The sequence below is a fragment of the Salvelinus alpinus genome, chromosome 19 (assembly GCF_045679555.1).
Source record: "Salvelinus alpinus chromosome 19, SLU_Salpinus.1, whole genome shotgun sequence".
NCBI classification, from domain to species: domain Eukaryota; kingdom Metazoa; phylum Chordata; class Actinopteri; order Salmoniformes; family Salmonidae; genus Salvelinus; species Salvelinus alpinus.
Window position 1 is genome coordinate 41658723 of NC_092104.1, and position 71627 is coordinate 41730349.

At 41.7% G+C, this 71627-nt stretch overlaps 4 protein-coding genes and 1 long non-coding RNA gene across 6 annotated transcripts; 2 read left to right on the forward strand and 3 right to left on the reverse strand.

The window, feature by feature from the left end:
- Nucleotides 1–19769: 19769 nt before the first annotated feature.
- Nucleotides 19770–22718, reverse strand: LOC139545651 (complexin-4-like). Its single transcript, XM_071353633.1, has 3 exons — nucleotides 22341–22718; nucleotides 21290–21377; nucleotides 19770–20572 (listed from the first exon to the last, which is right to left on the reverse strand). Exons 1-3 carry the CDS (start codon nucleotides 22403–22405, stop codon nucleotides 20345–20347), a joined length of 381 nt encoding a protein of 126 aa, XP_071209734.1. The 5' UTR covers nucleotides 22406–22718; the 3' UTR covers nucleotides 19770–20344.
- An 813-nt stretch (nucleotides 22719–23531) lies between these two features.
- emb (embigin) lies at nucleotides 23532–32996 on the forward strand. Of its 2 annotated transcripts, none has more exons than XM_071353631.1 (8): nucleotides 23532–23724; nucleotides 28531–28599; nucleotides 29435–29618; nucleotides 30610–30695; nucleotides 30998–31125; nucleotides 31337–31622; nucleotides 31953–31986; nucleotides 32121–32996. In XM_071353631.1, exons 1-8 carry the CDS (start codon nucleotides 23655–23657, stop codon nucleotides 32179–32181), a joined length of 918 nt encoding a protein of 305 aa, XP_071209732.1. In that variant the 5' UTR covers nucleotides 23532–23654; the 3' UTR covers nucleotides 32182–32996. The 2 variants fall into 2 exon arrangements, with proteins under 2 accessions (XP_071209732.1, XP_071209733.1); XM_071353632.1 differs by having other exon boundaries at nucleotides 23548–23724; nucleotides 28534–28599.
- Nucleotides 32997–33925: 929 nt separating this feature from the next.
- Nucleotides 33926–35572, reverse strand: LOC139545653 (uncharacterized). Its single transcript, XR_011669106.1, has 3 exons — nucleotides 35380–35572; nucleotides 34569–34745; nucleotides 33926–34375 (listed from the first exon to the last, which is right to left on the reverse strand). It is a non-coding gene; the product is annotated as an uncharacterized lncRNA (long non-coding RNA).
- Nucleotides 35573–47225: 11653 nt separating this feature from the next.
- LOC139545649 (putative nuclease HARBI1) lies at nucleotides 47226–52502 on the reverse strand. Its single transcript, XM_071353630.1, has 10 exons — nucleotides 49925–52502; nucleotides 49773–49834; nucleotides 49604–49690; nucleotides 49475–49516; nucleotides 49233–49406; nucleotides 49118–49153; nucleotides 48465–49019; nucleotides 48280–48395; nucleotides 48072–48183; nucleotides 47226–47977 (listed from the first exon to the last, which is right to left on the reverse strand). Exons 7-10 carry the CDS (start codon nucleotides 48934–48936, stop codon nucleotides 47607–47609), a joined length of 1071 nt encoding a protein of 356 aa, XP_071209731.1. The 5' UTR covers nucleotides 48937–49019; nucleotides 49118–49153; nucleotides 49233–49406; nucleotides 49475–49516; nucleotides 49604–49690; nucleotides 49773–49834; nucleotides 49925–52502; the 3' UTR covers nucleotides 47226–47606.
- Nucleotides 52503–52651: 149 nt separating this feature from the next.
- LOC139545647 (long-chain-fatty-acid--CoA ligase ACSBG2-like) lies at nucleotides 52652–69142 on the forward strand. Its single transcript, XM_071353628.1, has 15 exons — nucleotides 52652–52787; nucleotides 55435–55509; nucleotides 55671–55945; nucleotides 58890–59161; nucleotides 60383–60471; nucleotides 60901–61021; nucleotides 61597–61677; nucleotides 62031–62180; nucleotides 62455–62622; nucleotides 62805–62986; nucleotides 63634–63867; nucleotides 64094–64311; nucleotides 65666–65805; nucleotides 65997–66240; nucleotides 68457–69142. Exons 2-15 carry the CDS (start codon nucleotides 55445–55447, stop codon nucleotides 68540–68542), a joined length of 2325 nt encoding a protein of 774 aa, XP_071209729.1. The 5' UTR covers nucleotides 52652–52787; nucleotides 55435–55444; the 3' UTR covers nucleotides 68543–69142.
- Nucleotides 69143–71627: the final 2485 nt, after the last annotated feature.

Here is a 71627-nt window from a genome sequence, read left to right on the forward strand (position 1 = left end):
AAGACTGTGACGACCCTCCCACTCTGTCTACCGTTTTGTCTCTCTTTGCTCTTGTTTCCTTATTAGGATGCCGGTGGGCGGAGTTGGGAGGGTCGTCAGCTACATGGGAAACACCTGGGCCCACTCTCCCAGGATAAATACACCACTTCCCCATTCATGGAGGAGACTCTCTCCATGTAGACACCTTGATAGATTCGGTTATGTTTCATGGTGCTTTTTGGTTGTTTGTTTTAGCATCTTTCAACACCCTGCATTATCACATTCATGCATGCAAAACATTCACTTACACTGCTGATTGCTGATTACACACACCATTGTATATTATACCTAGTTTCTTTATCTAATAAATATATTTTGTTACTCCTTATTTCCACGTGGTCTCCCTTTTGTTACGGGCTCTGAGCCGGTTCGTGACAAGACAAAAAGTGAATTGCTTTGCCACATTTTTTTCAGTATTACGTTAGTGCCTTATTGCAAACAGGATGCATGTTTTGTAATATTTGTATTCTTCATGCTTCCTTCTTTTCACTCAGTCAACTAGGTTAGTATTGTGGAGTAACTACAATGTTATTGATCCATCCTTAGTTTTCTCCTGTGACAGCCATAAAACTCTGTAACTGTTTTAAAGTCCCCATTGGCCTCATGGTGTAACGGCGGTCCTCCTCCTCTTCATCTTCGGAAGAGGAGGAGTATTGAGGGAACCAAGGCGCAGCGAAGTTTGAACACATATTTATTTAAACGAAAACACGAACTTGATTAAACTAACAAAAATAACAAACGGTGTAGACAGACCTATACGACGAACTCACATAAAACAAGAAGAACGCACGAATAGGACAATTAGACTACACAAACCGTAACAGTCCCGTATGGTGCAAACAATTACACAGACACGGAAGACAATCACCCACAACGAACACTGTGACAACGCCTACCTAAATATGACTCTTAATTAGAGGAACGCCAAACACCTGCCTCTAATTAAGAGCCATACCAGGCAACCCAAAACCAACACAGAAACAGAAAACATAGAATGCCCACCCAACCTCACGTCCTGACCAACTAACACACATAACAAACTAACATAAATAGGTCAGGAACGTGACATAACCCCCCCCATAAGGTGCGAACTCCGGGCGCACCAGCACAAAGTCTAGGGGAGGGTCTGGGTGGGCATCTAACCACGGTGGTGGCTCAGGCTCCGGGCGAGGTTCCCACCCCACCATAGTCAATCCCAACCTCCATCTACCGCTAAAAATGTCCACCCATATCCCACAAAATCCTCTTTGTAACTTCCATGACAGGGACAGCACCGGGACAAAGGAATAAATCAAGACAGAGGGATAGATAAGAATAAAGAGGTAGATCAAGAAAGAGAGGGAGATCATAATAGAGGGGCAACTCCGGACTGAAAGGCAGCTCCGGACAGAGAGACAGCTCTGGACTGAGGGGCAGTTCTGGGTATATAGCCATTTCTGGCTGAAGGGCAGCTCCTGGCTGACTGACGAATCTGGACGCTCATGGCAGGCTGACGGCTCTCGACGCTCATGGCTGGCTGACGGCTCTCGACACTCATGGCAGGCTGACGGCTCTCGACGCTCATGGCAGGCTGACGGCTCTCGACGCTCATGGCAGGCTGACGGCTCTCGACGCTCATGGCAGGCTGACGGCTCTCGACGCTCATGGCAGGCTGACGGCTCTCGACGCTCATGGCAGGCTGACGGCTCTGGCAGATCCTGTCTGGTTGGCGGCTCTGGCAGATCCTGTCTAGTTGGCGGCTCTAGCAGATCCTGTCTGGTTGGCGGCTCTGGCAGATCCTGTCTGGTTGGCGGCTCTGGCAGATCCTGTCTGGTTGGCGGCTCTGGCAGATCCTGTCTGGTTGGCGGCTCTGGCAGATCCTGTCTGGCGGGCGGCTCTAGCGGCTCCTGTCTGGCGGGCGGCTCTAGCGGCTCCTGTCTGGCGGACGGCTCTGTAGGCTCATGGCAGACGGGCGGCTTTGCAGGCTCATGGCAGACGGGCGGCTTTGCAGGCTCATTGCAGACGGATGGCTCAGACGGCGCTGGGGAGACGGATGGCTCAGATGGCGCTGGGGAGACGGATGGCTCAGATGGCGCTGGGGAGACGGATGGCTCAGATGGCGCTGGGGAGACGGATGGCTCTGGCCGGATAAGGCGCACTGTAGACCTGGTGCGTGGTGCCGGAACTGGAGGCACCGGGCTAAGGACACGCACCTTCATACTAGTGCGGGGAGCAGGGACAGGGCACACTGTACTCTCAAAGCCCACTCTATACCTGGTGCGTGGTACCGGCACTGGTGACACCGGGCTGAGGACAAGCACATCAGGATTAGTAGGGGGAGAAGAAACAGTGTGTACAGGGCTCTGGAGACGCACAGGAGGCTTAGTGCGTGGTGCCGGAACTGGAGGCACCGAACTGGATACACGCACTACAGGGAGAGTGCGTGGAGGAGGAACTGGGCTCAGGAGACGCACTGGTAGCCTAGTGCGTAGTGTAGGCACTGTAGGTACTAGGCTGGGGCGGGGAGGTGGCGCCGGAAATACCGGACCGTGGAGGCGTACTGGCACTCTTGAGCATTGAGCCTGCCCAACCTTACCTGGTTGAATGCTCCCGGTCGCCCGACCAGTGCGGGGAGGTGGAATAACCCGCACCGGGCTATGTAGGCGAACCGGGGAAACCATGCGTAAGGCAGGTGCCATGTATGCCGGCCCGAGGAGACGCACTGGAGACCAGACGCGTTGAGCCGGCCTCATGACACCTGGCTCAATACCCAATCTAGCCCTACCAGTGCGGGGAGGTGGAATAACCCGCACTGGGCTATGCACTCGTACAGGAGACACCGTGCGCTCTACTGCGTAACACGGCGCCAACCCGTACTCCCGCTCTCCACGGTAAGCCTGGGAAGTGGGCGCAGGTCTCCTACCTGCCCTTGGCCCACTACCTCTTAGCCCCCCCCAAAAAAATGTTTGGGTGTTACTCACGGGCTTTTTGGGCTTCCGTGCCAGACGCGTTCCCTCATAACTCCGGTTCCTCTCTCCGGTAGCCTCTGCTCTCCTCAGTGTCTCCAGCTGTTCCCATGGGAGGCGATCCCTACCAGCCAGGATCTCCTCCCATGTGTAGCAACCTTTCCCGTCCAATATATCGTCCCAAGTCCATTCCTCCTTCTTTTCCTGTCCCTTACTCCATTTACTCCGCTGCTTGGCTCTGGATTGGTGGTGGGTGATTCTGTAACGGCGGTCCTCCTCCTCTTCATCTTCGGAAGAGGAGGAGTATTGAGGGAACCAAGGCGCAGCGAAGTTTGAACACATATTTATTTAAACGAAAACACGAACTTGATTAAACTAACAAAAATAACAAACGGTGTAGACAGACCTATACGACGAACTCACATAAAACAAGAAGAACGCACGAATAGGACAATTAGACTACACAAACCGTAACAGTCCCGTATGGTGCAAACAATTACACAGACACGGAAGACAATCACCCACAACGAACACTGTGACAACGCCTACCTAAATATGACTCTTAATTAGAGGAACGCCAAACACCTGCCTCTAATTAAGAGCCATACCAGGCAACCCAAAACCAACACAGAAACAGAAAACATAGAATGCCCACCCAACCTCACGTCCTGACCAACTAACACACATAACAAACTAACATAAATAGGTCAGGAACGTGACACATGGTGAAATCCCTGAGCGGTTTCCTTCCTCTCTGGCAACTGAGTTAGGAAGAACACCTGTATCTTTGTAGTGACTGGGTATATTGATACACCATACAAAGTGTAATTAATAACCACCATGTTCAAAGGGATATTCAATGTCTGCTTTTTTATTTTTACCCATCTACCAATAGGTGCCCTTCTTTGCAAGGCATTGGAAAACCTCCTTGGTCTTTGTGGTTTAATCTGTGTTTGAAATTCACTTCTCAACTAAGGTACCTTACAGATAATTGTATGTGTGGGGTACAGAGATGAGGTAGTCATTCAAAAATCATTTTAAACACTATTATTGCACACAGAGCGAGACCATGCAACTTATGTCACTTGTTAAAGGGAAATGTAAAAAATATTCTACATCATCTCTAGCACCACCCGAACATCAACATATGTGAAAATAGGGTATTTCTTTGTTTTTTAGTCAAGAAGATAGAGGAGGATAAGTGTTTCCAATTACATCATTGGCAATGCCTAGTCATAATTGGTTAAAATCACATGATGCACACCGTTGATGTCACTTAGCCTATCCATGATGGGAAACACTCGGGGAACAGGTAGAGTTTCAATTTCTCTTACTTCGGTAGGTTGCTCATCAACTTGCTCGTCAGCAGATTCCAATGCAGCCTTGTTCTCGCTGCTGTCACTCTCGCTGCTGCGACTCGTTGCCACCTCTCTTGCAAGCTAGCATCTTCGACTACTCACATCACTTGAGTTGTGGTAGAATGCTCAATTTTTGTAAATTTGCAGAGTTAATCCTTTCTTTTATCTGTTTCTTCATAGCAACTACCAATCTGACACCATAATATGTTTGTTCCTTGTATAATGTATGTTTGTTCCCACATAATCACTCTCCGAGTGTGTCTCAGGTGGAGTTGGGATACGTAAAAACGTAACTATTAATACACAATTGTACATGAAATAGGACAAATATAAGCAGCCACCAAATGTAATTAAATGAAGAGTGATCTTGACCCCTGACCTACAAATCAACAGTGGACACAACTGTGTGCTACTAACTCTTCTTTCTGTTAGTAGAGGTGGTGGGTGGTGGATAATCAAAACCAGGTTTCCTTCTCACGGCGGAGAGATCCCTGGGCGCACACACAGGTCACAGACGAACAATAGCCTAGAGACTGAAGAGAAAGCGAGGCATCCCACTCCCTCATTCTTTTATGTTTCAATGGAAGTCAATGAACTAAGAAGACCAGACCTAGCTGCTATCACTATGGGAGAGACAGGAAGTAGACAGGAATTAAGTAGACAGGAATTTCAATGTTTTTCCAATGGTTAACAGCCTGAGTGAACTATCTTCATTTATCCACCATCTTTGATGAGCCCCTGACAATCTACCTGTACCTGGACATAACATGTTGTGGAACATTACAAATGTCTGAAAACATATAAACACACCATAATTATACAACAATGGCAACTTAGATTAATACAATGCAATCCCAATAAAGATGTGGAATTCACGAGACAAAACAAGTTATACGTAATAATAATATACTTTTACGTACACCATTGGCCCCCAAATGACACAAATGAAACAGAGGAGAGAATACATAATAATGATATATCAAATGAATTAGAGATTAACATCAACGAAATGCCATTCACCATAAAGCTAAGAAATCCCCCAGGCTTGACATACATACTATGCTTCTCTGTATGTAATCTTATGTATGTGAGTAAATGTGGTAGTATTGGACACAAACTTTGCAACCATATTCTGCAGGGCTATATTTCCCCTTTATGTGATCTAAGGAATTTCACTACTATAGTACAAGAGAGTGCAAAGTCAAATTAAATAAGACTTTTAGGGACCATTGAGTATAGTCATGGAGGGCTAAGATCAGAATTGATAAGGAGGGAGCCTACTCTGTGCAATTGGAATGATTTGACAGATGATTAATAACAGCTTAATTAACTTACTGAAACATATTTAGTGTTTATCACTTTTACCCTGAATCTCTCCCCGGACAGAAACAACTGAAAGACCAAAAACCAATGACCCGAAACAGTTGATAGAAGAGAGACGTGCCTAACAATGTGATCGCTGCACTCGTAACCACTGTCACCACAAACAATAGCTATGAACTGTGGGTCATTGGAAATACGAAAAACGTCAATACAGGGCAGACTAACACAGTTCATTTACAAGGTTATATGGCGTTGGTTGCTCAGGGCAACACTTAGGTGGGTTAGGGTGAGCTGGTGGTGTGACCTCATGGAAAGGTACAGAATTTGCTCTTTGAGTTCAATAGAAAATATAGTTTGGAGAAAACAGGGAGAAGGGAAGAGCTGCCGGAAAACGTGTGGTGAGACAGCATTTGCCCCAGTACTTTTCAATCTGGTGTGCATTCAAAGAAGCAGCACCAACCAGGCCAGTAACTTCTCAGCGCCCCTACCGGAAGTAGGGGCGCTATTTCATATTTTGTTTTGTTTTCATTTTGTTATTTTGGGGGGGATGAACAAAACAATTTAAGTAACAGGGATCGGGGGGTTGTGGAGCCCAGGTCATCTAATGCAGCACTCCATCACTCTCCTTCTTGGTAAAATAGCCCTTATACAGCCTTGAGGTTTATTGGGTCATTACTTACTGACTTTATTGTCCCCATGGGGAAATTTTGTTGCAGTGTAATGTACATGTTTAAAGTGGCGTTTAAATACAAAACAAAATTGACAATACAACTTTCATAACAGTTACATACCAATACATAAAAATGTTTTTAAAGACTAGCCTGCTGGCTATACTGAGTCGATAGGAACATTAGCCCAAGCTCTTTAGGAGGGATAATACACCTGGCACAAATGATTGTCTAGTTCTGTTTTTCCTGCTGCTCTATACCTGCACCCAGAGGGGGAGTAGTTCAAAGTCCGGTTACGGGGGGTGGCTTGGGTCTAAAATGATTGTCCCACTAAGCCCTAACCAGATGGGATGGCGTTTCACTGCATAATTCTGTGGTAGCCATGCTGGTTAAGTGTGCATTGAATGCTAAATAAATCACAGACAGTGTCACCAGCAAAGCACCACCACACCATAACATCTCCTCCTCCATGCTTTACAGTGGGAAATACACATGCGGAGATCATCCGTTCACCCACACCGCGTCTCACAAAGACACAGCGGTTGGAACCAAAAATCTCCAATTTGGACCCCAGACCAATCTTATTTGTGTCCTTTAGTAGTGGTTTCTTTGCAGCAATTCGACCATGAAAGCCTGATTCACGCAGTCTCCTCTGAACAGTTGATGTTGAGACGTGTCTGTTACTTGAACTCTGTGAAGCATTTCTTTGGGCTGCAATTTCTGAGGCTGGTAACTCTAATGAACTTATCCTCTGCAGCAGAGGTAACTCTGGGTCTTCCATTCCTGTGGCGATCCTCATGAGAGCCAGCTTCATCATAGCGCTTGATGGTTTTTGCGACTGCACTTGAAGAAACTTTCAAAGTTCTTGACATTTTCAGGATTGACTGACCTTCATGTCTAAATGATGGACTGTCATTTCTCTTTACTTATTTGAACTATTCTTGCCATAAAATGGACTTGGTCTTTTACCAAATAGGGCTATCTTCTGATTGGCTCAAACGCATTAAGAAGGAAAGAAATTCAACAAATTAACTTAAGGCACACCTGTTAATTGAAATGCATTCCAGGTGACTACCTCATGAAGCTAGTTGAGAGAATGCCAAGAGTGTGCAAAGCTGTCATCAAGGCAAAGGGTGGCTATTTGAAGAATCTCAAATATAAAATATATTTGGATTTGTTTAACAATTGTTTGGTTACTACATGATTCCATGTGTTATTTCATAGTTTTGATGTCTTCACTATTATTCTATAATGTAGAAAATAGTAAAAATAAAGAGAAAACCTTGAATGAGTGGGTGTTCTAAAACTTTTGACCGGTACTGTATGAATCAGAATGATGCTTCCTCAAGGTCATATACCAGAGGTACTTGTAAAAAAAAAAAAGTAGGTTAAGGATTAAGGACTCCTCATTGTAAACTGGTTTGTAGCAGGACAAAGTTGCTAGGGCCAAATGGATTTATGAGAGCCATGAACACTGGCATCCTACTATAGAGTTGTCCTACAACAAACCAGTTTATTCATTACAACACCTTTCAGTTGGTTTTACTTAACGTACGATGACCAGAAGTGCAACTCTCAAAACATTATCCCTGAGAATTACTGTGTATGTGCATGTAGGCATAATTCATAGCCTAAATTGCTGTCAGAAATGCTGTAGAGAGGAGCAAAATGTTTTCTGTAGGCAAACGTGCCTACCCAGTGAGCAAAATTGGTTGAAATCCCATCTCCCCTCAACTCCATTGATGTATAAGGGCACAAGGCGAGACCCAGATCCAGATTGTGCTATTTTTAACGATTGTAATACTGCATTGTTTGTATCCCTTTTAGTTAGTAAATGTTTCATTAGACAAACACAGAGACATACATTGCATCACATGCTGCTAGATTTCCATTGAAATCAGATTGTAACATACAGTACAGTGCAGTAGGCTATGTGAGAGGAGGACATCTGAGCAAACATCTAATTGATTCAATTATAAGTTGCTTCTGCAGTATTCCATTGTGGCAGTAGCCTACACCAGTAGTTCTCAACCTTTTTTGCTTACTGAACCCCCCCAATCACATATTATTTTCTCCCCAAAGCATCCCCTCATATGCAACTCTAAATATTATTAGTATACAGCAATGACTTAAATATCAGAAAATCATTTTCTGCATTATAAAGCTCATCCTCTTATAAATCTTGCCAAGTACAGTACATCCTGTGAATAGACCAGGGTTAGCCTGGTGGAAACAGCCCGATCGCTTCATTCACCATTCTATGTGAAGTGAAATAGAATGGTGAATGTAGTAATCAGGGTGGTTAACCAGGCTGGACCAGGGTACCCCAGGGCTGTAAGTACCCCAGGTTAACAAACCCTGCCCTACTACACAATAACAACAGTGGGGTCACTTTCAGACCAAGTTCACATTGCCATAGTCTACGATTGCAAGGACTATTAAAACGATCTACTGTAGCCTACATAACTCAAATTATCATGTCACATGATATTAGTATTCAAAAAGGTAAGTAAATAGAAAGGAATTTACATGAAGTATTTTATATAAATGCAATATGTTTTAACTTACATAATGTTGTATTTGAGGAAACAAATACATTTGAGGAAACATGGAAAATGTTGAGTTACAATGTAAAAGGTACGGTATAGTTACTCACCTTGATAAAGCACGAAGCCACTGGATTCGTGGAGGTTCCAATGCTAATGCCAATGCTAATGTTGAAACGTCTCCCCTCGACACAAGATGTGCGTTCTTGAATTGCACAACTATTTCTAATGTCAACGAATATCATCACATTGTTCCTAGATACATGTCGGCAAGAACATCTTATTTTGTAGTCTATGGTGGTCGAAGCCTCTGCTGCATTGCAACAATGCACATTGCTACAAGGCAGTGGTCTAGTCCAGTGAGTAGCGGAAATCTCCAGTCAGCTTTTTAAAAATGTATTAATAATTATTTTATTCCAAGTGCAAATTACAAATATCAAGCACAATTATACAAATCATCAGCAATCAACAACTTACATTACTACATCAAACACATCTAACGCGAAACAAAACAGACAGGTAAAAACAAGAGGCTTTAAATACATACACACACAAAATAATTTTTAAAAAAGTGTCATTTTAAATCTCATTAGAATGATTCAAGATGTCATTCTTTTTGTTATTAATCGGGGATAATGCCTTAAATTAAATAAATAGCCCTTTCCTGTTTCAGAATGACAATGCCACCGTACACAAAGAAAGGGTCCATACAGAAATGGTTTGTAGAAATCGCTGTGTAAGAACTTGACTGGCCTGCACAGAACCCTAACCTCAACCCCATCGAACCCCTTTGGGATGAATTGGAACGCCGACTGCGAGCCAGGCCTAATCGCCCAACATCAGTGAATGACCTCACTAATGCTCTTGTGGCAGAATGGAAGCAAGTCCCCGCAGCAATGTTCCAACATCCAGTGGAAAAGCTTCTCAGAAGAGTGCTGTTATAGCAGCAAAGGGGGGACCAACTCCATATTAATGCACATGATTTCAGAATGAGATGTTCAACAAGCAGGTGTCCATATATTTTTGGTCATGTAGTGTAGCTTTTGAAAACTCTGATTCCAGCAGAGGGAGTCCTTTACTCACCTCAAGCCAGGTTGCAGAGATATTTTTTTTAAATTTTACCTTTAGTTAACTAGGCAAGTCAGTTAACTTCTTATGGCTGCAGGGGCAGTATTGAGTAGCTTGGATGAAAGGTGCACAGAGGTGCCCAGAGTAAATGGCCTGCTCCTCAGTCATAGTTGCTAATATATGCATATTATTATTAGTATTGGATAGAAAACACTCTGAAGTTTCTAAAACTGTTTGAATTATGTCTGTGAGTATAACAGAACTCATATGGCAGGCAAGAACCTGAGAAGTTCCACTTCCTGTTTGGATTTTTTCTGAGGCTGCTAGATTTTCAACCAAGCTCCCATTGAAATTACAGCGAGATATTGATGAGTTTTCACATCCTACGGCTTCCACTAGATGTCAACAGTCAATAGAACTTTGTCTGATGACTCTAATGTGAAGGGGGGCCGAAGGAGACAGGAATGATTCACCACTGCCATGAGGTGACCACGCATTGAACACGCGCGTTCACGTGAGAGGCAGCTCCGTTCCATCGCTCAACTGAAGTCAATGTAATTCTCCGGTTGGAACGTTATTCAAGATGTATGTTAACAACATTCTAAATATTGATTCAGTACATCGTTTGACATGTTTCTACTGACTGTTACGGAACTTTTGGACATTTCATCACGTTATAGTGGACGCGCTTTGTGACTTTGGAATTGTTTACCAAACGCGCTAACCAAAGTAGCTAATTGGACATAAATAACGGACATTATCGAACAAATCAAGCATTTATTGTGGACCTGGGATTCCTAGGACTGCATTCTGATGAAGTTCATCAAAGGTAAGGAAACATTTATCATGTATTTTCTGGTTTCTGTTGAGTCCAACATGGCGGCTAATTTGGCTATTGTTCTGAGCTCCGTCTCAGATTATTGCATGGTTTATTTTTCCGTATTTAAAAAAAAAATCTGACACAACGGTTGCATTAAGGAGAGGTATATCTATAATTCCATGTGTATAACTTGTATTATCATCTACATTTATGATGAGTATTTCTGTTGAAACGATGTGGCTATGCAAAATCACTTGATGTTTTTGGAACTAGTGAATGTAACGTGCCAATGTAAACTCAGATTTTTTTATATAAATATGAACTTTATCAAACAAAACATGCATGTATTGTGTAACATGAAGTCCTATGAGTGTCATCTGATGAAGATCATCAAAGGTTAGTGATTAATTTTATCTCTATTTCTGCTTTTTGTGACTGCTATCTTTCGCTGGAAAAATGGCTGTGCTTATTGTGGTTTGGTGGTGACCTAACATAATCGTTTGTAGTGCTTTCGCTGAAAAGCATATTTGAAATCGGACACTTTGGTGGGATTAACAACAAGATGACCTTTAAAATGATATAAGACACATATGTTTGAGGAATTTTAATTCAATTGTTCAAATTCAATTGTTGTTTGAATTTGGCGCCCTGCACTTTCACTGGCTGTTGTCATATCGATCCCGTTAGCGGGATTGCAGCCATAAGAAGTTTTAAGAACAAATTCTTATTTTCAATGACAGCCTAGGAACAGTGGGTTAACTGCCTTGTTCAGGGGCAGAACGACATATTTTTACCTTGTCAGCTCAGGGATTCAATCTGGCAATATTTCAGTTTCTAGTCCAACGCTCTAACCACTAGACTACCTGCCGCCCCAGAATGATACATTCCCAGATACACATTCCTCATCTTCATTTCAACCATTTGATATCTATGATGTACTAAGTGCCTTATTGAAATTCGATGTCAAAAACATCCACTCGGACGGACTTGATCCCTTTTTGCTGCAGGCCATTCGTGACCTTCAGGGTTGGTTTTTATTCAATTCAAAATTCGCTTATGGATCTTAAACTGGTGCTAAGTGTTTATAAAACCAAGTTTATGTTGTTCTCTAGGTCTTTTAATATTGACCCTGAGGACATACATATTTGCTCATTGAAGGGAACCCAAATTGAGAAAGTTCCCCATTATAAGTACTTGGGTATTTGGATTGATGATAAGCTGTCTTTTAAAACAAACATTGAAAAACTGACACAAAAAGTTGAGAATTAGGATTTGTTTGTAATATAGAAATAAATCCTGCCTCGCTTTGGAAAGTAGAAGGAAGATTGTTCAAGCAACGCTTCTCACAGTGCTTGATTATGGTGATATAATCTACATGTGTGCAGCAGCATCTGTTAAAACCTTTAGATTCAGTCTATCACTCAGCACTGCGTTTTATCACAGGGGACAATGTGATGACATTGAATCAAGGTGGAAAACTGATTGGATTTGGTCAAAATCATCAACGTCAGGGAATGTAGTCTTTTTTTCACCCCAAATGTCATCTAAATCCAATAACATGGTGAATTCTTGGGGGGGATTTCACGTTGAATTGACGTTACTTGACATCTCAACCAAATGTAAATCAAAACTAGATGAACTGATGTCTCAACCAAATGTAAATCAAAGTTGAACTGATGTCTGTGCCAAGGAGGTATGCTAGCAGTGATGCTTATGCTACAGTATGTTCATTTGATTTTCACTAATATTCAGTGTCCCCTCCCTGTTAGTAACATGGGATATAAAGCCCCTCACAATACTGTTGTTGTTATATTGTTTAATATTGTGACAATTTAATTTGTCTTTTTATAAATATTCATACTATTAAGCTAACATTGTTTTTGGATATGCAACGTAAGTAACCTGATTACTCAAAAATATATCTAAACTTCTATTTGTAGCATGTTACTTTGTAAGAACACATGAAATTATATATTCCCCAATGTGGTTCCATTCTTCTATTGTGCAGCTGCCAAGATGCAGAAGCTTATGAGCTGAGTTCTAGCAGATTCACCAACGGTGTCTTCATCAAGTTTCTGAAGGAACGTCGTCTGGAGGATGAGAAGATCACTGTGTTGCTGGACAAAGTGGTTGTATGGAGTAATGGACCAATTATGTATTGGTAAAATAATCATCATTTTGCAAATGTCACTATTTGTGGTCATGGAGTATGCTAGTCAATTAATAATAAAGTACACAGATTTGCTCTAGTGCAGTACCATGCAAAGTAAGTAAAAGCGATACAAAAAATAAATTAATCTTATCCTACCCTGTATACAGTACCTCCATGAATTGATTATCATGGCAATAATACCTTGCCTGACAAATCTCTTCTGTGAGAGCCTGAGATAATGTTATTGTGGTGTTGTTTGTTTTATCCAGACATGGGCCAGTTCGACGCCACTAAATGGGAAGCAGGCTCTGGAGATCCGCAGCAGCCTATCAGAGCGCAGGGCTCTTGACTGACCCTATTGTGCCTGATGACAGCTCTGACATGGACCTGGCTCACAACCGTCAGCGGGCCAAGGCTCACGGTCAGTGGTGATTTCAGCATTTAAATCTTGGAGGGGCAAACCATTTTTGGGGGGTGGGGGATGCATGCCAGCAAAGCCACTACACAAAACAACACAACACAACACTGAACAATACATTAATTAACAAACTGTTAGGGCCTACATCCCAACAGCAGTCCCAACACCTTACCACTGCTACACCTGGCTATCAGCGGAGCCTTGTCTGGCAGCAAAACAGTTAAATCAGCTTAATTTACTGCCTTTTCAAAAAACATGGCTGATATGGCTGATTTGCTTAAACAAATGTGGTTTCTACTGACAATTGAGATGTACAAACTGTGGCATAAGGGGACGACAAACGGATAAAGGGCAATCCGTCATTTTGATTAAGACATTAATGAGCGAGCTAGGACGGACGTAGTCAATATAACTATTTGTTCAGCACTTTTGAAATGTACAGCGACAGAATTCAGAACATGGGCCATTCTTACAGTGTTCTCCCTGTACACCAAGTCAGAACCGTAGGATAAATAAAGGGGGCATATAAGCAGACAATGAAATCTCTTACAATATTCGATGATTACATTTCTCTAAAACAGGTTATAGGCTACATGTGCACCAACAAGTCAGAACAGTAGGCGAAATTAAGAGGGGAAAATAGACCAAATTATTATGGTGAAGCACATGGGCTACTAACAACTTACTACACAACATACATTTAGTATTACTTTCTTAGCTACAATATACATATTTCCCTGGCATATTACAGAATTTATGCATCAGCATACAAGACATTTTTGGACTCTACTTGTTGTGCTGTGCTCACTTGAACAGGAAGGTTGTGCGGCGGTCCTCCAATGGCAAATTTTGTCATCAAACATTCTCTAGATTTATGGTGCTTTTTCCTGAGTTCCCAGTTGTCTTGAACTCACTGAAGTCAGATTTCCCAGTTCTGAGTTTGCCAGTAGATTGTCGACTTGATTCATGATGATGACTGCTAGCTAAGATTTTGAAAGTATGATGTTGACATGGTCAGTCCTATCAAAGCTACTGTAGATATAACGTAATTTGAAGTCATTTTATTTCTGGCCAATGACCTTGAGCCTTCTTGGATGGGCACTTCTAATGTAACTCTATGGCGGCACCCAAGGGGCTTGAATTTTCGAGCTCTACCCTTAGATTTGGCGGAGACGTAGTGTCCGCATGAGTGACAGAAACCTGATCCAATCACGGCGCAACTAGAGAACATTACCAACCCCTACGCTTTGTATTTTCTGTTGGCTGCCCCACCACTACAGAAAGCACTGAGCTAGGCTGAAGCACCTGCATTTTGGAGCTGTCTTACTCAAGAAAGCAAAAAAGAGACCATAACTGTATTCGAATACCCATACTAACATACTGTATACTACATACTTAAAGAGTATATACTACATACTATTAGTTAATTTTAGTATACTGTAAACTAACGGTATTGTTACAGTTTTATTGTACTAGTGCTTCGCCTGTCTACCGGAAGTTGATGCTGTTGCTATGCAACCTCTTGATAGCTTGTTAGCGGTACATACTGCTGTAATGCTATGTGGTTCGTAAGGATAGCGTAGTTAACAAATTGTCAGCCAACATAATGTACAACGTAACTTATTTGAAAAGTTATTACTTTATTAAATTGCTCTACATTTTCTTAACATTTGTCATAATTAGATAAAGCAATGAGTTTGTATCCACTCTCGTTGGACTTCGGCTGTATATTTTCCCCCATTTTCTTCAAATCTGAAAACGTTCTGAACCCACGCCCATTTTCTGAACAATTGCCCTAGAAGTACGGAAATGGTGTCCACTGCTTGTATACTTCGTATTTTGGCAAATTTTATACGATACCCGAGAACTTTTGGCATGCTAACCATATCCATACTACGACCAATAAGCATACTACATACCCAATTTACATCACAAATAGTATAGTTAGTGTGGTTAGTATGAGTATTCGAACACAGCTCATGTTTGAATGCAGCTTTATGAACTCAATGATTAATTAACATTTTTATTTTATTTTTTACATTGTTTCCAAACTGATATGTGACACATATTAATGGCAAAATAACATGTAAAACAGGCAACCCCCCACCCCCCTCAAAACAGGTGGGGCTCAATGTACTTATGGTGGATGTAACGTTGTGTTTTTACTGCCTGAGATAATGTTTCTGGACTTTGAGTGTGGGACTCAGCTCAAGCTGGGCTTCGCTGCAGAGTTCTCCGACATTTTGGTCATCTACACCCACATCATGAAGAAACCAGAGGACATGTCCTTCTGCCAGGCCCACGTCACCAACTTCTCCCTGGTGAGATGCTACAGTCTTTCACCCAGTTCAATTATGCAAACTTGTTCCTTCCCCAATTTCTCACCGTTTCTTTCCTATCCCCTACCCCTTCAAGTGTTCACAGATCTGAAAAGGTGTAACTAATCCAATAGCCTAATCCAATCCATCCATCGAAGCTTTTCAGATCCGTGAACACCAAAGGGATAGGAGGATAGGGAAAGGAATTTAAACGCAATATGCCACTGATGCCATAATGTTTCTTCCCAGCTCTGTTCAATACCAATGAGAGCATTTTCCTTTCTTGGGGTTTACTGAAACAACATTAGGAGCATAGGTGGCATTGTGCAGACTGCAGAGACTCTATAGTGCCTTCAGAAAGTATTCATATCTTTTGACTTATTCCACATTGTTGTGTTACAGCCTGAATTTATTATGGATTCAATGTGTTGTATTTCTTCACCCATCTACACACAATACCCCATAATGACAAAGTGAAAACACATTTTTAGAAATGTTTGCAAATTTATTGAAAATGAAATACAGAAATATCTCATTTACATAAGTATTCACACCCTTCAGTCAATACATGTTAGAATCACCTTTGGCAGTGATTTACAACTGTGAGGCTATCTGGGTAAGTTTCTAAGAGCTTTGCACACCTAGATTGTACAATATTTGACCATTATTATTTTTTTAATTCTTCAGGCACGGTCAAATTGGTTGTTGATCATTGCTAGACAACCATTTTCAGGTCTTGCCATAGATTTTCAAGTAGATTTAAGTCAAAACTGTAACTTGGATACACCCTTCACGGTCTTCTTGGTAAGCAACTCTAGAGTAGATTTGGCCTTGTGTTTTAGGTTATTGTCCAGCCAAAATGTGAATTCGTTTCCCAGTGTCTGGTGGAAAACAAACTGTACCAGGTTTTCCTCTAGGATTTTGCCTGTGCTTAGCTCCATTTTGTTTATTTTTTATACTGAAAAACTCCACAGTCCTTAACAGTTACAAGCAAACTCATAACATGATGCAGCCACCACTATGCTTGCAGATATGAAGAGTGGTACTCAGTAATATGTTGTATTGGATTTGCCCCAAACATAATATGTTGTATTCAGGACAAAAAAGTGAATTGCTTTGCCACATTACTTTAGTGTCTTGTAGCAAGCAGGATGCACGCTATGGAATATTTATATTCTGTACAGGCTTCCTTCTTTTCACTCAGTCAACTAGGTTAGTATTGTGGAGTACCTACAATGTTGTTGATCCATCCTCAGTTTTCTTCTATCACAGCTATTTAAATCTGTAACTGTTTTAAAGTCACCATTGGCCTCATGGTGAAATCCCTGAGTGGTTTCCTTCATCTTCGGCAATTGAGTTAGGAAGAACACCTGTATCTTTGTAGTGACTGGGTGTATTGATACACCATCCAAAGTGTAATTAATAACTTCTCCATGCTCAAGGGATATTCAATGTCTGCTTTTTTACCCATGTATCAATGGGTGCACTTCTTTGCGAGGCATTTGAAAACCTCTCTGGTCTTTGGTTGAATCTGTGTTTGAAATTCACTGCTCGACTCTAGGACCTTACAGATGATTGGTATGTGTGGGGTATAGTAATGAGGTAGTCATTCAAAAACTATTAAAACTATTAAAACACTATTATTGCACAGAGTCATTCCGTGCCACTTATTATGGAACTTGTTAAGCAAATGTTTACTCCTGGACTTATTTAGGCCTGCCATAACAAAGGGGTTGAATACGTATTGTCTCAAGACACTTTAGCTTTTCATTTTTTATGAATTTGTAAAATAATTTTAATTTAAAAGCATAATTCCACTTTCACATTATGGGGTATTGTGTGTAGGCCAGTGACAAAATCTAAATTTAATACATTTTAAATTCAAGCTGTAACACAACAAAATGTTGAAAAAGTCAAGCGGTGTGAATACTTTCTATAATCTTTTCCTATATGTTGACCCCAAACCGATGAAAAGGAAGGCACCAGAGGAGACTGGCATCTTCCTGCTCTCCAGCAGTCTGCCCCAGCACTGCCTGTACACACGTCTCAGCCCTCTACAGAAGCGTACAAAAAAGAATCACCACTTTCTACATTCTCACGTTACTACTACTTTATTATACTGTATTTGCCTCTTTTGTTTGATCTCTTGAATAAAACATTTTTTAAATACATTCCTGTAGGAGCAGCTGGTGTCATCTTAGGTCAGTGTTCACCTTGGACAAGAGTTTTGATCTCCATTGTAGCTCTAGTATAAATACATAAGGTCATCTCTGTGGGATCAGCTGGGGTTCACAGTATGTATACAGGACTCTTTCAAGGCTGTGGATGAGCTGGTGGACTGGACAACGGACGTCAACATCGGCAAGCACCTGATCGCCATAGACCTACAGCGCACCATGAGGAACAGCTGTCTGCAGACCTGCCCCTAACACAGCCCCAGAGCCAAGCACCTCCACATCCACCACCCTCACCCCCAAGACCATGGCCTTCTCTCCCCACACTGCTCCAACCTTTACCTGGATGTGTACGAGTCTCTACAGGGAGCTGTGGGAGGCTCATGCTGTGTGAGCTCCAAGCTGTATGACAACTGTAGCTCCTCTTGCTTTACTACTGGTTACTCAGTGTTAGTGAACTCCACTAACACAGCCAGTATTCCCATAGAGACCACGGATGACATCAACGAGCTGCAGACTGTCTTCATGAATAGCCTGCAGCTTTGCCACAAGTGATGAGGCCCTCTCTGGGGCATTAGTCGCCTGGTGCAGGATCTGTTTGTGCTGTCTTGCCAACTCCGATGGTCAACAGATCTGGTACCAGGCTATGGCATTGGGGGATTTTGGGGAGGAAACTGACATTACCTAGTGTAGGCCTGCTCTGTAAATCCTGGTGTATTCTATGTGCCTGGCTTAAATGGATATTACATGTATTTTGTACTTTTGACTACAGATGTAGGATCTTAATCTGAGCACTCTTTTATTGCTGAGAATTTTTCTGCACTACAGGAAATGCAAACTTGTAGTGTATTAAAGGTTAAAAAGGCTTCTAAAGTTAGTAAATTCGACTTTAAAATGTCAGACTTGACCTAATGAAATATGTATCAACCCCTACAAAGAACTTCTATTCATTATGATCCCAATTTCCTGTTGCTGCAGAAATAAGACTTAATAATGTCAAACTGTTACATATCCCTTGAAAAGGTTGTGGTTTTTGCAAATGTCTTTCATTTTATTAGATAATTCTCATATAATGTGTAGTATTGAGCTTTGAAAAGCTAAACCGGTCTTACACGGAACCCAAACGGCTGCGCGCGTGTGCCATCGTGCAAACATGTATTTTGTCCCCCTACATCAAATGCGATCACGACACACAGGTTAAAATATCAAAACAAACTCTGAACCAATTCCATTAATTTGGGGACAGGTCGAAAAGCATTAAACATTTATGGCAATTTAGCTAGCTAGCTTGCACTTGCTAGCTAATTTGTCCTATTTAGCTAACTTGCTGTTGCTAGCTAATTTGTCCTGGGATATAAACATTGAGTTGTTATTTTACCTGAAATGCACAAGGTCCTCTACTCCGACAATTAATCCACACATAAAACGGTCAACTGAATCGTTTCCAGTCATCTCTCCTCCTTCTAGGCTTTATCTTCTCTTGACTTTATATTGCGATTGGCAACTTTCATAAATTAGGTGCATTACCGCCACTGACCTCATTCGTCTTTCAGTCACCCACGTGGCTATAACCAATGAGGAGATGGCACGTGGGTACCTGCTTCTATAAACCAATGAGGAGATGGGAGAGGCAGGACTTGCAGCGCGATCTGCGTCACAAATAGAACTGACTTCTACTTTAGCCCTTGGCAACGTAGACGTTTGTTGGCACGCGCGAGCAGTGTGGGTGCAATAATTTAATCATATAGATTTCTAAATGTATTTTGCAACGCTCGTGCACGCGATGCAATCGGTGTAGTCAGCCTGTGAACCAGCCACTTTCATATCCTATAGAGAGATATATATCCTGAAACTTTAAGAGCATTTTCAGTAAAATGTTATGATTTTATCCACATGGAGGCATTGTCTCTCATTATATAAACCACAGCTCTGAACATGGATTGTTTTTCATGGGGTTCTTATGAAACATCTCTATGTTTATTACAAACGAGCTCAAGTACAAAATCCAATTGCATATGGTCTGTTTTACAAAGGCTTTACCAAAGATTCAGAGGAATGTATTTTTTAACATGAAACAATTCAGAGCATTTATAACCGTGATGACATGACATCCTCTTAATTGTACCTTCTTGCAAAGAAGACATGAGGTTTACTGTATATAAAAAGAACAGAAAACCGTATTAACCACAACAACAAAAATACTTTTACTGCCATCCCTGTGATGTTTTCCCTGACCTCCTCCCCACAGCTTCTGAGAAAGACAGATTAAGAGTCATCTCTCCAGGAGAGAGGGCCCTCTATTGACAGATTAACCAATTTAAGACTGGTTAAATTTAGATTGTGTAGTAGGACTACTGTATGTGTTTCGGATAAATCCAAGCCCACAGTCTAGATTAGAATACTTGAAAGCTAGAATATTTCAGGGAAGTCCAACCTTGGAAGTCCTATCCTTGGTCAAACTTGGTGCTTAGGAACTAATCTCAGAACAACTGAACCAGTGTTTCCTCTCATCACATCACATTACAGAGCACTTCTCCTCTGCTTTAGATTTCATCTCAACCATGGTGGCTGAGGCTTTCTCCTTGATCTGGTCCATGTCCATGTTCTGGAGGTTCTGTATCTGGCCCAGGATAGAGTCCTTCTCCTCCTCCTCTGTGGCGTCCTCATCCACCATTTTGAGTAGTTCTTCGGGCACGTCAATGTCGTCTCCTGCCAACTCCATCAGGTTTGCGTCCTGTTCACTCTAAACACAGCAAGCAATGCACTGGTCAGACTGGCTGAAGAGGAATCACTGTTCAGACTGGCTGAGGAGGACATTATTATGCCTAGGCACAGTATCAATATTATCATGTTTAAATTCTCTAGTTTTTCTTCCTGGCCTATTTTAAAAAAACATATAATAGGTATTTCCTGACCAGGTAAGATTTTGGGTTGGAAGGCACCTGATCCGGGCACGTGGTCCTAAAACATTGCTGGCTCTAGGTCCAACAGCTAAAGAAAACAGCTTAGCATCACATGTGACCCTCTATGACCCTGACAGGGCCTCTGAGATAGATGGCATACACACACACATACACGCAGGGCATTTCAGGCCTGGGGCTCAAACGCAGGATAGCTGCGGTCACTGGGCTTTTTTTATGCCTTAATCTCTTGGCTCTACTCAGGCCTATCTGACTAGCAGGCCATGTGCTCCTGTAAATGTACTCAGTCACGCACTCTGACACTGACCGACACAGCCTCTGTTGCATCATGTTACTCACTTGTGAGAATGTGTTCTCGTTTACTGAGAAATTGCATAAGATTATCACCTTACGTCATTCACAGGAAATTACAAATGTGGGTGTTTTTATATTGAGGCCATTTTGCTATTGAGGGCATTTTTATCTAAGTATTTATCAGCATTTCTCCTCTTGTTTCATATGACATGAGAATGGAGGAGAATGACAGGAGACTGTCTTACCTTTGGTAGTCTGTATTTGTCTCTTAAGCACGTTCTCAGTGTGGCCCTCTCAGCTTTCTTTACCAAGAACTCTGAATCTCTCTCCATCCTGTTTTCAGACAAGAAAAGAAACCATGTTACCAAACCTATAAAAGTGTATTAATATATTGTCCAACAGTCGATCATATAACTCTTACAAAATTCTAAAAAAGTAAACAGCTTGTATTTTCACTGCGTGATGCTGGTTGTGTAAAAATGTGCATTCTTTTTTTCAGAGATACAAATCTGTTTCTATGCTTCTGTGCAATGATAATTATTAATTGCCATTGCAGTTTTCATATCAATCAATCACATTTCATAGGCGTCAGCTCTAAATAAGATAATGTAGGAAAACAAAAAAATATAAATGACTCAGTTTCTGGGGCAGCAGAGTAATAAATATATTTTTTATTAATCTCCAGATTATGGCAGCACTGTCAATCCCACCACTCTCAGCAATTGGAGACAGACAGTAATTCTGAAATAATCTGGGTGTGAAGTAATATAGGACTGCATGGTGGTTAGTGTGCCTTCAGTTTGACTCCCCTACTATTTGGTAAAGCATTCTTCATAAAAATGGTAAAATATGTTTAATTGTATTTTTATCAGTGTAATTCTCTTGACTAGAGGTACATTTACACGTGTAAATTGCCATTGTATCTCCCTTACAACTGTTTGTCTTTTTTACTTCACATACCTAGGATAATAAAAAATTGCTAACATTTTTCAAAAAAGGGAAAGTTTCAAACTAAATGCTCTGCTCTTGCTTGCTATTGAATACATCTAATACAAAATGTCAATTTCAATCATTCCAATGAGGTTGGCCTCAGATTCAGGAGCATCATTTATTTGACATTTAATTTCAATTGAATAAGAATTCAATCTCTACTTCTTGTATTTGGCTGAATTGAAATGGAATTGACCCCAACCTTGAAGCATTCCTTTCACCCTAAGCATCCTTTGCAGTTGTTTGATTACCACTTTGTATGACTTTTACAGTACTGTAAAATAAGGGCTAGTAGTAGTGACTTACTTTTCCTCCACCACCTGTTTCTGGTACTCCTCTGCCTCCTCTCTAGACATCCCCTCGGTGGACATGGTGACGTCTCCTTTTTCCTCTGTTAGAACACTGCAGTAGAGAGCTGGACTGGACAGTGCTCTACTACTGTAGCTCTTCACCAAACTGCTCGACTACTCACTATCAGCCTCAACAGGGTGAATATCCTACCAGGGGATTTTCAGACAGCACTTTTGTTTTTTCTGTCAAGTTTTGGTCACTGAGTCCCTGGATTCGATTGGTCTCCAAGCGGGCTAAGCCAAGAGAGTCCTCCAACGGAGGGATGGCGCTGTGAAGGGCATGGCTGATCACTGATGGCCCGGGTGACTAAAATCGGAGGAATTTCTGCCAACGCCATGATCTGGATTAATCCTTTTGGGGAAAGATGGTATAAATTAAAACATTTAATATAAGTCATGAAAGTGAAGTTCACAGGGACTGCTTTTGAGATGGGTACTATTGTGGTTTAGACTGGGATAGTGTTATATTCTACAGACAGGGCATGGTGCTATACTCACTACTCGTCTCATGTGTGAGTTTGACTTTAATCCCCTTACATCACCAACCATAGCCTGAGTGCCCTGTCGCCGACAGAGTGGAATCTGTATACCACTGAGTAAATCCCTAGATCTACACTCAATACATTAAACTATACTGTCTTGCCCGAGGTAAACAACTTTAAAGATATACATTTCATTAGAATATAACAACTGTGAATACAGAAATAGTATTGAATACCGAAGAAAACTCAACCATTGCTAATATTAGCACATGTGATGTTTATGGTATAATGGTATAAATCTGATGTTGCACATATAATTTTGGGGGAATAATGGACAAGGACGTTGGACAGTGATCTCCAAGATGACAGGCATACTGTACCATGTGATTTACAGCCGTCCTACATCACATCTTACATTACCTGTATATCTCTTTCCCCCCCCACCCACACCAAGTAATTTTTCAACCAAATGTTTATACTGTAGTGTAGGGTTGTCATATGATACTCACTGTACTGTACCTTTTTTGCACCTTCCATGACAAGGTCGCTGTTGCACTATGAGACAGGACTGTCTGTACCCTCGGTCTGTGTCTGTATGAATAATAGAAGAACACCAGCAGGCTGAGGAGGCTGATATCTTTGCTGCGTCACCGATGCTGAGGGGAAGAACAAGGAGGGGAGGGAAGGGGGCGAGAGAGAGGAGCAGCAGGCAGCTGATGAGAGAGAGATCTTACAGAAAAACTCTATGCAGCAGATAACACAGGACTAGCTGACTGACTGAAACAACCATGTTTTCGCCCTGGATCCTTTCCCTTCAGCTCATCCTGTTTCCTCTCTTCTGGAGAGGCATCTATACAAGTAAATATAGAGTCTGGATTTTATATGTATCAGCTTTGTAGACAGGTCTTTCTGCTTGGCTGGTTGTGATGTGACCTTGTAGCCAGTGGAACAAGTGTGGCTGAGAGTTTTAGCTGCAGCAGTACATCTGAAAATGTGCATTAGATTTCCATAGTAACTGCATTGGTGTGGTGTATTCAATTTGCTTCTAATCCTTCAGTATTATGTATCAGGAGGACATTGGACCAAAAATTGGGTCTGTTGTATGGATCACCAGAGATGCCATTTTTTTCGTTACTGAGATCATATTTCGTTACTGGTGGTGTGCTGCTGGCAATGACTTTGAAGTGTGTATTGTAAGCACGCTGTGCTTTACATGACTACCCTTTGTGGCAGTTAACTGCTTAAATGTGAGTTGTATGTCATATACAGTGGGCTCCAAAATTACTAGCACCCCTGACTGGCAATGCACAAACAATACTTAAAAATATATAAACAATATAATTATAAAGATAAAGATAAACTCAAAATACCAACATGTGAGAAATACTGTACTTTATTAATGTTTCAATGGAACCAACCAAAATTATGCAATTATTTAATACAAAATACATTTCACCAAAATCAAGGTTTCATAATTATTGGCACTCCTCATTTAGTACTTAGTGCAACCACCTCTGGCAAGGATAACAGCATGGAGTCTTTTCCTGTAATGCTTGACAAGGTTAAGGAACACATTTGAAGGGATTTAGGACCATTCCTCTATGCAGATCCTTTCTGGATACTTCACATTCTTGGGTTTGCGCTTATCAACTGCCCTCTTCCACTCAGCCCACAGGTTTTCGATTGGATTGAGGTCCGGCGACTGAGATGGCCATGGCAGAACATTGATTTTGTTGTCACAGAACCATTTCTGTGTGGATCTTGAGGTCTGTTTCGGGTCATTGTCTTGTTGGAAAGTCCACATACAGCCAAGTCCCAGCCTTCTGGCAGAGGCAACCAGATTGTCAGCCAAAATTGCCTGATACTTGGTAGAATTCATTATGCCATCAATCTTTTTTTTTTTTTTTTTTTTTTTTTTTTTTTTTTTTTAAATTTTTATCCCCTTTTCTCCCCAATTTTTCGTGGTATCCAATCGCTAGTAATTACTATCTTGTCTCATCGCTACAACTCCCGTACGGGCTCGGGAGAGACGAAGGTCGAAAGTCATGCGTCCTCCGAAGCACAACCCAACCTAGCCGCACTGCTTCTTAACACAGCGCGCCTCCAACCCGGAAGCCAGCCGCACCAATGTGTCGGAGGAAACACCGTGCACCCGCCCCCTCGGTTAGCGCGCACTGCGCCCGGCCCGCCACAGGAGTCGCTGGAGCGCGATGAGACAAGGATATCCCTACCGGCCAAACCCTCCCTAACCCGGACGACGCTAAGCCAATTGTGCGTCGCCCCACGGACCTCCCGGTCGCGGCCGGCTGCGACAGAGCCTGGGCGCGAACCCAGACTCTGGTGGCGCAGCATAGCACTGCGATGCAGTGCTCTAGACCACTGCGCCACCCGGGAGGCCCCCTATGCCATCAATCTTAACCAGTGCCCCTGGACCACTGGAATTAAAACAGCCCCAAAACATCACTGACCACCTCCATATTTCACCGTGGGTATGAGGTGCCTCTCCTTGTATGCATCTCTGTTTCGACGCCAAACATGCCGATGCTGTATCTGACCAAAACGTTCAATTTTGGTCTCATCTGACCAGAGCACCTTCTTCCAGTCATAATTTAAATGACATTTGGCTCCAAGCACTTGTGTCTGTGTCTTGGAGTCAGAAAGAGCTTTCTATTGGCAACCCTTCCAAAGAGCCTGTGGATGTGGAGGTGGCGTCTGATGGTGCTTTTTGAAACCTGGTGACCCCAAGACGCCACCAAGGCCTAAAATTCTTTCACAATGATTCTTGGGGATTTTGTTGCTTCTCTCACCATCCTCCTCCCTATCGTGGGGGGCAAAAAGCATTTGCGTCCTCTACCCGTGAGGTTTTCAAATGTTCAATATCTTTAGAACTTTTAAATAATTGCCCTGACAGTGCTCAGTGGTATATTCAATCGTTTGTGGATCTTCTTGTAGCCATTACCAGATTTATGAAGGTCTATGACCAACTGTCTCTTTTGAACTGCCAGTTCTTTTGTTTTCTTCATGGTGTTGGATGACAGCGGGATATTGCACGTGTGTTACCTCATTTTTATACCCTAGTGAAACAGGAAGTGATGTAATGGCTCAATATAGTTCCTTAAGACTTAGATAAACTTAAATAAGTGGAATTTAATTTGTGGTTTAATTTTGGTAGATGTTATTTACAATAATCTTTAAGGGTGCCATTAATTGTGAAACCTTGATTTGGAGGACATTGATTTTTAATTAAATCAATAAATTATTTTGGTTGGTTCCATTGAAACATTAATAAAGTACAGTATTTCTCACATGTTGGTATTTTGAGTTCATCTCTATAATTGAATTGTTTATATTTGTTTAAGCATTGTTTGTGCATTGCCAGTCAGGGGTGCCAGTAATTTTGGAGCCCACTGTACATTACTGGGTCATTCCACCAAATTGAGTACCTTTTGGGTAGTGTAACTTAGTAACAAAAATACCACATGTTCAACTTAATAAAAAACATGCTTAAATCATCTCAAGAGGTTAAATAAAAAATTACTATAGTATGTGCCTATTAAGTGCCAAATAAAGGGTGACCGTAACAGGGTTGACGATTTCATCTTAAATCAGCCGTGAATCACCTCGTGATAGGGATAATGGAAGCTTGTTGTGTGCAACAGTGAGTGACAATTGAATATAAGCTTCACAAAAACATTTTAATTGCTAAAACATATCTAGCCTGTTTTTCTATTTGTAATGGGGTTGACGTGTTATGCTCAACCCGCTCAGTTTTCCACCACAAAACAGCCAAAAAGTTATTTCTTTAAACACTATTTCACTATTTGAATGTTTCTTTAGAATTGTCTTTAATTAATGGAATAGTTTCAAAATATTAAAACGAGATGAGGGACAGGCGTACACTCACCGGTCAGTTTATTAGGTACACCCATCTGGTTCCGGGTCGGACCACGCTTTGCCACCAGAACAGCCTGAATTCTTATGGGGGATGGATTCTACAAGTCGGAAACGCTCCACAGGCATGTTGGTCAAAGCTGACATGATGGCATCACAAAGTTGCTCCAGATTGGACATCAGTACACCAACGCTACCAGGATGTACCGTTGACACCAGGTAGGATGGGGTCATGGACACATGCTGCTCATGCCAAATCCTGACTCTGCCATCAGCATGACACAACAGGAACCGGGATTCATCGGACCAGGCAATGTTTTTCCACTCAATTGTCCAGTGTTGGTGATCGTGTGCCCACTGAAGCCGCTTCTTCTTGTTTTTAGCTGATAGGAGTGGAACCCGGTGTGGTCGTCTGCTGCAATAGCCCATCTATGACAAGGATTGATGAGTTGTGCGTTCCGAGATGCCGTTCTGCACACCATTGTTGTACTGCGCCGTTATTTGCCTGTTTGTGGCCCACCTATTAGCTTGCAAGATTCTTGCCATTCTCCTTCGACCTCTTTCATCAACAAGCTGTTTTTGCCCACAGGACTGCATGCTCTTTTTTTTTGGTCACATAATTTTCGGGAAACCCTAGACACAGTCGTGTGTGAAAAGCCCAGGAGGGCGGTCGTTTCTGAGATACTGGATCAAGCGTGCCTGGCACCGACGATCATAACACGCTCAAAGTCGCTTAGGTCACTAGTTTAGGCCATTCTAATGTTCAAGCGAACAGTAACTGAATGCCTCGATGCCTGTCTGCCTGCTTTATATAGCAATCCACGGCCACGTGACTCACTGCCTGTAGGAGCAATCTATTTTCGTGAATGGAGTGGTGTAACTAATAAATTGGCTGGTGAGTGTAAATTAATCACTAATAAATAAGTAATAATCTTCAGAAATGACTCTGTCAAAGCAACAAAATAACTAATGGCATAAATAGCGCTTTAAAATGACGGTGAAAACTTGGAGAAATGTTGAGGTTAAGTGGGTTAAAATCTTCCAAGAAGTCACAGAGGGTGCACAGAGGGACATATCAAAATTCAGAATTTTTGGCAATTTAGCGAGCATTTGTTCATATTAAAAATGTGATTTATTGAATTTTATATGTGGTCTATATTAAATGGCAGAATTATAACAGGTTTCTATAATGCAATATAGGTGCAGGATTTCTACTTAAAATATCAAAGGCATGCAAAATGTACTCTTTTCGTGGATCAACCCTACAATGTTACGTGTTTAGACTACTGAGCTTTGAAAAAATATGTACATACATTCAGAAAGTATTCACACACTGACTATTTCCACATTTTATTGTGTTACAGCATGCATTTAAAATTTGTGTCACTGGCCTACACACAATAACCAATCAAAGTGGAATTGTTTTTATAAATTAATAAAACATGAAAAGCAGACATTGAATATCACTTTGAGCATGGTAAAGTTATTACACTTTGGATGGTGTATCAATACACCCAGTCACTACAAAGATACAGGCGTCCTTCATAATTTAGTTGCTGGAGAGAAAAGATACCACAGAGTGAAAAGAAGGAAGCCTGTACAGAATAAAACATATTCCAAAACATGCATCCTGTTTGCAATAAGGCACTAAAGTAAAACTGAATTTTATGTACTGAATACAAAGCTTTATGTTTGGTGCAAATCCAACAACACATCACTCAGTAACACTCGCCATATCAAACAACATAATGTTTATGTTCATTTCCCTTATAGCAGAAACAAATCCTGAGTTGGTTTTGACGGATCCAGTCACAACAGTCTTTAAGAGTGCAGTCCTGAAAGGTAACTACTAGAGAGTTCTTGTTTTAGTCACAAGTTTGTGTTGTTGCTGTACACAATTTCTTTGTGTACAGTGGTGTAGTGTTACATGTTTAATTCATTCTTCACTCAGTCATCTTGTGATACTTTAAAAAATGTTTTGTTGTCTGAAATTCTGGTATATGTTCATCTGTATGTTTTGTGTAAAGTTTACATATCTATTTGAGCTGTATTATAGGGGTTGAACAGATGTTTTGTGTAAAGTTTACATATCTATTTGAGCTGTATTATAGGGGTTGAACAGATGTTTTGTGTAAAGTTTACATATCTATTTGAGCTGTATTATAGGGGTTGAACAGATGTTTTGTGTAAAGTTTACATATCTATTTGAGCTGTATTATAGGGGTTGAACAGATGTTTTGTGTAAAGTTTACATATCTATTTGAGCTGTATTATAGGGGTTGAACAGATGTTTTGTGTAAAGTTTACATATCTATTTGAGCTGTATTATAGGGGTTGAACAGATGTTTTGTGTAAAGTTTACATATCTATTTGAGCTGTATTATAGGGGTTGAACAGATGTTTTGTGTAAAGTTTACATATCTATTTGAGCTGTATTATAGGGGTTGAACAGATGTTTTGTGTAAAGTTTACATATCTATTTGAGCTGTATTATAGGGGTTGAACAGATGTTTTGTGTAAAGTTTACATATCTATTTGAGCTGTATTATAGGGGTTGAACAGATGTTTTGTGTAAAGTTTACATATCTATTTGAGCTGTATTATAGGGGTTGAACAGATGTCTCATTTTAGCTTCTTTCTCTCTATCTGTTTGAAATCCCACCAAAATTCTAAACAGGTGACAGTCTGGTTGAAAAAGTTGAAATCTTGAAACCCATCGATTTAGAGCTAGCATGTACCTGGACCGGTAATCCAAACAAATTACCAAACATTACCGGGTACTGGCGAAAAGATGGGAGTGAAATTACTAACACTCGGCTTACTGTACAATTGGAGAATGAACAATATAATCTCAAAAGAGTGTAAGTATGTATTCCTTATTCCATCAGGGATAGAGAATGTAAATCTGAAATGTAACTGCCTGTCATCTACATGTAAATATACAATGGTCTATGGACCCAAATGTTAATTATAGAGGTTGGGAGAATATCTTTAGTATCTACTCTCCAAATTAGGCAGCTCTGTATTAGAGGTCTTCTCGGGTCCAAAAAGATTTACTTCGACTTTAACTGACCCGAGGACAATCAAATCTGGACCCGGGAACAGTCAGACCCAAACTCGAATGGACCTGACGACCTAGGTCTAGACCAGACCCGATTGGACCATAGTGACAAAAAAAAAAAGTTTATCAGCTAAGTTGCTCTTCAGGTTAACATCTTTATATGTTGGCTAGGCCTTCTATAAGTGAATAAATTCAGCTTATTAGCATAAAATAAATATGCTATAGGCTATGCAGAGCGGGTCCATTCGGGTCCACTCGAGTTTATCAGCTGTAGTTACATACATTTAAGTCATTTAGCAGACGCTCTTATCCAGAGCGACTTACAAATTGGAAAGTTCATACATATTCATATTCACATAGACCCAAGACTAGGTCAGGGACCCGATGACAATCAAACAGGACCCAACCCGGACCAGAGGGCAGTTTGGGTCCCGGTTCAGGTCTCGCCTATTCAGGTTCGGGTAGACCCGTGAAGACCTCTATGTATTACTTTGTGCAAATACACTTTTGGTACGTCAGGACTTGGTTATATTTCACTACTGAAGCAGTTAAAATGATCCACTTTGCCTCTGTTATATTGTATCCCAGAGTAGTGGGTTCCTTGACTGTAACCAATTCTGGCCCATGGCCAGAGGTCAGATACCATGCTTTGCCAACATTTTCTAATGATGTGCCTAATTGACATTTGACAGCGAATGTTTCTTAGACTGACAAAACAACTATATTTTAGATATGATACTTTCCTTAGACATGTGTTAGTGAAAATTAAGCTATGATTATGTATTTTACAGGTTCAGAATTACTGGGGATACCCTTGGGAACTACTCATGCATCTTTAGTGATACCGACGAGGCAAAAATTGATTTCAATGTGGCAGGTACAGTATGTTATATGACATAAGTCAATGCATACACCATATTTCACATTCTCTAGTCTCATTCATAGCCATGTATTGCTACAGGCATGTCAAGTTAGGCTACATGTTCTCTGTCATCCAATATTACACGTATGTTTATATTAAATAAAAAGTATAGTGACATGATCATTCACAACATTACAAGAATGCACAGAAATGGACTAAAACCCCATCTGTGCAAGGCGCTGGCAATTTGAAATTGAATAATGAAGTGTGCCTGATAGCATTTTGATCTTGATACGGGTCCCTTTCTTCTCCTCCAGCCCCAGAGATGGATGATAAGAAGGACAAGCCTATTGTTGCGTATGTGGGTGACTCTGTGACGATGGCCTGTAAAATCAAGCTTCCCCCTAACGCTTGGCTTTGGTACAAAGCAAACGGAACCGAGCAGGTGAGGTTGCCCAAATGTAATCAATGTGTAAAGGGAGACACCGTCAACATTAGTTATTAACTACGTATTGTAACATAAGATGTTTTAATTTCATTCAACTTACAGTTGACCATTAATAAATCATATGCTATTTCATTTGACAGCTTTGCCAATTATCAATAGTACCACTTCGTGTTAAAGGCTTTGTGCCATCGTTTTCTTTTGGTTTCAGGAACTCATCAATGCAACTATTGACCCCCTTCGTTACAAGATCAGTGTGGATGGAAACACAACCAAGCTCACTGTGATGAACCTGACAGAGGAGGACTCTGGTGTCTATGTCTGCAGTGCCATCTATAACATCAAGGCCAGTGTGAGCCGGGTGGAAGTTCGGGTCATCACCTTCATGGAGCCTCTGAAACCCTTCATAGCCATCGTGGCTGAGGTGATCATCCTGGTCCTCCTCATTCTGCTCTATGAGAGGTGGAGCTCGCAGAAGAGCAGTCACTCGGCCACAGGTAATAACATACACACTGCTTTGTATACAGCTCTGTGTAGCACATCGGGATGTGGGGAACTTACTCCTCCGCCTGAAGCGTGGCAGCGAACAGCTAGCTTTTCGTGTGGCGCGACTGGTAAGACACTTCGGGAGGGCGGTCACGTGTCACATGCGAGTCGAATCAAGAGGAAGCGATACTCGCTAAGCAAGCAGCGTGACGTCTTCACATGTGCATACAGCTTTGCAGTAGCTTTCAGGACAATTGTTTTATCCTCCATGTACAATGTGTTCTTTATAACATGATGGTCATCCTTTGTATAAAACTAAACTCACATTTTCTTATTCTCAGAAAATGGGGTGCATGCTGAACCAACGCATAAATTGTGAGTATTTGTTAAGCTAATCATACCTTACTCAAGGGAATTGTATTGTTTGACTGATTCTTACAGTGACATAACTTTGCACATGCTGTATCTTTTCAAGACTAAGATGCTCTTTTTAACTTCTGCTATTTTAGGACAAGGGAAGGTAATAATGGAATGGATGAGAATACCACAACGAGACAACGAAAAATTTAAACCGATACAGCGTCAACAGGGTAAATAAACTATAAGAAATGTATGTTCCTAGTGCTAAGTTTTGTTTTCCGAGTGTCGCTGAAACCATTTCTTATTCATAAACCAATAGCACATTTTTAAAAATCAATTCTAAGTAGTTTCATAACCTTACTCAACAAGAAAACGTCTTATTGCAAACTGTTGCAGCAACACCTTTTCCACAAAAACAAGGACATCCTCTACCAAAGACAAAATGTCCCCCTTTCTGAATGTGTCAACAGACGTATTAGTAAAATATTTGTTTTATTTTTGGATCAATAATTATAATGCAACAATATATTTTTCAGCATTTTGACATAAATTATCTTTATATTTGTATTTGTCCATGTTTCATTCAACATCATACTACCAGTACCAATGAGGTTGTGAAAATAGCAGTGATATCTGAGCACAGTGTGTTGTTTGGTTCGGTTGGTGAGATCGCTTGAGGCCTTCACTTTTGCCTAACAGGATGTGCGTGCCTATGGTTTGACATAAATGCCAATGTCTTCTTGTTTGACAAGTCTTCTTATTCTTGCACATCCTCAACTGCACTTATCAATTACATATGGTAGTTGGTGCGCAGTGCCTTGTACTTTGACAAACAAGTCAATTTTCTGCTTTGCTGATATAATTAATCCCTTGAAGTCCCCATATGATGTTTATTTTACATTATCTGTCAGTGTTAAAGCAGTGTGCCTTTAATATACATTTTAAAATGCTATATTATTGTTGTCCTAACTCAGATGTAACTTTCCTGTTGTATGTGAATGGTAAATAAAAATCCTAATGATGAATCATCTTTGTCAGTACCCCTGATAAATGGTTGTGCCAAATATATTTATAACTAACAAGATAATTCATCTGTGTAGTTTCTCATAGGAGAAAATTAAGCAGAGTGGGCCGAACAAGCAACGAGGTGGGCAGAGCCAAGGACAAGCTACCGAGATCCTATTGGCGCGTTCTAGCATTTATTTGCATATTTCCGTTAGGGAACTTTGGCAAAGGGTCACATCTACAAAACGTATTGCACTCTGTAACAGATTCTAGTTTTGGGAAGAGATAACTAATTGAGATCGGGCTTTTCTTCTTCTATGAGAAAAATCAGCAGAATGTCAGCCCAGTTCCATCTCGCTCCATACTCTCCCACTGGGCTTCCTGTCCGCACCATGTTTGGTGAGGGGTGGAATTTCCAACCGGATGCTTCAGATTTATACATCCGGTGAAACATCTGGCTCCTTGTTCCATCTATGGTTGTGTGTTTTTCCACATTGACTAAGCGACACCTAGTGGCAAACAGCAGAACACCAGAAGCAGGGTTTTCAACAATAATCACTGAAGCGGGGTATGCGCCAATCTTTCCCCATTGAAACAGTCTATGACTTGGGTGGCTGGAGTCTTTGACAATTTTTAGGGCCTTCCTCTGACACAGCCTGATATAGAGGTCCTGGATGGCAGGGAGCTCAAACCGTGATGTACTGGGCCGTAGGCACGCACCCTCCACAGCGCTTTGCAGTCAGATGCCAAGCAGTTGCCATACCAAGCGGTGATGCAGCCAGTCAAGATACTCACAATGGTGCTGCTGTATAACTTTTTGAATAACTGAGGGGCCCATGACAAATCTTTTCAGCCTCCTGAGGGGGAAGAGGCATTGTTGTGGCCACTTCACAACTGTTGGTGTGTTTGGACCATGATAGGTCCTTAGTGATGTGGACACCAATCAACCCTGTATGCAACTGTTTTTTACTTTCCACATGAATACATTCTGCCAGATCATTGCAGAGATATATATATATATATACACACATACACTGCACATGTTCAGTGTACATGAATTGACATTTGCCACTGTTGAATCCAGATGGAAACAGTTCAACAAAAACACTTATTTTACCCTGCATACACCATCTCTCCATGTCCACCTGACCTGCCCAGTAGGAACCAGATCAGGAGCTTGAGGACCCTGTAATCCAGCCCAACCACAGCACCATGCTTCATTTCATACAGATGAATACTGTCTGTCCACCAGCACAACTTCTTCCTGGGGTTCACAGCATCCATCTCATGGACAGGGCCAGGGAGTTGCGCTGGTAACAGGAGAAAGAGAAGTACTGGCCAATAGTGATCACAGCCTGGGACACAAAGGACCTGGCCACATCCTCATGGCTCCAGAAACCTGATGATGTTTTGTTCAAGATTACAAATGTCCTTTAACAACAAATGGTGGTATTCACAACTAAAATGTATCAAGAATAAATGTATTCAAGAGCAGTCAGAAAACAGCTGAATGGTAAAATGAATTAAAAGTGACTGATGCTTAGGGTGGTAAGGAGACTAACACCTGATATTCAAGTAATGACTCCACGCACCTTGATACATGACTTGTGCTCCTGTCCATGCGAATAGACTGGCAATGCCATTAGCTCTCAGATAGACCTCAATCTGGTCAGTCAGATTCAGTTTGGCCATGTTGTCCCTGCAATACCTATCAGGGACCAGGTGGAACTGGGTGTGGCCATAACAGCCTGGGTCAGGAAACTTGGCTCCTGGGAAAGCAAAGAGAGAAAAAGAACCATGTTGAAATAGACACCTACACAAATTACTTTGATACTACTACCACCACCACTAGTGGAAACAATATGTGGTTGGTTGAAGCACCCCCTATGAGAATAACAAAGTAAATGGCTAAAGCGGAAACAGACCGGTTGCAGGCTGGCGCAAACATATTGATCAATATTACTAGATTAACAACCAAAACCTTGTGACACTCACTTAACATCCAGATCCAACTCCATTATTATCTGTTAAGATATTGATCTCATACTGTCTCCTGAACATGGGAAGCAAGTCTGGGGCAAACTTTAATTTGGAAACTACTCGCACTCAAATGTAGGTCTAATTCCATGCCCAAAAAACAGTTAGCCAAAACCCAGCTTGACGTCAATGTTTGACATATGATAATAGCTAGCTCTCGAAAACTCTAGGCGGCATTCTGCCTTCTCCCTGTAGTTTCAGCCATTAACTTCGCCCACAACTGGCTCATGTGAACCACAATCCCGACGTTGTATTTTAACGTTTAGCAACGTCAATAACCATCGCTTGCGACGCGGCTTTCGAAACATTATGGACCTTATCTTTCGTCAGCGAGAAAGAATCCTTCAAATAAAATTATACACTTACTGAAGTAGTTTTGCACAGATCCATACAGCCTATTGAAATTTGGTCTTTGTATTAACGATATGGTCGCTTCTAAACACAAGTCATTGTTTTATGAATGAATGACCGTAGGGTCAACATTGCGGGCGCCGCCACGTTTGTTGCTGATGACAGTAAGTTCTTCTTCTGTGCGTCTCGTCCAACATCCTCAAACGCGGAATATCGCCTCCACGTGGAGGGTGAAATAGTATTCGAGTGAAAATAATGTCTGGGCCACTGGAATCTGTATGCTATAAATGGAATGGTTATTCTAATCTAAAATGTTATGTTTACAACATTTTACACCAATCATGTAACGCACGATTCTGAAAATCCGTTTTGAAACAACGTTTCGATTCTTCAATACAACTTTGTCCTCAGGGGCAAAGCAGACTTCATATCAGGTTAGACTGCTGTTCTCCAAACTGAATTTGAACAGCGTGCACTAATTTATAGCTATGCATTTTCGCAGGCACAATGTTTCAGGACAAGTGTTTGCCATTCACGCCCTCCATACCGAACTGATGTAGTTATTCTGAGAATAAACCTAATTGTTTTAATCTTAGTCGTCAGCATTTGTTTACGGAGATGATCATTGGCAAATGTGTCCTCCAGGTGGCACAGTAGTGCCTACTCACCAAGTAGTTGGCATTGTTAGAATGGTTCATGGACGTTTTCCAGTTGACAGTGCTGCAATGCCACTGCAGTGTTTGCAATGCCATGCCTTCTTGGAGGCATGCTTCCCAGCCGAAACAGTTCGGAAGAGTTCGTGCGTATATTATGACCACATTTTGGACTTCGGTGCGAGTTTTTTAGGCTGTTCGGCACACATTTTTATCAAGGCCAGTTCGGGAGCCGAAGTCTACACCCCTTCGTCCGTGATTGGTCAAGTGTAGGGAGTCTTTGTTGTCATTCAACGAAAGACGATTCGTTTTAATGCACATGTTTCCCATAGAGAAATAATGCACCAAACATCTTAGTTATATGTACAATTGCGCGCCTAAGATCTCCTCGGCAAAAACGTCAACATTGACAGATTCCTTGAGTTATTTTAGATTAATTCGGACTATTTTGAGGATTACTGGCTACAGCGTCTCAACATGGACAAACAGTAGGGTAGTAGGGGTAACTATCCCCCCTAGGAACAATGTCTAATTGCTGAGACAAAAAAAGCAACTTTTGGCAAAAAAAAATGGTATGTGGATGAAGGTCATGCATAGGCAAATAAACTATAAATGTCACCATTAATATCTGCACTATGAGGAGATTTGATGTAAAGTCCCTCTTTGTAACTCACCTGCACATTTATTTTCCTTGTTGTTCCTTTTCCAAACAATACATTATGTACAATTACACTAAATATTATTTGAATAATGCAAGATTTTACATCCCAGCATAAAAATAAGATGACATTCAGGAGCAAAAGGTTTTCAATAGTTGTTTTTTATTCCCATACAAAAAATATCAATTGGACTATAATATTGGAATAGAATATAACTAATAACATTAAATAACATCTATTAAGAATAACTTAACTAATTAACTCAGTGTGACATTGAATTGGCAACTCTTATGCTCTGCTATTACACAATTCTAAATTGTACATAGGACACAAATAAAGCTATCCCCAGGAGCACAACTAATGATCCCACCTCCTGCACTGCTCACACCTAATCCAGTCCCCACCTGTGACTGAAAAAGGGGAGAGAAGCTGTCTTTTAAAAATGTAGCTAGCTGTCTATCATTCGGAAAGTATTCAGACCCGTTTACTTTTTCTACATTTTGTTACATTACAGCCTTATTCTGAAATTGATTACATTATTTTTCCCCCTTCAATCTAAACACAATACCCCATAATGACAAAGCAAAAACAGGTTTTTAGAAATGTTTGCAAATGTATTTACATAAGTATTCAGACCCTTTGCTATGAGACTCTAAATTGAGCTCAGGTGCATCCTGTTTCTGTTGATAATCCTTGAGATGTTTCTACAACTTTATTGGAGTCCACCTGTGGTAAATTCAATTGATTGAACATGATTTGGAAAGGCACACACCTGTCTGTATAAGGTCCTACAGTTGACGGTATTTCAGAGCAAAAACCAAGCTATGAGGTTGAAGGAATTGTACGTAGAGCTCTGAGACAGAATTGTGTCGAGCTACAGATCTGGGAAAGGGTACCAAAAAAGGTCTGCAGCATTAAAGGTCCCCAAGAACACAGTGGCTTCCATCATTCTTAAATGGAAGAAATTTGGAACCACCAAGACTCTTTCCATAGCTGGCCGCCCGACCAAACTGAGAAATCACAGGAGAAGAGCCTTGGTCAGGGAGGTGACCAAGTACCAGATGGTCACTCTGACAGAGCTCCAGAGTTCCTCTGTGGAGATGGGAGAACCTTCCAGAAGGACAACCATCTCTTCAGATCCCACCAATCAGGCCTTATGGTAGAGTGGCCAGACGGAAGCCACTCCTCAGTAAAAGGCACGACTGCCCTCTTGAAGTTTGCCAAAAGGCATCTAAAGACTCTCAGACCATGAGAAAGAAGATTCTCTGGACTGATGAAACCAAGATTGAACTCTTTTGCCTGAATGCCAAATGTTACGCCTGGAGGAAACTTGGCACCATCCCTACGGTGAAGCATGGTGGTGGCAGCATCATGCTGTGGGGATGTTTTTCAGCTGCAGGGACTGGGAGACTAGTTAGGATCGAGGGAAAGATGAAAGTAGCAAAGTACAGAGAGATCCTTGATGAAACCTGCTCCAGAGCGCTCAGGACCTCAGACTGGGGTCAAGGTTCACCTTCCAACAGGATAACAACCCTAAACACACAGCCAAGACAACACTGGAGTGACTTCGGGACAAGTCTCTGAATGTCCTTGAGAGGCCCAGCCAGATCCCGGACTTGAACCCGATCTAACATCTCTGGAGAGACGTGAAAATAGCTGTGCATCGACGCTCCCCATCCAACCTGACAGAGCTTGAGAGGATCTGTAGAGAAGAATGGGAGAAACTCCCCAAATAAAAGTGTGCCGAGTTTGTAGTGTCATACCCAAGAAGACTCAAGGCTGTAATAGCTGCCAAAGGTGCTTCAACAAAGTACTGAGTAAAGGGTCTGAATACTTATGTACAGTGGGAAGAAAAGTATGTGAACCCTTTAGAATTACCTGGATATCTGCATAAATTGGTCATAAAAATGTTATCTGATCTTCATCTAAGTCACAACAATAGGCAAACACAGTCTGCTTAAACTAATAACACACAAACAATTATAATTTTTCATGTCTTTATTGAACACACCGTGTAAACATTCACAGTGCTGGTTGGAAAAAGTATGTGAACCCTTGGATTTAATAACAGGTTGACTCTCCTTTGGCAGCAATAACCTCAATCAAGCACAAGCATTTCTGTAGTTGCGGATCAGACCTGCACAACGGTCAGGAGGAATTTTGGACCATTACTCTTTACAAAACTGTTTCAGTTCCACAATATTCTTGGGGTGTCTGGTGTGAACCGCTCTCTTGAGGTCATGCCACAGCATCTCAATCGGGTGGAGGTCAGGACTGACTGGGCCACTCCAGAAGGCGTATTTTCTTCTGTTCAAGCCATTCTGTTGTTGATTTACTTCTGTCTTTTGGTTTGTTGTCCTGTTGCGTTACCTAACTTCTGTCGAGCTTCAATTGGCGGACAGATAGCCTTACATTCTCCTGCAAAATGTATTGATAAACTTGGGAATTAATTTTTCCATCGATGATAGCAAGCTGTCCAGGCCCTGAGGCAGCAAAGCAGCCCCAAAACATGATGCTCCCTCCACCATACTGTACAATTGGGAAGAGGTTTTGATGTTGGTGTGCTGTGCCTTTTTTTCTCCACACATAGTGTTGTGTGTTCCTTCCAAACAACACAACTTTAGTTTCATCTGTCCACAGAATATTTTGCCAGTAGAACATCAAGGCGCTTTTTTTGACTGGCTTCTTCCATGGTGTCCTCCTATGAACACCATTCTTGTTTAGTGTTTTATGTATTGTAGACTTGTCAACAGAGATGTTAGCATCTTCCAGAGATTTCTTTAAGTCTTTAGCTGACACTCTAGGATTCTTCTTAATCTCATTGAGCATTCTGCGCTGTGCTCTTGCAGTCATCTTTGCAGGACGGCCACTCCTAGGGAGAGTAGCAACAGTGCTGAACTTTCTCCATTTATAGTCAATTTGTCTTACTGTGGACTGAATTTTATAGATACTTTTGTGACCCTTTCCAGCTTTATGCAAGGCAACAATTCTTAATCTTATGTCTTCTGAGATCTGTTCGAGGCATGGTTCACATCAGGCAATGCTTCTTGTGAATAGCAAACAAAAATTTTGTGAGTGTTTTTTATGGGGCAGGGCAGCTCTAACCAAAATCTCCAATCTCGTCTCGTTGATTAGACTCCAGGTTAGTGGACTCCAATTAGCTTTCGGAGAAATCATTAGCCTAGGGGTTCCTAGGAGCTGTAGTAAAATGAATAGCATTCTCACGTAGGTGTTCCTTTTGTCCAGGTGGGAAAGGGCAGTGTGGAGTGCAATAGAGATTGCTTCATCTGTGGATCTGTTGGGGCGGTATGCAAATTGGAGTGGGTCTAGTGTTTCTGGGATAATGTTGTTGATGTGAGCCATGACCAGCCTTTCAAAGCACTTCATGGCTACAGACGTGAATGCTTTGGGTTGGTGGTCATTTAGGCAGGTTACCTTGGTGTTCTTGGGCACAGGGACTATGGTGGTCTGCTTGAAACATGTTAGCATTACAGACTCGGTCAGGGATAGGTTGAAAATGGCAGTGAAGACACTTGCCAGTTGGTCAGTGCATGCTTGGAGTAAACGTCCTGGTAATCCATCTGGCCCTGCAGCTTTGTGAATGTTGACCTGTTTAAAGGTCTTACTCAGATCAGCTACGGAGTGCGTGATTACACAGTCTGGTAGGCTCGTGTCAATAGTTTGCAAGCTCTGCCACATCCGATGAGCGTCGGAGATGGTGTAGTACGATTCAATCTTGGTCCTGTATTGACGCTTTGCCTGTTTGATGGTTTGTTGAAGGCCATAGTGGGATTTCTTATAAGTTAGAGTCCCACTCCTTGAAAGCGGCAGCTCTACCCTTTAGCTCAGTGCGGATGTTGCCTGTAATCCATGGCTTCTGGTTGGGGTATGTACGTACGGTCACTGTGCCCCGTGTTCACTAGCACATGGTGCTGCGTGGTGCAACAACGCTTCCCATTAATTTTCAATGGAACGAAAGCGGAAAGGGCGGGGGACCGTTGGCGGCGCAAACATGGCGTGAAAGGTGGTGAAAAAGTTCAACACTTTATGCAAATTACCAGCGGGGAACCGTTAGGCGATAACCAATCTTATCGAATTGTTCCCATGATGAATTTGACGCTATGCGACCCAAGGCTGGAGAGTTTCTTCAGAAAAGATGGCTGACAAAAATACTAGGATCTAAGCAAATGTAAGTAATTATAACGTCATAACGAATAAAGCAAAACAATTGCAGTTGAGAGGAATATACTAGTTAATGTAGAGACAAACGATTATGCATATTTTTTGGTCATTAAGTTAATTTACCAAAATCTTTGTTTAGCAAGCTAGCTGACTAGCTAACATTAACCATCTAGCTGGCTAGCTCTATGGGTGTTGTGACATGAGTATGAAATTGTAATTCTGGTTGTTTAATGTTTTAGGGACTCCTGAAACAACCAGCTAACCAGGCTGTCATCTTGTGAAACACTGGGTGTAAAGAATCTAGCTAGCTAAAGCATTTACTGCAAATTTAATGTACCATTTTGTAAGCTTGCCTTGCTGATATTTTCAATGCAATGCAGATGAAGTAACGTAGCTAGCTAACTATTTCTTGCTTATTGTGCAGTGGAGGAAAAAAATAACTGTATGTCTATGGATGTGTAGCTAGCTATGTAGCCGATCTGTGTATAAAACATTTGGTATACATATTAGTTCAGAACCTAGCTCTGAACCTCAGCTATCATAGCCAGTTGTATCAACTTCAAAACAGTCTGAATGGCATTAATGAAGCCTATGGATTGAGTAGAATATAATATAACTTTGTGCCAAGCATACAAGTCATATACACATGTAGTTATTACCATGCATGAGATCCCCACATTGTAGCCTGTACATTTAGTATATTCCCTGATCATGTACTCTACCTTGGCAAATAAATGTGCCTGTCACGATCGTCGTAACTTTGAGGAAGAGTGGACCAAGGCGCAGCGTGATAACAATACATCCTTCTTTATTATTAAGAAGACGAACACGAATACTTATATAATCGAACAAAACAACAAACAGACGACCGTGAAGCTATTCAAACAAAATAGTGCTGACACTAAACACTACACATAGACATAGACACATAACATAGAATGCCCACCCCAACTCACGCCCTGACCATACTAAACAAATACAAAAACAAAGGAAAACAGGTCAGGAACGTGACAGTGCCGTTCAGGTATGAATGTATGTGAGATTATTTTTCAGTCATATCCAATACCAGGAGTATCAAATTCCAGTCTTTGAATGATGCTGTGTCTGCATGTATGTATTACAATTATACACTTCAACCGTGTTTACCAATCCTGGCCCTGGGACATCAATGGTTACACATTGTAACTATTCAATAGACAAGAAACATGATTTAACTAGTTAAAGGCTGATTTGGAACTCATATATACAGAAACAGAATTTAAAAAACAGTACACCACACTTCCTATGCATCATGTAAATACTCTAAAACCGGTTTATCTCAATATCTAATTTCCTTCATTTGCATTGATCTGATAAACACAGGATAAGTGTACTATTTCATCAAATGAGAGACTTAATTTCAATCAGTAGAGAATGTGAAACACTTTATTGAAAGAATGTAATTATTCAAGTGTTATAAATACATAATACATGCATTATAAATATTATAATTGTAATATTATAAATACAAGTTCAATCTGTACTTCAATGCACATCTGGTCTCCATTATAAAAACAGAGGAAGAAAGAGGATGTGGCGATAGAGCTGTAAAAGACAGAAAGAGAAAGAGGTATGAACAGAGGAGCAGGGAAGGCAGCATATGATTAATGAATCACAGTGCTACCCTAATATTCTCTCAGTTCATCACAATTACATAATAGTATCTCTAGTGGTGTCTCTTAACCAGCCTTTTGCTCCCAGTCAGTCCAAAGGTTATCTTAAGAGCGGGTAAGGTGGCGATGACAGGACTGGGGGTTGGCACCCTCTCTCACGTCAAAACATACCTGCAGACGATAGAGAGATCGCACGTTAAAGCCTTGTTTTTTACATTTATTCGGACACTATCAGTCATCATAATTATCAGGAGGTGAAATGCAAAACTGACCTTGGATCGTTAACTCTAGGACTACTACAGCTCTATCTGTATTTCAATGTAAAGCATCTCTTTAATAATACTTCCTGTTGACCCGACCAAGTGACCTCTCACCTCTGATCATGCTGTGCCCTCGATGTAGCCAGTTCAGATGCGGGAGGGGTTCACCTAGAGGATTTAGGGAGAAGAGGAGAGAGGGATGAAGTGAAGGAGAGAGACTTATTGAGAAAAAAAGGTAGTTAAAGAGACATTGTTCAACAGGAATCTATGTGTGTGGCCTCACCTGGTGTCTACACTAAGTGGCTGCAGAGTACTTTATGCTAAAAAACATGCACAGACAGATAAAGACAAACAAAATAGCGCAGTTATAGAAATAATTAAGGGTCTTATATTCTCCATGGTTGGCCTTCTTGCCTATTCTTTGAAGGTGGAAGGAGCCACAGTTATACACCCGAGCCTGCTTACTGCACAACACAATCCATCAATCAGATTGATACATGACTGTGTAGGTGTGGGTTATAAATTGTCTAATTGTTCTACATTTTTTCAATATGGGTGATGAAAGGGGTTCACCTAGGGGTCATGATAGGGGCTGTACCAAATGTTTGATGTATTATAATAATTGATTATGCTTATGTTGTATTAATAGAAGGGGAGGGGTTATAAGAAAAGCTGATACAAATCTTGCTGAAGGTGATACTGGTGCATTTCTGGTTTCTCTTAATCCCATTGTTTATTCAATTCGTGTGGTTCTTTTCAGGACTCAAGAGGAATGGGAGTATAACCAGACTCACCCACCCCCACTAGCATTCCAGGAACCTCCGGAGTTGTTTCTCCCTTTAGAAGGCCATCCCTGGGATCAAATGGATCCGGGGGATTTGCCTAATCTATTTGATTTCAGAGGAGAATATTATGATTGAAGCTGTGAGCCTAATTAGTCTCAAAGGGGGAAATGAAAGGGGTTCACCTAGGGGTCATGATAGGGGCTGTACCAAATGTTTGATGTATTATAATAAGTGATTATGCTTATGTTGTATTAATAGAAGGGGAGGGGTCATAAGACCTCCTTACATTTATAGGGTCCTAGACTACAGATTAACAATATATATATATATATATATTCATTATAGAGGTTTAGTATTGTTCCACGGTTGTTTTCTAGACTCTGCCTCTTATAAAGAGACCCCTCTGAGAAATGTGTGACTGAGACAGAACTCTGCAGGGGAGTGTAGGAAATAAGAGACTAGTCAGACATTCCACAATAAATCAACTTTGGGGAGTGGACATTTATTGCCTAGGCCTTAGAAACACTGGAACTATTGTATCTCCCTTGCAAGTTTATGTAGCTGTGTATGAATGGTCTGATGAGTAGAAGATAATGACGTAGGCAGTGACATCACTAGGGCTGGACTTCGGGTTTAATAAAATAACTTGGGACCTTTTAAATGTTGCAGAACTTACTCGGAAACATGCGTTATGTTCCTGTTGTCAACTTCTGTCTGCAATTGCATTAATAAAGGTTTTTGAATGATTTAATTAAAGATATTGTCAAAATGCTAATTTCACCAATGAGCCAATGATTGACAAGGAACAAGGAAACTAACCCCAACAGTGACTTAAAATAGTCTGTTTTGTTTTTGTACAGACATCACACCATTTCCTAAACAGTACCCTCACCTGAGAAGTAGAAATCAAAGGGAAAGAAACTGGGAATTGAATAACTTCAGTTGACATAGCTAAGTAAATGGAAGCGCCTTTGTTTGTGCATAGTGTAGTCTATGGTGTTGCCAGGGAACAGCACCCTCTTCAAAGAAGTAGGAGGTGAAGATCTCCATCCTTGAAACATCCTGCAGAGCAGCAGACTTCTCCTCTGGCACACGGCGGCGAGCTGCAGATCCCCTCCTGGTCCTCGTGTCCAATTCAGCACACACAACATTCTATAATATAATTGTGTTATTAAAACAGCTTATTTAATGCGTCAAATAGTGTTATATGATGTTATCTTTTTTGACACGCAAAGACCCAAACGGCGTTCAATGTGCCTCACCCTAATAATTTGGTCTATTTTCCCCTCTTAATTTAATCTACTGTTCTAACATGGTGGTGCACAAATAGCCTATAACCTGTTTTACAGAAACGTAATCATCGAATATTGTAAGAGCATTCATTGTCTGTTTATATGCCCCATTTATTTTGACTTGTTGTACAGGGAGAACACCGTAATAACGGCCATTGTTCTGAATTCTGTCGCTGTGTAACGTCTGCTTCCAACTCCCACTCTCAAACACGTAGATTCCCTGATCGCAGCTCACTTTCCAGACCACTTTCCAGCTCACACTCTCAAAGACATAGATCCCATGAACACAGCTCACTCTCCAGATCCCAATCACCTGAATTCTGATCACACAGCTGTATGTTATTATTACACACTATTTAGTTCAGTTCTTTGCACCCCATCATTGTGAGGTATTCGGAGCGCTGTTTTTCCTGTGATTTACTCCTCCCGTGCATGATCATTTTTGCCTGTCTCACTAACGACACCTTTTGCCTATTCCCTGCCTGTACCTTAGCCTATCGTATTTCCTGTTATCAAGCTATTGCCTGATCTCCCGGATGACGTTACTAGCCTTTTCCCTGCCTGTACTGTTGCCTTGTTGGACCCCCTGTGTATGACCTTCTGCCTGCCCCTGGACCCAGCTACCTGCCTCCTCCTGTGGTCCTTTACAAATAAACACCTGCTGCGCCCTGCGCTTGAAACCAGCACTCTGTCTCCCATCGTGTTCATTACACGCTGTACATTTCAAAAGTTCTGAACAAATAGTTATTGACTACGTCCGTCGGCACTTTCTCACGAATGTCTTAATCGAAATTATGGATGGCCTCTTATCCACTTGTCGTCCCCTTATGCCATAGTTTGTACATCTCAATTGTCATTAGAAACCACATTTGTTTAAGCAAGTCTGCCATATCAGCTATGTTTTTATGTGTAGTGGCTTTGCTGGCATGCATCACAATTTTTTGGTGTTTGCCCCACCAAGACTTACATGCTAAAATCGCCACTGGTAGCGTGTGACAATAGCAGGATCATCTCAAGGATAGCATCACAAATGAATACATAAATACCACTTGAAGCTTGAAGATGAGTTGATCATTTGAATCAGCTGTGTCGTGCTATGGCAAAACAGGCTTTCACAGCTCTCTGTATCTGAGGACCAAAAACCTCACAAGAAACATCATCATATGACTTATGACTTCATCATACTCAAATTAGACCGCACTGAATATTATGTTACTATTATCTCCATCATCACTTCTATGGACTGAAACTACACAAAGTACCTGCCCTATCCAGAATAGCCTACTCTCTCACTTTGACAGTTGGGGCTGCTATCCTTTCACCCTCCTTCATGGCTGTTAGCTAGCTACCTACAAATGCATTTGGAGTTTTTTTTTTTTACAGTGATAAATACATCAAGATACCTAGTTAATATGAAGTTAGGCGGCTGGTGATATTTAATGCATAATTTCTTTTACATTTTCAAAATGTATTTACTTACTTGAATAGTTTCTCCCAGCCATGTGAACGATTGGAAACAGGGCAACAAAGTTTGTTTGTCACCAGAGCGTTTTAAAGCATATTACTATTTACCTGTGAATAAATTCCTAAAATGGAGAATGGATTAAACTATTTACCCATTTAATAACCAGGGGCCTGTTGCACAAAACTAGGATAAGGGATTAAGCCAGGATATCTTGGTGATCCTGGCTCAATTGATCCGTAATCCGGTTGCACTAAAGATGGATAGGGGGCAGGAGGATATGTTATGGTATAAATTACCATGGAGATTTATTCTGTGGAGCTAGCCTGCTCCAGACCAGGCTAAATTCCAGGATCTATTTAATCTCATCCCTAATGTCAGTCAGCAGTCACCACAAATGGAAACCAATAGTTATTTCACTGCTCACTATACATTGTTATCACATATAACTAGACCCACTGTTATTATTTAAACGTTTGTGATCATTAATTTCAATGATTTTGGATAAAAAATGATTTTTAGATGATGTTGCTATCATTAGATAATTTACAGTTTCCCATAGACTATAAGGCTATATATAAAATGATAGAATATTAGGGCCACAGAGGGGAAAAAAACACAAGTCATAATATTGTAACCAGTTGTTTTAAAGGAGGACAGTTGTTAAAATGACAGATGTGGGGCATTTCGTGAAATTGTACTTCAGTATGGTTTCATAAACAAAGACATGCTGATGTGCCAGAATATTAAGTATCACATTGTCATAAGTATCAAAACTGTAAAAACAATATGTAGCTTTTCTGCAGAAAGAACCAGCCTCATAAATTTATGACTTTATCCTTTTTCTTCAGTGTGGCCCTAGTACTCTGTCATATAAACAAATACACATTCCATATGAATATAAAAACACAATGTGTAACATTATGTTCCTTTATTGAATAAGGACAAAACAAAGCAGGTAAACCATCAGCTCCTTTCGAAACTGAAGTCACAGTGACTCTACAAGATGGAAAGCACAGAATCCAAGCATATTATACAAAATGATACATACACATTCAAAGGTCTGTATATAACACACCCTGCATGTCTGCACACTAAAATAAATGCAGGACAAATCCATACACATCAACTGAACAGACAAATGAATGGATGCAGTAGCCTCCCTGCAGCCTTGTATTACACACAGTATACCGCACAAACATCATAAGAGGCCAAATTCGTCAAAAAACGAACCCAAAAAAACCCAAATTCCTCTGCCACCGCAGGACATATTTAACCAAAATTGAAAGCACACATACTAACTAAAATAATTCAACACATATTGGTCCCTCAGCAGCCGACCACTGTCGTCATCAGGGAAGATTGCCGGATTGTCCCAGTCCATGGCTGGTGGCACTCTGGGGGCCCTCTCCTTCCTCAGGCAGGCCACATTGTGGAGGACAGCACAAGCCACAGTAATATCACATGCCCTAACAGGGCTGACCCTTAATTTGTGAAGGCAGTGAAAGCGTGCCTTCAGGAGGCCAAAGGTCATTTCAACTCTGGCCCTGGTCCTGGCATGGGCATGGTTGTAGGCCTGCTGTGCTTCCTGGGGGTCTGTGAAAGGTGTCAGGAGAAAAGGCTGGCAGCCATACCCCCTGTCTCCCAGCAACACACCAGAGAATTCACCTGTCAACACAAAATCTCATCATTACTACCTCATAAACACAGTGATATTCTTGACACAGCCATGATGGTTATAAATAGGGGTTGTGTGGCTTACCTTGTGATAGGCACTGATAGATTTCAGAGGCCCGAAAGATTCTGGAGTCATGGACTGAGCCAGGCCATTTTGCCACAACATTGCTGATCACACAGTCAGCATTGCAGACCATCTGAAATCATAAGATGAGGAATATTACACCAATCAATGCACATCACTGGCAATGCAGAGTGTTCGTCAATGGACAATATCAAAAAGTTATGTTCACCTGAACATTAATGCTGTGAAAGGATTTCCTATTCACAAAATCGGCCTCATGGGCACCTGAGGGGGCTTTTATCCTTATGTGTGTGCAGTCCACTGCACCAATGACATTGGGGAAACCTGTCACACAAAGTAATGAGTATCCTACTATGTGTTAACAGTTGTCCTGTAATTTGTAGATCCTCTTACCTGCAATCCTATAGAACTCCTCTTTGATGTCACAGAGTCTTCTGTGGCCAGGGAAGGAGATGAAGACATCTGCTAATGCTTTGATAGCCAGACACACACTCCTTATTGTGCGGCAAATTGTGGCCTTGTTCAGCTGTTCTGCATCCCCCACTGAGTACAGGAAGGCTCCACTAGCAAAAAAGCGCAAGGCCACACAAACCATTTGCTCCACACTCAGTGCATGGCTCCGTGCAGTGCGGTGCTTAATCCTGGGACCCAGTAGTCTGCATAGATACCTGATGCCATCTGCAGAAAACCTGTATCTTTCATATAGATGGTCATCAGGGAAGGCCAGTGGGTCCAACCGGTCCCTGAAGACCCTTTCTCGCCTGAAGGCTCTCCTCAGCACAAGTGCTTCTTCATCCACCACATCTCGCACGAATGGGCATGCCATTGTCAGAGCAGAAAGGAACACACAATTTTGGGCCTTCATATAGGCTAGTGGCCACACCTGGTGCTGGGGGGGTGGGCAAAAGAGGGCGATGCCTTATAACGATGACTTGGTTGTACTGATTGCTGGGAAAATAAAAAAAACCTTAGAAAGATGCCACCGTCCTGTGTGCTCACAATAAGAGCTCATATGTCATGGCTCACTTGACTTTACGAGAATATACCTAATTTTTATTTTGAGCTGTGTCATCTTCTTGGAGCTGGGGGAGGAAAGAAAAATAATGAATAATACATTTGTGTTACAGTTAGCATACAGTGTACATTGAAGGCATATCTCACCTCCCTCTCAAGTTTTTTTATTTCAAGGTCCAGTTTCCTAATTGTCCTCTTTTTTATTTCGGACTCCAGTGCAAGATTTTCCATCTTTTTCTTCTTGTACTGAATGTCTATGTCTGCCAGTTCTATTTGGCGCCGGAGGTGGTTGCCATACAACTTTCTGATAGCTTGTGAGCTCTGTGAACACAATACAATTAGCGCAGCTGGAATTTGGCAGGATGTGGTGTCCTTTTATTAATACGCACTATGTTGCCAGGCTGGTTTTCCCACTATATAGCATCTGGGTCCTGTAAAAGAAATTAGATTTTTTGATTTTGATGAGGACTCCTCACCATTGTAGAGTAAATAGTACTTTCACAGTCTTAACATGATACCTCATGCCTTCTGGAATCCAGAGAGATGGTCTCCTCCTCATCATCGTCTCCATCATGTGCTGTTGCTGCTGCACTGGGGCCTTCACCCTATCACATTTAATCGGATTCATATTGAAGCTAGTAGACAAGACATGCCAGGCCTACAGTATGCCTTTGATGGAGTACTCACTGGATCAGCATCGTCTGGTGCTTGTGCTGGTGGCTCTAACAGGAACACAGTGCTGCCAGACACTGCAAGGCAATAGGTAAACCAAAGTCAGACAGTCCAAATTGATTCAATATGAATGTGGTTGTATCCCATGTAGAGATGGAAGGACATACCTTGAATGAAGCGGGTGGCATCTTGGGAGGGACCTATGCTCGTCTCTTTCCCCCCAGGGATCCCCTCTAAGACGGGCCTGCCTTTATTTAGCTCCAAGGCCATGTCCTCTGCTGGGGTAAGGTCAGCCTTTGGTGACCCACCACCCGTGCCTTGTCTGTGGGTATTCTTTTTCACTGCTAAAACAGTACAGACAATGTGTGAGCAGGCACCTTCTGGGTACAATATATGCTTGTGCTTTGTTAAATATTAGTCAGGGACCATACCATTCTGCAGAATGTTCTTGTATTTGATTTTGACCTGCTGCCATGTCCGTTTTGGCCCGTTCATGTTTAATCTACACACACACACACACACACACACACACACACACATTTAATGGAGTCACACTGCAAAAAATTACTTGGTATTTTTGTCTTGTTTTCAGTAAAAAAAAAAAAAAAATTATCATAGCTTTATACAGTGTGATGGAGTTACTTTACACAATTTCACTCATATCTGCAGTGCATTTCAATTAAAAATTTAACCGTTTCATAATTACAGTACAACTGCATTTTTGGAGATGTGAATTAAATATTTGAATTGTAATTGTGATGTTTCAGCGGAGCGGTGAGTGTGTAATTGTGCACTACTTACGCATTCAGGCGGTCTGCAATACTTTGCCACGCTTTTTCTCTTTGCTTTATCACTGTGGCGGTGTTGCCTTTCTTCTTAATTATATCTTTTACCTCCTCGTATGCCTCCATGAGGATTTGTGCTTCCGACGGGGAAAAGTACGCGGCTCTAGTTGCCATGGTAAATCAGTTAATCTGTGATCTGTGGCGGGGTCTATTTGAGTGAGCCGTGAGCGCGCACCTATCCAGGATTGGTTTCACCTGGCTTAATGAATCCGTGTCTGCTCATCCTGGCTTGGTCTTTGTGCAACCAATTAAACCTGGACGCACATGTTTTGGCTTCATTGAGCTCAGCTGAGTCATTTATCCCGGATGTCTTAATTCTACTTTTGTGCAACAGGCCCCAGACCTTCATACAAACTTGCTATGCTGAATTCTTGACGCACAATCAAACTTGCTGCTATATGCTGCCAGCACGCCCACAATCGAGCCACTCTGGGAAATTTACCGCGTGCTAGTGAACAAGAGCTGTTAGGCTTTTCTCAGAAATATTTTCTCCTTTTTAAGTTCATTAACGTCCATTTCAATCTTATTGACTGTCCCTTTTAGCTTGTTTGTTTGTTTCTCGATTGTCGCATATTTTTCGTCACTCATCTTGAGGCTCGCCTACAATTCTTTTATAATTTTACTGACTAGTTCAAGTATTCCCAGTTTGTCATTTATTGATTTTAACAGATTCCCGGTGGTGAAAAGCTTAAGTCGTCTGTATCCATCAGGGACTCACGTTTTCTTTTGGAGATTGATTCTCCTTGTTTACTCTCCGTCATGTTTGGGTTTTGCTTGTTTTCGTAATATTTTGTCGATACATTTCTCTAGCCATATGATTTGTTTTGTGTCATTATCCAGATTGAAGGTTATTACCCACCAGTACGTGAAGTGCTAATATTTAAAGATATTGAATATTACGTTTTTATCTTGAGGTGATCTGCACTGCTGTGTTCATTCTGCTCTCTTTGATATGTTGATTGATGTAATTGTACAGTTTTCCTGTATGTACAATTTTTTTAAATAAACAAAAATATTTTGAATGTTATTTTTTCCCAAATTAAAGCAAATGTTTTTTTGAGATGTCACAAGCAGGACCCAATTTCATAGACAAGTCTGGCCTATATATAGTTGTTGCTATGTACTATTTTGATATTGTAGCCTTGTTAATATTTCTGTCATATCTCCAGACTTGCTGCGGCAGTGATAAGTGAGGGCAGGTGTGGTGTGACTGGTGGTATGACTAAATGACCTTGGTGACCAGAATATCTGGAGCACGTGGTTGAACTCTCACCTGCATTTACTAAAATGTCCAGCTTCAGATCATTGCAGTTCTCACCTCATACAATTCAACACCCCTCATGACATAACATAAGACTGATACTTTGATCTAAAATACATAATTTAACCACTGGAAATTAAATACAGGTCAATAACAATATATATTAATCTTAGAAAACAACTTAGTTGACATTCATTTGTTACGCTTATTTCAATGCAGAGGTGTTTCACGTTACAACAAGTTGTTGTTGCACAATGTTCTGTGTATCTGTGATCTGTGATCTGTGATCTGTGTATTGTGGGTCAAAGTCTCCTCTTTTCCCATAAACTTTCAGAAGTTATCTTGCTATATCAATTAATGTTACATCCCCATGATTTAGAACTGATAAGGGCTGACACAATAACTTGCTTTAGTCCAGTCAAAATGACCAGTGTCTTGAGCTAAAGTGATGGTTTTACTTCATATTCTTAGAATCAGAAATATGTTTCTCATGAAATGTGTCTTAAAACTGTTTAACATTCACGTAAACAGGCACAGCAATGTCAACACAGGCTTAACTTAGATCCACAGGCTGTAATGTAGTCTGCTACCCCCCACACAGCCTCCTTGTCAGTTTCCAGCATCTACTGCTGCAGAAGGTAACCTTTGTTCAAGTCTACTGGTGGATCGTTAACTAGCTATTTGACCCTCAGGTGTGGGGGAAATTCCGTAATTCCGTAAGAGTGCATACAGACCTGAGTTGGATAGTACTATCCCCCATACATACCTCTACAGGCTTATCAGCTGCTGTCCTGGGTGACAGTCCCACGTTGTGCACATCACATCGATGTCCATCCAAGTTTTCCCTGCACTCTCTCCTGCCAAGGTGATGTCATATAGCACCTGCCTCTGTCTATCCCTGTCTGAACAAAGTCTCTGAACAAGGTAGGATATCTGCTCTGTCTTTATTCAATAGAAAGGTATTATAATATCCTGCTAATATCATGCTTTTTTATGTGTGCTTTCAATTCTTTCACGATAGGCTATTTTTTCATGTGCCAGGCCACCACGTCAATCTACAAATCACAGACAGCTCTTGCAACATGTTCCTACAGTCCTTGCTCACATGTCAGTGGGGAACTAGGGTCAATTGTCTGTCTGTCTCTGTCTGTCTGTCTGTCTGTCTGTCTGTCTGTCTGTCTGTCTGTCTGTCTGTCTGTCTGTCTGTCTGTCTGTCTGTCTGTCTGTCTGTCTGTCTCTGTCTGTCTGTCTGTCTGTCTGTCTGTCTGTCTGTCTGTCTGTCTGTCTGTCTGTCTGTCTGTCTGTCTGTCTGTCTGTCTGTCTGTCCGTCTGTCCGTCTGTCTTGGTATACATTTGTCCGTCTGTCTTGGTTTGTGAAATCAATTTGAAGCAGTTACTGCATTATAAACCTTGGTGAATATTTAGGATGATTTATTCAGCATCTACAGCAAAGCATTGACTGATACTGGGAGGTGTTAAGTTGCCTATAATTACATGTAATTGTCTAACCATTAAAACCAACCTAAACTTTTAGATTGCTTTCTGGTACTGATACAGTAGCCTTCACGGTATAAATCCAATGTAATGTTTGCATTTCAGGGGCAGAGGCATGTTCAGAGTGAAAAGAATTTGACCAGTAACCTAAAATAGCTGCATGCATTGGTTGCCTAATCTATATATAGATATATACATGTGTTCAAAGCAAACAAACAAACATGACCTTGCCTACATCTCAGGACATACATGCAAAAAACATGTTTGAACTAAACTTAACCAAGCAGGTTCCTCTGGTTTTAATGTTTTGCCAACAGGCTCAGGCTTATTCTTTATTGTCTTGTTAAAGCCAACACAAACAGTGCTAGCCTGGGTCACTCTAGAGCTGATGCTGCTGGAGAGATACACACATACTAAAATATATTTCAATATTTGAAATGGACAGCTCATTACTTGATGGGTTGAGGCCTTGCTCATGTAGGAACATAGATACAGAATTGTATATTTTTGTGTCAATTTGCTACCTGTTTAGAGGTAATCTGTTAAAGGCCCAGTGCAGTCAAAAACTTGATGTATCTGTGTTTTATATATATTTACACACTATGAGTATGGAATAATACAGTGAAATTGTGAAATTGTTGATATGCCCTTTTAGGGTTTGAAAAGACCGCCTGGAATTTCAGCCTGTTTTGGTGGGATAGAGTGTTGACCTGCCTGCCCTGGTGGCATCACCAGGCAGTAAATAGACCAATGAGAAAGAGTTCCAATCCTCTCTGCTAATAACAGCTAGTTTTTAGTTTTCCCCTCCCACTTAGACCACTCACAGACAGTCCTATCAAATTTCTTGCTTGAGAAATTGCTCTTGCTGAGAAGCTATTTTTGTTCATTTTTTTTAAAACCACTTCTAATCACATTAAGGTGCTTAATTGTTACCCAGAAGTTATTTGATATTGAGATAAAAATGTGTGCATTGATCCTTTAAGAGCGCATAGAGATTCTATCCAACTATCTATTACAGTTCATTGTTTTTTTTGCAGAAACATCAGTAAGCACTAATGTTTGCAGCATTCTGTGCAAAAGTTCAGTGTTTACTTTGCCACATAACTTAGGCAATTGTTTTGCAATTCTGATTCACTTTTGCCCGAGAGACATTTTGACCATAGTTATCTGATCTATCTGGACGGGTCTTCTGTTCTTTTCTTGTTGAAGTCGTGAAACAAAACAATGTCCTCATGAACCAGATAAAAATGCTATATCACTGTTATGAGCTCTGTCTCAATATTTTAACTACTTGTTTGGAATTTGAAGTGACAGCATCCATTTTTCTCTCTCCATACATGTTTAGCAGCTTCTTGGCAATATGGTATGCTCAAGGCATGTCATCATTATGACTGTCATAGCTAAACTAGAGCAGATATGTGTGAAAATTGTCTTCAATTTCAAGATAAAACACAAGATGGCATAATTTCACTGACATTTTTCATCATAGGCTGATTGACATCATGTCAGAGATAATGATGAGGAATTATGGTCAAGTAACCCAACATGATACTCTATGTGCACTACATGCTTTGGGCCTATGTTGTATTTGAGACATGTAAAAAACCAATACATTTACTATGTGTGCCTGGGGAGATAACTACTGTACAGGACCTTGACTGAAATCTGCCTTTGAAGATAAGACAAAAAAGGGGTTTTCAGCAGAAATACCCACTCTTTCTCAGTCACTTTCTAATTTAAAAATCAACCGTCTTGGTGTAACCTACTATATTTAAGTGAAAGATTGTAAAAAGCTCTGCAAATGGTTCTAGGTTTTTGGTACAAACCCTTTAATTTCGCCATTCGTTATCAATCGAACTAAGCAGCTATTGACACACTACCCCTGACGCTGTCATGTTGCAATAGCCACTCATATAAAGATCCAGGAGGTTACACTTTTTCTCTTGAATTAGTAGAATATCAGGAGCCTTTGCACAAACTATTTAGAGATTTTATTCATTTGATATTGAAAGCTTGTTCATCATGATCTAGTGGTTCCTGCACATCCAATGGAGATAATGTACGTCTTTTATTGAAGCAATTACAAGATGTCTGAACAAGAGGATTCCATTGTCCTCAATGGGGTTCCTGTCGCAGAGAAGAGTTCTGAGAGGTATGTGGATTTATAGTAATCTTCTATGCTGGAGAACAAATTCTGACAGGACAGTTGAAGTACCAGTTTATAATTGCTAAATATTCACCAAATAATGGTATAGTATTTTATGAGTGAGTGTTTCTTTAAAGCATATTTTATTTTCATGTGCTTCATTCTAGTTGTGTGAGTGACACTCCTCTTGGCGAAACCGAACAGTTACCACCAGTCGCCAAACTCCAACAGAACAGAAACCATTCCAGTCCCCTTGTCAATGGAGGAGTAGTAGACAATCCACAGCCAAACTCTGAGTCCGAGTCAGATAGAGAGGGCGAAGACAGCCAGGAGACAACTGCTGTAGAACCTGCAATGATAACCCCAGCAAGCATACCTGAAACACCAGCCAAACCACCCAGATCACCTGGACTAGAGGGACCTCAATGGGATCCTATCTCAGGTAATAGCAGTTTATGGTGATCATAGGTAGAGCCAAGAGTTTTTTTATAGGATATGGACTCAACTTAACTGAAACAGATCAGATGTTTATCACCTACAAGAGGAACATGATTATGTTTTGTTCATAATACAGCAGTTATAAAGAAACTTGTGGAACAGGTTGACAGAAATGTGCCTAAAAAGCATAATCAGTTCAAGGTTACAGTTATTCTTACCTTTGAGGAAATGTGTTATTTAATCTCTTGAGGAAGAAAATGATTTACCTGTCCCCCATTGCATGATTTTGATCAATCAACCGTTTCTATTTAATCAGAGCCAGTTTCACCACGCAAACCTGATTGGTGGGTAGACAGGGACATTCCATAGCTTCCTCTATTCTCTGAGTCAATATGATACAGGCATCCCAGCTCTAGTTAAGAGGGTTCAAATGGTTATGCTTCACACTGAGACAGCGAAGGAGGGTGGGATATAGTCCAGTCTGATTCTCAGAAATAGCCACACATCCTGACTTCTGTTTTATTTAACCCTTATTTTACAAGGTAAGTTCACTGAGAACACATTCTCATTCTGTACCTGCCTGCGGTCCACTGAGTTCTTGTGGGGACAGGGCAGGGGAATACTAGTCTTTGAGATTACTTCATAAACTACCACTGATGGCAGGAAACTGCTGCCCCTGCTGTCCCCATACTACAAGTGGTCAGATGACACGGATGCTACGCTACAGTACTGTTATACTAGCACAGACTGGAATATGTTCCGGGTTATATCCAATGGCATTGAGGAGTATACCACCTTAGTCATTGGCTTCATCAATAAGTGCATCGACGACGTCATCCCCACAGTGACCATACGTACATATCCCAACCAGAAGCCATGGATTACAGGCAACATCCACATCGAGCTAAAGGCTAGAGCTGCCGCTTTCAAGGAGTGGGACACTAATCCAGACGCCTAGAAGAAATCCCGCTATGCCCTCAGACGATCCATCAAACAAGCGAAGCGTCAATGCAGGATTGAGATTGAATCCTATTACACCGGCTCTGACGCTCATTGGATGTGTCAGGGCTTGAAAACTATTACGGACTACAAAGGGAAACCCAGACGCGAGCTGCCCAGTGACGCGAGCCTACCAGACGAGCTAAATGCCTTTTATGCTTTCCTCGAGGCAAGCAACACTGAAGCATGCATGAGAGCACCAGCTGTTCTGGATGACTGTGTAATAACGCTCTCGGTAGCCGATGTTAGCAAGACCGTTAAACAGGTAAACATTCACAAAGCCGCGTGGCCAGATGACTTACCAGGACGTGTACTCAAAGCATGCGTGGACCAACTGACTGGTGTCTTCACTGACATTTTCAACCTTTCCCTGACCGAGTCTGTAATACCTACATGTTTCAAACAGACCACCATTGTCCCTGTGCCCAAGAAAGCGAAGGTAACCTGCCTAAATGATTACTGCCCCGTAGCACTCACGTCGGTATCCAGGAAGTGCTTTGAAAGGCTGGTCATGGCTCAAATCAACAGCATCCTCCCGGATACCCTAGACCCACTCCAATTCGCATACCGCCTCAACAGATCAACAGATTACGCAATCTCAATCGCACTCCACACTGCCCTTTCCCACCTGGACAAAAGGAACACCTATGTGAGAATGCAGTTCATTGACTACAGCTCAGCGTTCAACACCATAGTGCCCACGAAGCTCATCACTAAGCTAAGGACCCTGGGACTAAACACCTCCCTCTGCAACTGGATCCTGGACTTCCTGATGGGCCACCCCCAGGTGGTAAGGCTAGGCAACAACATGTCTGCCACGCTGATCCTCAACACGGGGGCCCCTCAGGGGTGTGTACTTAGTCCCCTCCTGTACTCCCTGTTCACCCACGACTGTGTGGCCAAACAATACTCCAACACCATCATTAAGTTTGCTGACGACACAACAGTGGTAGGCCTGATCACTGACAACGATGAGACAGCCTATAGGGAGGAGGTCAGAGAACTGGCAGTGTGGTGCCAGGACAACAACTTCTCCCTCAATGTGAGCAAGACAAAGGAGCTGATCGTGGACTACAGGAAAAGGCGGTGCAAACAGGCCCTTATTAACATCAACGGGGCTGTAGTGGAGTGGGTCGAGAGTTTCAAGTTCCTTGGTGACAACATTACCAAAGATCTATTATGGTCCGAACACACCAATCAGTCATGAAGAGGGCACGACAAAACCTTTTCCCCCTCAGGAGACTGAAAAGATTTGGCATGGGTCCCCAGATCCTCAAAAAGTTCTACAGCTGCACCATCGAGAGCATCTTGACCGATTGCATCACCGCTTGATATGGCACTGCTCGGCATCTGACCGTAAGGCACTACAGAGGGGACTAAGCTTCCTGCAGTCCAGGACCTATATAATAGGTGGTGTCAGAGGAAAGCCCATAAAATTGTCAGAGACTCCAGTCACCCAAGTCATAGACTGTTTTCTCTGCTACCGCATGGCAAGCGGTGCTGGAGCGCCAAGTCTAGAACCAAAAGGCTCCTTAACAGCTTCTACCCCCAAGCCATAAGACTGCTGAACAATTAATCAAATGGCCACCGGACTATTACATTGACCCCCCGCCCCTCCTCCATTTGTTTTGTACACTGCTGCTACTCGCTGTTTATTGTCTATGCATAGTCACTTCACCCCTACCTATATGTACAAATTACCTCTAACCCGTACCCCTGCACACTGACTCGGTACCGGTACCCCCTGTATATAGCCTCGTTATTGTTATGTTATTGTGTTACTTTTTATTATTTTTTACTTTAGTGTATTTGGTAAATATTTTCTTAACTCTTCTTGAACTGTACTGTTGGTTAAGGGCTTGTAAGTAAGCATTTCACGCTAAGGTCTACACTTGTTGTATTCGACGCATGTGACAAATTATGTTTGATTTGATTTGATTTCACTACAGGTGCCTTGGTTACCCTGAAGCTGTCGGATGTGTCTCTGGCCCCAGCGGAGCAGCTCTGGTGCTCCTTTAGGGATCAGGCGGTCAAGCTGAGGATGACCGAGACAGGGCTGGGCTGCAAGGCCCCCATTACCGTCCACCAGATGTTCCTGGAGACGGTGGAGAGCTATGGAGACCTGCCTGCACTGGCATCTAAGAAGGAGGGGCAGTGGGTCACCCTGACCTGGAGGGAGTATTACCAGCAGTGCCGAGTGGCGGCCAAGAGCTTCCTTAAGGTCTGTTTATTGATGTAGTTGTTGTGTCAGTGTCTGTGCTCTTTAGTTGCTCTCTGTTCTATGCTTGCGTGGAATTTAATGGAAAAGGATCTCTCAAAGTTCTATGTTATGATGTACTTTTACCAGGATGTGTTCTGCATTTTTTAGTGGCTGTATCTATACAGAGGCGTATGAGTATTTTTGAACTTTGCCAGTGAATTCTAATGAAGATCTGTTAACATCACTGAAAACTGGCAGCCACGAGAGCCAAATTTGTCCAGCGGGTGGTTTTATTTGGCCCCAGCGGGTGGTTTTATTTGGCCCCAGCGGGTGGTTTTATTTGGCCCCCCAAATTTTCTAAGCTAAAAAAAATATATGTAGATTAGTATTATATGTCTTTGTTTCATTGTTGGAAATAAGGCTGTAAAAACTCCAGGAAATGAGCGCTAAGTGAAATTAACTTAAGAAATCTGTTCCCAAGTACTCCCACAGATAATAGAGAGACGCGTGATCGTATACAAATGTAAGCAAGGTTTGAAATTATTATGTTTTAGTCAAACATATCTGTTTGGGCTTCTTGCAGTCAATCTGCAGTCTACAAATGATTTGTCATTTTAATTCTTTAAAATTTGACATTTTAGTCATTTAGCAGACGCTCTTATCCAGAGCAACTTACATTAGTGAGTGCATTCATTTTCATACTTTTCATTATAAACGTGGTGGTTTGAGCTCTGAATGCTGATTGGCTGACAGCCGTGGTATATCACGGCTATGACAAAATATGTATTTTTACTGCTCTAATTACGTTGGTAACCAGTTTATGATAACCATAAGGCACTTCAGGGGTTTGTTTTATATGTCCAATATACCACGGCTAAGGGCCTTATAGCTTAATTTAAAAAATTGGCTCAAGGCTGAATCTAGTTGATGATCCCTGGGCTATGGACTATTTAGAATGTTACCTCCAGAGAAAGGGGATTATGAATATTTACACAGCAGAAATCATTTCATTTTTCTCCCATTGCCATGTCTGTCTCCTTGTAAGAATGGTGCTGGTGAAAACCAACACTTGGCTGTGTTAGATTCAATGCTTAAGTTACGTCTCCAGTGTCAAGGAGAGGCTATAAACTGGAGTAGTTTTCAAAGCATCACGTAGGTCGACAGTAAATGAGGCCGTGTGCCACGTTCTTATTGATTATAAATGTTTCTTTCGGACTCTTTCTCTTCCTCCCTCTACTGTAGTTGGGGCTGGAGCGTTACCATGGTGTCGGTATTCTGGGCTTTAACTCTCCAGAGTGGTTCATCTCAGACATTGGCTGTATCCTGGCTGGGTAATAATAACAACATTTGACTTCTGCTTTTAACCCCTCTGAAAGACACACATACATACACAGGTTTTTGGAGAGGTGCAGGGGGGCTGCCACACTGGGTACCTGGGGAGATGTTGTTGTGGGGTGGTAAGTGCCTTGCTCAAGGGAACAACGGCAGGCCAAATCTTTTCCCGTCAGACCCGGAATTTGAACTGGCAACCCTCCGGTTACTGGCGCACCTCTCTAACCGCTAGACTACCTGCCACCCCTATCATTATACATCTAGCATGCACTATCTTACCATGCACTACCCTGCACTATTGTTCATACTGTAAATGCTGTGTGACTTGGACAACCAGCTGCTTCCTCATAGAAAGTATTCATCACACACAGCAATCACAGTCTAAACCGCCTCAATAAGAAGGTTGTTTGATGTGTGTTGTGTGCCAGGGGTTTTGCTGCAGGCATCTACACCACCAACTCCCCTGAGGCATGTCAGTATGTAGCAGACAACTGTGAGGCCAACGTCATTGTGGTGGAGAACCACAAACAACTCCTCAAAATCCTCCAGGTGAGACCCCATAACACATACTGAACTATACGTTTGCCCTGGTTGTGTCTGCCAATAAAATACAAAATAAATGTCCACAACTCCCATTGTGATTTAAAAAGACGCAGAAAAAATATGTTTAGATCTGAGTTGGATCTTCGTCAGGTGATACACAACTGTGAAACACACTTACTTAAATAACCTCTAGAGGCATGTGCATCTGGTCAGTTGACTACATCCAGCCAATTGAATACATATGACACATTAACATCACAATGAATTACACACATAAGGAAAAACATGAATACATTTTGGTTTGTTTATCCATGTCAAGTAATATACAGTAGGTGTGCAATAGATTTTAAAACCGGGTGAGACAAATGCGTCAATCATTTTGTATACAATAATATATGGAGAAAACGGAAAAATACCAATAGCCATCGAACCTATGCACAGAATTATGCAAATAATATTTTTTTTAAAGAATTAATCCAATACTGTGCTGTTTTATTTGTAAGTAGATCAAGTGAAAATGTTTTTTGTTTTTGTTCCAAAATTATTCATTCTAAAATTCCTACTTTGTCCATACCTTTCAGATTAAGGACGAGCTTCCACACTTGAAAGCTATCGTTCAGTACAAGGATGAACTGCAACAGAAGCTGCCAAACTTGTACACTGTAAGTTTGCATCAAAAGAATCTCTATTAACAAGATCAAGTTTAGCCAGCTGGAAAAAAACATTATTTATTTGCCTAATAGATAGCAATGTTAGAGTAGCACGCATTATTTCCTAGAATATTTCCTAGAATATTTCCTTTCCTACACTGTAACTGTGAGACTGTTAATCCATTCACATTACTGAGCCAAGTCGAGCTGCACTGGGCTGGCTTTGTTACACATCCACCATTGTTGTTGGAACCCGTCTGAAAAGGATCATGTGAATAGAAAATATCCAAGCCAGCACAGTACGATTCAGATTGGCTCTGTAATGTGATTCAGGTGTTACTGACTCAACCTCTGTCCTCCTACAGTGGGCTGAGTTTATGAAGCTGGGTGAGGAGGTGCCTGATGAACAGCTGAATGCTGTGGTGGACAGTCAGAGGGCTAACCAGTGTTGTACGCTCATCTACACCTCTGGAACCACAGGCAACCCCAAAGGGGTCATGCTGAGTCATGACAATGTGAGTAATCCTATTGAGGAAAAAGCTCTATATTTACATGTACATTTACTGTACTGCAGTATCCAGCTGGCCTCCCCTTCATCCTCACAGAATGTGGTGGCTCTCTCAGACACATTACAGTAGTACTATATGGTGGAGATAGCTCTGGGGCCACTGAGCACTGGATACAGTATGTGAAAAAGTCACAATTTTGTCCATGTATTCTTCACGGCAAGGACAAACAAAAACGTAGTGTATAGTTTTTCCTCTAAGTGGTGACCGACTCTCTCCTCAGATCACTTGGACTTCAAATGCGGCGGGCACCATGCCAGATCTGAAACATGGTGAGGAGGTGGTGGTGAGCTATCTGCCCCTGAGCCATGTAGCTGCCCAGGTCAATGACATGTGGATCGCCATGAGATTCGCAGCGGTGACGTATTTCGCAGAACCAGACGCCCTGAAGGTCAGAATCCATAACTATTATACTACAATGGATGGGTGATGTGCATTACTTTCCTCTCAAAATGCTATTTACATTGGGAACAATTGATTGAATTGTGGTGGTTTGGTTTTGACTTGATTGGGAAGGGTGGGACGGGAGTAACTTGATATGACTTGATAACCAGTAACAATATGATTTCATAGGGCTCTTTGGGGACTACTCTGAAAGAGGTGCGCCCCACCAGTTTCCTGGGAGTTCCCCGTGTGTGGGAGAAGATGCAGGAGAAGATGAAAGCCATTGGTGCCAAGTCCTCTGGAATGAGGAAAAGAGTGGCAGACTGGGCTAAATCCATCGGATTGCAAGCCAGCTACAGTGCCATGAATGGGTAAGGATTTAGCTCAGGTTCTTGTTGTTCAATCAAACCCGTACTTCAGAAATAATGCAGATTTTCAGTGCATCAAATTTCACCCATAGACATGATCTTATCAATAACAATAAAAAAAAAACATACAACCTCACTCATGCCCAAATAGCATTTTTTTTGTATTCTAAACTAGATAAAATTCCAGCCAAGTTTGGCGACTAGTAAGTATTTTTTAAACCTCCCGCTTTGGGCTGGATGTGTCAATTTGTTTTGTTCATACATGCATAATCTATGAGCAGAATTACTGTCTTACCTCAGTTAGCCAGCAAACCCCTAGTTTATTTACTGGAAGCTTTGCAGCGCCATTTTCCCTACATTTTCCACCACGTGGGCCAGGCCCCTAGCAATTTGAGTTCCAGCCAATCAGCCCCTCACCATTTGAGTGACAGCTAGCAAGATGCACATACAGCAAAACGAGAGACAGCGAGCAATATTGTGGTGCACACATCGGCACATAAGTGATGTAGTACACAATTTTTGGGGACCGCTTTTGGCTCGTGAGTGCCACTTTCAGAACTACTGCTTAAAAAGTATACAAAGGTAACAGAGAATCTCTTTAATCTTTTACACCATGTGTGGTATTCCTCCTTGTTTGTTGTGGATTCCAGAGAGAACCTGTTGCCATGGGGCTTCATGCTGGCAAACAACCTGGTTTTTAAGAAGGTTCACTGGGCCATGGGCCTGGATCGCTGCAGGAACTGCTTAACAGGGGCCGCACCCATCACTAGGGAGACCCTGGAGTATTTCATGAGCCTTCGCCTCCCCTTGTATGAGCTGTATGGGATGAGTGAAAGCACCGGCCCTCACACCATCTCCTGGGAGAATAACTTCAAGATCATGAGGTCAGCAACTGGGAAACTAGGATGTCCACTGCCATTTGTAATGACTGTTTACATTCATTAATTTGTAGTTGACAAAGCTAGCATTGTGATAGCAAAACATGAATTGATACCGATAAGCCATCAGATATAAAAGTGACATTTAATACATTCTTGCTTTGCGGTCTCACCGTATAAAGAATTGACAGAAAACTGTCAAAAACCAAAAATATCTTGATGTTGTCCTCAGCTGTGGAAAGGTGGTGAATGGCTGCCAGACAAAGTTGGACAAGCCAGATGAGGATGGGAATGGTGAGATCTGTTTCTGGGGGCGTCATGTGTTCATGGGCTACCTGAACGAGCCAGAAAAGACCGAGGAGGCCTTGGACCAGCAGGGCTGGCTGCACTCTGGAGACCTGGGCAAGCACGACAAGGACAACTTCCTGTTCATCACAGGGAGGATAAAGGGTATAGTACTTAGAGTAGTGATGCTAGGCGGGTGGGTGCTGCCCGCACCTGCCCGCCTAGCATCACTACTCTGGATGGTTCTGACTTAGAATATGTGGACAACTATAAATACCTAGGTGTCTGGCTAGACTGTAACCTCTCCTTCCAGACTCATATTAAGCATCTCCAATCCAAAATGAAATCCAGAATCGGCTTCCTATTTCGCCACAAAGCCTCCTTCACTCATGCTGCCAAACATACCCTTGTAAAACTGACTATCCTGCCGATCCTTGACTTCGGCGATGTAATTTACAAAATAGCCTCCAACATTCTACTCAGCAAATTGGATGCAGTCTATCACAGTGGCATCCGTTTTGTCACCAAAGCCCCATATACTATCCACCATTGCGACCTGTATGCTCTCGTTGGCTGGTTCTCGCTACATATTCACTGCCAAACCCTCTGGCTCCAGGTCATCTATAAGTCTTTGCTAGGTAAAGCTCCGCCTTATCTCAGCTCCCTGGTCACCATAGCAACACCCACCCGTAGCACGCGCTCCAGCAGGTATATTTCACTGGTCATCCCCAAAGCCAACACCTCCTTTGGCCGCCTTTCCTTCCAGTTCTCTGCTGCCAATGACTGGAAGGAATTGCAAAAATCACTGAAGTTGGAGACTTATATCTCCCTCACTAACTTCAAGCATCAGCTGTCAGAGCAGCTTACCGATCGCTGCAGCTGTACAAAGCCCATCTGTAAATAGCCCATCCAACCAACTACCTACCTCATCCTCATATTATTTTTTCTGCTCTTTTACACACCAGTATTTATACTTGCACATCCTCATCTGCACATCTATCACTCCAGTGTTAATTGCTAAATTGTAATTACTTCGCCACTATGGCCTATTTATTGCCTTACCTCTTTACTTCCTTTGCACACACTGTATACAGATTTTCTATTATGTTATTGACTGTACGTTTGTTTATCCCATGTGTAACTGTGTTGTTGTTTTTGCCGCACTGCTTTGCTTTATCTTGGCCAGGTCGCAGTTGTAAATGAGAACTTGTTCTCAACTGGCCTACCTGGTAAAATAAAGGTGAAATAAAAAAATAAAAAATAAACAGTTTATTTTCTAGATGTACTGTATATAGCCATTACACAACATGGCTGCCAGTGTTGGGTGTTGATGGGAGTAAGATGCTGTTTCCTCAAGACACTGATCTAAGGTCAATTTTGTGTACCTTCCCCTGATCCTAAGTCTGTGCCTAAGGGTAACTCCTGCCTTGAGCCTGGATATACAAGATAATCATTGTTGAACATCATGTAGATCTATGATTTAAATATCTAGCTAAGTATGACATATCTTGTCCTGCAGAGCTGATCATAACAGCAGGAGGAGAGAATATTTCACCTGTGCCCATTGAGGATGCAGTGAAAGCAGAGACCGCCATCATCAGCAACGCAATGTTGCTCGGAGACAAGCTCAAATTCCTCTCTATGATGTTCACACTCAAAGTAAGGCCTCAAACATTAGATGTGGACTGTATTGCCAACTCCTATGTTCATTGGCATACTTTAGAATACTTGCTTTAGAATTATTAAGCAATTCAAATAGAATTATACAGCACAAACAGATCTGTAACCAGGCTCTGTTCAGAAAGACTCCTGGATCACTCCTAACCTTTGACCCTACTCTCCTTCCGTAGTGTGTAGTCGACGACAATGGCGATCCAACGGACGAGCTGACCCCAGAGGCCTTGGCGTTCTGCCAGCAGCGTGGCGTCGTAGCAACCAAGGCCTCTGAGATTATAGCCAGTAAGGAGCCAGCTATTTACAAGGCCATCCAGGAGGGCATAGAGCGCGTAAATGCTAAGGCCAACTCCAACGCCCAGAGGGTCCAGAAGTGGATCATTTTGGACAGAGATTTCTCCATATCCGGGGGAGAACTGGGTGAGTCAGTCAGTGTGAGAAATATATACAGTACCAGTCAAAAGTTTGGACACACCCACTCATTCAAGGATTTTTCTTTATTTGGACTATTTTCTACATTGTAGAATATTAGTGAAGACATCAAAACTATGAAATCACACATATGGAATCATGTAGTAACCAACAAAGTGTTAAACAAATCACTTTATATTTTAGATTCTTCAAAGTAGCCACCCTTTGCCTTGATGACGGCTTTGCACACTCTTGGCATTTTCTCAACTAGCTTCATGAAGAATGCTTTTCCAACAGTCTTGAAGGAGTTCCCACATATGCTGAGCATTTGTTGGCTGCTTTTCCTTCACTCTGCGGTTCAACTCATTCCAAACCATAACCATCTCAATTGGGTTGAGGTTGGGTGATTGTGGAGGCCAGGTCATCTGATGCAACACTCCATCACTCTCCTTCTTGGTCAAATAACCCTTACACAGCCTGGAGGTGTGTTTTTTGGCTCAAGGTCATGTTGAAAAATGAATGATAGTCCCGCTAAGCGCAAACAAGCTGGGATGGCGTATCGCTGCAGAATGCTGTGGTAGCCATGCTGGTTAAGTGTGCCTTGAATTCTAAATAAATCACTGACAGTGTCACCAGCAAAGCACCATCACACCTCCCTATCCATGCTTCACGGTGGGAACCACACATGCGGAGATCATCCGTTCATCTATTCTGTCTCTCACAAAGACACTGCGGTTGGAACCAAAAATCTCAAATTTGTACTCATCAGACCAAAGAACTGATTTCCACCGGTCTAATGTCCATTGCTCATGTTTCTTGGCCCAAGCAAGTCTCTTCTTATTGGTGTCCTTTAGTAGTGGTTTCATTGCAGCAATTCGACCATCGGTCTTCCGAGTTGCGCAGTGGTCTAAGGCACTGCATCTCAGTGCTAGAGGCGTCACTACAGACCCTGGTTTGATTCCAGGTTGTATTTCACCCGGCCATCATTGAGAGTCCCATAGGCCCAGCATCGTCCTGGTTAGGGTTTGGCCTGGGTAGGCCGTCATTGTAAATACGAATTTGCTCTTAACTGACTTGCCTAGTTAAATTAAGGTTAATTAAATAAAGGTCTGATTCACACAGTCTCCTCTGAACAGTTGATGTTGAGATGTGTTTGTTACTTGAACTCTGAAGCATTTATTTGGGTCGCAATCTGAGGTGCAGTTAACTCTATCCTCTGCAGCAGAGGTAACTCTGAGTCTTCCTTTCCTGTAGTGGTCCTTATGAGAGCCAGTTTCATCAAAGCCCTTGATTGTTTTTGCGATTGCACTTGAAGAAACTTTCAAAGTTCTTGAAATTTTCCAGATTGACTGACCTTCATGTCTTAAAGTAATAATGGACTGTCAGTTCCCCTTGCTTATTTGAGCTGTTCTTGCCATAATATGGACTTGGTCTTTTACCAAATAGGGCTATTCTATATACCACCCCTACCTTGTCACAACACAACTGATTGGCTCAAACGCATTAAGATTAACTTTTAACAAGGCTACTTGTTAATTGAAATGCATTCCAGGTGACTACCTCATGAAGCTGGTTGAGAGAATGCCAAGAGTGTGCAAAGCTGTAATCAAGGCAAAGGGTGGCTATTTTGAAGTATTTCAAATATAAAATATATTTTGATTGTCTAAGACTTTTTTGGTTACTACATGATTCCATATGTGTTATTTTATAGTGTTGATGTCTTCACTATTATTCTACAATGTAGAAAATAGTAAAAATAAAGAGAAACCGTTGAATGAGTAGGTGTGTCCAAACTTTTGCTGGTACTGTATATTAAACTAACTTAGATTGTTAAACTAAAGCTAGTCTTGTGATGTTACTGTATGTCATTTTCAATAGATCATTAGCTTTTTCAGAATTTGACACACTTTTACAAAGAACGCCGAGAGAGAAGTAAATGTTTTGCCAGTAATGTTTATCACGCACAATATCTGAAGTGAATCACATACGGTATCTGAAATAAATGTTTTGCCAATAATGTTCATCACGTACAGTATCTGACGAGGCAGTCTTGTGACTGTTTCAAACTAAACAACATTCCCCTGGATACCATTGCATGATATAATCTTTCTTCCAAGCTGTTGAGTACATCAAATGTGATTGGAGCACAGGAAAGAGGGGACACTCACTTTGAGAGCACAGTAAATCTGATGGAATATCCTTTCTTTCTTCAATATTCTCTCCAGGACCTACCATGAAGCTAAAGAGGGGGGTTGTTGTCAAAATGTTCCAGGAGAAAATCAATGCTATTTATGGAATGGCACAAGAATAACAGACGCACTCAAAAAGGACTGGAGAACATTGGACTGTTGTAGTTATTGACCTATTAAATATATCTGCTCTAAATCAATATTTAAGCTGTTTTTATGCACATAAGATTACACAGCAACGATATTAGCACTTTTTTGTAAATAAACCATATAATCATCATTGCCAAATCTAGTGTCCACAACTGTGCAAGCAGTTTGTGCTTCTGGTAAAAAATTTACTGTAATTGCAACCGTAGCAATACTTTCAAAGTCGTATCACTGTCATAGGCTTTTTATTTTATTATTTGTAAAATATATGAACATGTTTGCAAAAAAACACTTATTTTCTCTCAACATGTTCAAGGAGAATCTAAGGACATACCAAGGACAATCATTTAGCAATGCTATATAGTACCAATCACTTTAAGTAAAGGACAATGATACTGAAACATATTATTTTATCATTAATGTTATGTTTGTGATTCCATAAAAATACTATGAATCACAACAATTGTTTTGAATTTTACCCAGTGCTTTTCTGTGTACATGAAGAAATATTTAAATTGAAATGTTTATGTGTTAAATGAACTTGATCAATAAAATCAGAAACGATTTCAAGCCAACAAGCTATTCTGGACAGAAAAAGTAACTTTGGTAGTATCTCACACACACCTTACTTGCTGCTGTCCAAGTTAGTGTCTGTTGTTTCACTGGAACAGCAATTAAAAATCTCCTCATCAGAGAACGGTGCCAGTGATGTGATAGCTATGACTTGATAGAAACCATTTGTGAAGAGGCTTTATACTCCGGAAATATAATTACCATCGGAGGTTCAGCTAAGCTGGGTCATGCTAAGCAAACTAGCTACATACAGTAAATTCGGAAAGTATTCAGACCCCTTGAGTTTTTCCACATTTTGTTACGTTACAGCCTTATTCGAAAATTGATTGAATCGTTTTTTTCTCTCTCATCAATCTACACACAATACCCTATAATGACTAAGCAAAAACAGGTTTTAATAAATTTTTGCAAATTTATACATTTCACATTTACATACATTTCACATTTACATAAGTATTTAGACCCTTTACTCAGCACTTTGTTGAAGCACCTTCCCTTTCTCCTCATTTTGTTACAGCCTTATTCTAAAATGGATTAAATACCAATATTTCCATATCCATCTACACACAATACCCCATAAAGACAAAGTGAAAACAGGTTTTTAGACATTTTTGCAAGTTAAAAAAAATTAAAACATATCTTATTTAGATAAATATTTATACCCTTTGCAATAAGACTCGAAATTGAACTCAGGTGCATCCTGTTTCCATTGATCATCCTTTAGATGTGTTATGCTGGTGAATGAGGACCCAAAAGCGACGTAATAGAAACAGAGTCTTTATTCCAGTCTTAAACAAACAATGATTCTCCTGGATATTATCAAAGGTAAATCCAAAACAGGAAACTGAAATCCTCTCGTCAGTAGAGAGGAACGACTGGAGACGCGACCACAGACTGCAGGTCGCTTCAGGAAGGCACAGGCCGTAGCTGACATAGACACCTGCTCACACGCAGCATCTGAAGAAGGCAAAAACACGACAGGGCGGAACAAGGACACAGAACAGCAAACATCAAACAAGAATCCGACAAGGACAGAAGCGGAAAACAGAGGGAGAAATAGGGACTCTAATCAGAGGGCAAAATAGGGGACAGGTGTGAAAGAGTAAATGAGGTCGTTAGGAGAATGAGAAACAGCTGGGAGCAGGAACGGAACGATAGAGAGAGAGAGCGGGAGAGGGAGAGAGGGAGGAGGAGAGAGAGGGATAGAAAGAGGGAAAGAACCTAATAAGACCAGCAGAGGGAAGCACAGGGACAAGACATGATGATCAAAGACAAAACATGACAGTATCCCCCCACTCACCGAGCGCCTCCTGGCGCACTCGAGGAGGAACCCTGGCGGCAACGAAGGAAATCATCAATCAACGAACGGTCCAGCACGTCCCGAGATGGAACCCAACTCCTCTCCTCAGGACCGTAACCCTCCCAATCCACTAAGTACTGGTGACCACGTCCCCGAGAACGCATGTCCATGATCTTCCGTACCTTGTAAATAGGTGCGCCCTCGACAAGGACGGGGGGGGGGGGAGGGAAGACGAACGGGGGCGCGAAGAAAAGGCTTGACACAAGAGACATGGAAGACAGGGTGGACGCGACGAAGATGTCGCGGAAGAAGCAGTCGCACAGCGACAGGATTGACGACCTGAGAGACACGGAACGGACCAATGAACCGCGGAGTCAACTTGCGAGAAGCTGTCGTAAGGGGAAGGTTACGAGTGGAAAGCCACACTCTCTGACCGCGACAATACCTAGGACTCTTAATCCTACGTTTATTGGCGGCTCTCACAGTCTGCGCCCTGTAACGGCAAAGTGCAGACCTGACCCTCCTCCAGGTGCGCTCACAACGTTGGACAAAAGCCTGAGCGGAGGGAACGCTGGACTCGGCGAGCTGGGACGAGAACAGAGGAGGCTGGTAACCAAGACTACTCTGAAACGGAGATAGCCCGGTAGCAGACGAAGGAAGCGAGTTGTGAGCGTACTCAGCCCAGGGGAGCTGTTCTGCCCAAGACGCAGGGTTTCGAAACGAAAGGCCGCGTAATATGCGACCAATCGACTGATTGGCCCTTTCTGCTTGACCGTTAGACTGGGGATGAAACCCGGAAGAGAGACTGACGGAAGCACCAATCAAACGACAGAACTCTCTCCAAAACTGTGACGTGAATTGCGGGCCTCTGTCTGAAACGGCGTCTAACGGGAGGCCATGAATTCTGAACACATTCTCAATGATGATTTGTGCCGTCTCCTTAGCGGAAGGGAGCTTAGCGAGGGGAATGAAATGTGCCGCCTTAGAGAACCTATCGATAACCGTAAGAATCACAGTCTTCCCCGCAGACGAAGGCAGACCGGTAATAAAGTCTAAGGCGATGTGAGACCATGGTCGAGAAGGAATGGGAAGCGGTCTGAGACGACCGGCAGGAGGAGAGTTACCTGACTTAGTCTGCGCGCAGTCCGAACAAGCAGCCACGAAACGGCGCGTGTCCCGCTCCTGAG

Excerpts from the sequence above, each read along its gene's own strand:
- LOC139545647 (XM_071353628.1), top strand. The coding sequence starts at position 55,445 with ATGTCTGAACAAGAGGATTCCATTGTCCTCAATGGGGTTCCTGTCGCA. Across the intron at positions 59,162-60,382 it reads CGGCCAAGAGCTTCCTTAAG|TTGGGGCTGGAGCGTTACCA; the intron begins GTCTGTTTATTG and ends CCTCTACTGTAG. Across the intron at positions 60,472-60,900 it reads ATTGGCTGTATCCTGGCTGG|GGGTTTTGCTGCAGGCATCT; the intron begins GTAATAATAACA and ends GTTGTGTGCCAG.
- LOC139545651 (XM_071353633.1), bottom strand. The coding sequence starts at position 22,405 with ATGTCCACCGAGGGGATGTCTAGAGAGGAGGCAGAGGAGTACCAGAAA. Across the intron at positions 21,378-22,340 it reads AAACAGGTGGTGGAGGAAAA|GATGGAGAGAGATTCAGAGT; the intron begins GTAAGTCACTAC and ends GTCTGAAAACAG. Across the intron at positions 20,573-21,289 it reads ACAAATACAGACTACCAAAG|AGTGAACAGGACGCAAACCT; the intron begins GTAAGACAGTCT and ends TGCTGTGTTTAG.
- LOC139545649 (XM_071353630.1), bottom strand. The coding sequence starts at position 48,936 with ATGAAGGCCCAAAATTGTGTGTTCCTTTCTGCTCTGACAATGGCATGC. Across the intron at positions 48,396-48,464 it reads GGAGTTCTATAGGATTGCAG|GTTTCCCCAATGTCATTGGT; the intron begins GTAAGAGGATCT and ends TTTGTGTGACAG. Across the intron at positions 48,184-48,279 it reads TTCACAGCATTAATGTTCAG|ATGGTCTGCAATGCTGACTG; the intron begins GTGAACATAACT and ends TTATGATTTCAG.
- emb (XM_071353631.1), top strand. The coding sequence starts at position 23,655 with ATGTTTTCGCCCTGGATCCTTTCCCTTCAGCTCATCCTGTTTCCTCTC. Across the intron at positions 23,725-28,530 it reads CTGGAGAGGCATCTATACAA|CAGAAACAAATCCTGAGTTG; the intron begins GTAAATATAGAG and ends TTTCCCTTATAG. Across the intron at positions 31,987-32,120 it reads GCTGAACCAACGCATAAATT|GACAAGGGAAGGTAATAATG; the intron begins GTGAGTATTTGT and ends CTGCTATTTTAG.